At 36.6% G+C, this 72,089-nt stretch overlaps 3 protein-coding genes, 2 long non-coding RNA genes and 1 pseudogene across 7 annotated transcripts; 3 read left to right on the top strand and 3 right to left on the bottom strand.

The window, feature by feature from the left end:
- Positions 1 to 12,360: 12,360 nt before the first annotated feature.
- Positions 12,361 to 31,385, bottom strand: LOC109046106 (protein POF1B-like). The gene is made up of 13 exons (XM_042711096.1): positions 30,750 to 31,385; positions 29,579 to 29,647; positions 22,068 to 22,282; positions 21,496 to 21,529; positions 20,802 to 20,882; positions 20,287 to 20,379; positions 17,706 to 17,819; positions 17,418 to 17,570; positions 16,665 to 16,784; positions 15,762 to 15,891; positions 14,405 to 14,474; positions 14,185 to 14,308; positions 12,361 to 12,759 (listed from the first exon to the last, which is right to left on the bottom strand). Exons 1-12 carry the CDS (start codon positions 31,239 to 31,241, stop codon positions 14,188 to 14,190), a joined length of 1,692 nt encoding a protein of 563 aa, XP_042567030.1. The 5' UTR covers positions 31,242 to 31,385; the 3' UTR covers positions 12,361 to 12,759; positions 14,185 to 14,187.
- Positions 31,386 to 31,498: 113 nt separating this feature from the next.
- On the top strand, positions 31,499 to 37,765 carry LOC109046387. The gene is made up of 3 exons (XR_002010541.2): positions 31,499 to 33,785; positions 33,979 to 34,061; positions 36,948 to 37,765. It is a non-coding gene; the product is annotated as an uncharacterized LOC109046387 (long non-coding RNA).
- Positions 37,766 to 41,837: 4,072 nt separating this feature from the next.
- Positions 41,838 to 55,251, bottom strand: slc25a14 (solute carrier family 25 member 14). Of its 3 annotated transcripts, none has more exons than XM_042711094.1 (9): positions 55,088 to 55,251; positions 54,421 to 54,519; positions 53,586 to 53,724; positions 52,542 to 52,636; positions 48,481 to 48,566; positions 46,037 to 46,132; positions 45,758 to 45,882; positions 45,431 to 45,644; positions 41,838 to 43,125 (listed from the first exon to the last, which is right to left on the bottom strand). In XM_042711094.1, the coding sequence occupies exons 2-9, from the start codon at positions 54,482 to 54,484 to the stop codon at positions 43,084 to 43,086; spliced, it is 861 nt and encodes a 286-aa protein (XP_042567028.1). In that variant the 5' UTR covers positions 54,485 to 54,519; positions 55,088 to 55,251; the 3' UTR covers positions 41,838 to 43,083. The 3 variants fall into 3 exon arrangements, with proteins under 3 accessions (XP_042567028.1, XP_042567029.1, XP_042567027.1); XM_042711095.1 differs by having other exon boundaries at positions 54,421 to 54,516; XM_042711093.1 differs by lacking the exon at positions 55,088 to 55,251 and having other exon boundaries at positions 54,421 to 55,051.
- An 8,826-nt stretch (positions 55,252 to 64,077) lies between these two features.
- LOC109088361 lies at positions 64,078 to 66,164 on the bottom strand. Its single transcript, XR_006153043.1, has 3 exons — positions 66,041 to 66,164; positions 65,766 to 65,941; positions 64,078 to 65,647 (listed from the first exon to the last, which is right to left on the bottom strand). It is a non-coding gene; the product is annotated as an uncharacterized LOC109088361 (long non-coding RNA).
- A 1,807-nt stretch (positions 66,165 to 67,971) lies between these two features.
- Positions 67,972 to 70,964, top strand: LOC109088393 (glucose-dependent insulinotropic receptor). Its single transcript, XM_019102553.2, has one exon. The coding sequence runs from the start codon at positions 69,429 to 69,431 to the stop codon at positions 70,557 to 70,559; it is 1,131 nt and encodes a 376-aa protein (XP_018958098.2). The 5' UTR covers positions 67,972 to 69,428; the 3' UTR covers positions 70,560 to 70,964.
- A 256-nt stretch (positions 70,965 to 71,220) lies between these two features.
- The window catches only part of LOC109108574, a 3,700-nt pseudogene continuing 2,831 nt past the window's right edge, over positions 71,221 to 72,089 (top strand).

Raw genomic sequence — 72,089 nt, 5'->3', positions numbered from 1 at the left:
GTAATGTGTTACTTTACTAGTTACTTGAAAAAGTAATCTGATTATGTAACTTGCGTTACTTATAATGTGTTAACCCCAACACTGAAAATAGCACAATAAAAATATCATAAACCTGTATGCGACACTATCCACCTTATTTTGCAATGCTGAAGGAAGCTATTTCTTGTGTGTGAGACAGGTTTGTTATAAGCTATAACTAGAAGAATAACAAAGTGCAGCAAACTGTAACATTTTTGCACTAAAACCCCCACTAATTAATCCAATCTAGCTGTAATTGGCATTATTTTGAGAGCTCATTGGAGAAGTAGTGATGTGTGATTTATGAATGAATCCTTTTTTGAATCTTTTCAATGAACTGATCTACTGTAACTCACAGATCCCTTTTGAATGATTCGTTCACGAATCAGACCCTGTTGGTTCTCAAGTTCAATTCGCTCACAGCAGTAAATGGCTTAAAATTTCAGAGTCATATGAATCACTTCTGTGTTACTTTTACAGTACCTCTGCATCATTTTGAACCCCCTATTCATTGAAGTTGTGTGGAAAAGAGTGACTGATACGGAGTTAAACATTTGTCCTTTAGTGTTCCACAGAAAGAAAGCCATACAGTTTTAGAATGACATGAGAGTGAGTAAATTTTATTTTATTTTTTTCTTTTGCATGAACTGTCCCTTTAAACTAAACCCCAGAAAGCAGACTGAGCCATTCTTGCAGAATCCTTGAAGTATCATTTTTAAAGCAGCCTTAACCCCACACACTCAAGCAGAGCTTATACTTCCAAACAGCTAGTCAAGCCCTCTCATCCTCCTGCTCTGTACCACTGAGCTACGTAAATACCACCATCTGTATCTGATCAGAATTAATGCCCACTCCCCTCCGTTCTCCCCATCTTTCCCCACTGCCCCTCTTGCAGCCTGGTCCCATACACACATGGAGATACTTACAAATCATCACCCCATTACACGGACATAGGCATAGATGTGAACACACACACATCTACAAGCCATCAAAACACACCCCAAATTCCTCTTGCAACACACAAACATGCATTCCCCATCCCCACTTTGCACCACGTAATTGTCGCTAATAGTTTGGGGGTGAAGTATCCATATTCCATTAAGTGAACCGAGCTCTCTGATTGGCAGAGCCGATGGCCCCTTGGAATAGCCAAGCTGGCCGCCAGCCAGAGGCTCATTTCCTGCCGTCCTGAGAGCCTCCAGCCACTCCCGCTGCAAATGCACTTCCTGACTATGTATAAAATTTTTATTAATGGCCAGGAGTGCATCAGCAAAGGCTCAGCGAAGGAGAAAGAGAGAGAGAGGATGACAGAGATGGATGGAGTGAGTGGAAAGACAGCATTAAGTATGATTGAGCTCTGGTAGAGGGAGGGAAGAAGAAGGAGAGTTTCCAGAATGCCCTTTTAAGAACATCTTTAAGACAGTGCAGACCTGCCGTAAGTGTCTGTTCGTTGTCTCATAAACAGATAAAGGGAAAACAGAGGAAGAAATGGGAAGATAAAATGAAAGACAAGACTTAACGAATGAGTATGAGAGAAAACACTTTGAGACTCTAGTATTTCCTAATAAAAACTCTGTTTGGGGTCCGAGACAATGGTTTAAATTGTCAACATTTAGGGGTATGCTAGTCTGGAGATTCACTCTCAGAAATAAAGGTACAACAGCTGTCACTGGTGCGGTATACTTTTGTTCCTATTAGGTTCTAATATGTACACTTTAAGTACATGATATATATCTTTAAGGTACCAAAATGGACCATTTAGGTACAAATATGTACCTTTTGAAAATGTACCGCCCCAGTGACAGCAGTTGTACCTTTATTTCTGAGAGTGTAGGCTACAAAACCTAGGTATATAGACTGAAAGAAGGCTGAAAGCATGTGGAAAGATAACACAAATGAAAGCAGTTGCTCACCTTTCCCCTGAAGAGGTCAGGAGGCTTATGACTGGAGATGGAGAGGAAGGAAAAAGAAGGATAGGAAATGTCTAGCCAGGCCACGCCCCCCCATAAAAACCATGACTTGACGGACAAGCCCATTTCTTAAGAAACTCCAACAGCACAGAGGAAGAAAGGTGAAGTGGCTGAGGGAAAGTGGTAGCCAATGGCTGAAGGCAGAGGTAAGGTCCCAAAGAGGTGTCCGTGTCAGGAGAGTTTGTGTATGTGAAGGGCCAAGAGTGAAGGGGACTTCCGTGACCCTTGACAGGAGCCGTATTTATAGGTGCAAGGGTGTCAACAGGTCATATGAAGTAGATACACTGAGACTTTAAAAGAATAATTCATGCAAACATCAATTTCTGACATTGTTTAGTAGAGCTAGATATAGACACAAATTACATGATTCGATTGAGTCAGAGTTCCCAATTCAGTTCAAATTATTTGAATATACTGTATGTCCAGTACAGTACGGCATCAATTTTCCTTAAGGCAGAAAAAAAAAATTCTCAGTTGGCTGTAAATTGTACAGAGAAACCTGTCCATTGGTACTATAATAATCCCCTGTGAAAAAGAAGCACACGTAAGCATACTTTCAAAAAGAGCACTTATTATGGAAATTAAAAAATTTACTTTAGTGTGAAGTGAATGTAATGTTTTCAGACACTTAAAATTTCATGTTACAATTAAAAGAAAATGCATTATAGTTTATATTTATACTAAATGCCATTAATTAAACTTAAGAGTGTTCTCTTTTTTATGTAATTTCATAATTATTATGTAATTCATAATTATATGTATATGAAATAAGTGTAATGTTGAATGTACATATATGGTAGTCTAAAATATACTGTAATCTCATTCTGTTAAAAATTGTATGACATGTATTTAAATATATTTGCAAATACACATTTGTAATGATAAAGTTGCAATTTAGTGCATTTAAAATCTAATAACTTTGTGTACTTTACATGTGTTTTATTGTGTTAGTAAACTCATAAAATTAAGTGTACTTCTTTAAAGCTTGACAAAAGATTAGTATAACAATAATTTAAAATGTACTACAAAGTAAATGTTTAATTTGACGTCATTATAAAGTGTACATGAAAGTCATGAAAATGTACTTTCTTTAAGTAAACTTAAGATGCCTTTTATATTATATTATATTATATTATATAGGGAAATACATGTTGGGTCAATTCTGATATTATTTATACTATATAATATTGCAGTATATGTAAAAGGACACTGAATATAAGTAATCACAGGAGTCTAAATTCAATTGCTATTTCACTATTTTCTAGTTGACTAATGAGACTTATGGACACTGAGGTAAATTATAATGTTGCATGACAAGCTGTTTTATTGACTGTTTTTCAGCAAATGTAACACTGACTTATTAGCCATTAAATTAGACATGATAGCTGATAACACAGACATGACATGATAACTGAAAAAAAAATGCTAAAAGATCTTGGGATTTAAGAATCGATATTGGTTCATCAAAATGAAAACTGATTAAAATTGATTAATCACTACTGCCAACACAGATCTATAGTGTATGTGCCCTCATATTGTTGCAAAACCTGTTTGACTCTCTTTCTTCAACAGAACACAGAAGATTATATTAGGCAGACGGTCAAAGCTACTCTTTTCCATACAGTGAATACAAACAGTGACAAGGACCTGTCAAACCGGACAAAAACACTATAAAAAGTTATTTGGTATGACTAATTTTAAATTGCAATACATTAAAAAAAAAATTTAAAATATCAAATCACAATTGTGCAGTATATTCTGATATCCAAATATTTAATAGTCTTGCAATTGATTACAAGTCATTTGTAATTTTTTAGCGTTTGCCATTACTGACATCATAGCATCATATTTTGAACTAAACTCCACTAATCTGTCTATTAGTGCTATTGGATCTTAGCGCTGCGTTCCACACTATTGACCACAACATTCTTTTGCATAGACTAGAAAACTTCCAAACATTAATGGAAGTGCATTAGCATGGTTTAAATCATACTTATATGACTGCCATCAATTCGTAGCAGTGAATGAAGAGGTATCATATAGATCACAAGTGCAGTATGGAGTACCTCAAGGCTCAGTACTAGGGCCGTTACTCTTCACGCTTTACATGTTACCCTTGGGAGATATAATCGGGAAACACGGTGTTAGCTTTCACTGTTATGCTGATGATACTCAGCTCTATATTTCTTCGCGGCCAGGCGAAACATACCAATTTGAAAAACTAGCGGAATGCGTAGTCAATATAAAAAACTGGATGACGAGTAATTTCTTACTACTAAATTCTGAAAAACAGAGGTGTTAATTATAGGACCTAAATACTCTGCATGTAATTACCTAGAACACTGTCTAAGACTTGATGGCTGCTCTGTCAATTCTTCGTCATCAGTTAGGAACCTATGTGTGCTATTTGATAGCAATCTTTCCTTAGAAAGCCACAAGCATTTGTAAAACTGCACTTTCTTCATCTGAAAAACTGCATTTTTTTCATCTCAAAATATATCTAAATTATGACCTATGCTCTCAGTGTCAAATGCAGAAATGTTAATGCATGCATTTATGACATCAAGGTTAGATTATTTTAATGTTTTATTGGGTGGTTGTTCTGCACAATTAATAAACAAACTCCAGCTGGTTCAAAATGCAGCAGCTAGAGTTCTTATAGAACTAGGAAGTATGACCATATTAGCCCAGTTCTGTCAACACTGCACTGGCTACCTATTAAACATCGTATAGATTTTAAAATCCTGTTTATTACTTATAAAGCCCTGAATGGTTTAGCACCTCAGTATTTGAATTAGCTCTTGTTACATTATAGTCCTCCACGTCCGCTCCGTTCTCAGAACTCGGGCAATTTGATAATAACTAGAATATCAAAATCAACTGCGGGTGGCAGATCCTTTTCCTATTTAGCACCTAAACTCTGGAATAACCTACCCAACATTGTTCGGGAGGCAGACACACTCTTGCAGTTTAAATCTAGATTAAAGACCCATCTCTTTAACCTGGCTTACATGTAACACACTAATACGCTTCTAATATCCAAATCCGTTAAAGGATTTTTAGGCTGCATTAATTAGATAAGCCGGATCCGGGTACACTTCCCATAACACCCGATACACATGCCACATCTTTAGAAGAATGGCATCTACGCTAATATTAGTCTGTTTCTCTCTTATTCCGAGGTCACCTTAGCCACCAGATCCAGTCTTTATCCAGATCAGAGGGTCACTGCAGTCACCCGGATCCTGTACATATCCAGACCAGGTGGTGGGTCAGCACCTAGAACAGTGAAAGCTCTACAGCCCTGAAAGACAGTGGAGACCAGGACAACTAGATGAGCCCCAGATACAGATCCCCTGTAAAGACCTTGTCTCAGACGACCACCGGGACAAGACCACAGGAACCTGTTGAGTCCTCTGCACAATCTGACTTTGCTGCATCCTGGATTTGAACTGCTGGTTTCGTCTGGCCAGAGGAGAACTGGCCCCCCGACTGAGCCTGGTTTCTCCCAAGGTTTTTTCTCCATTCTGTCACCAATGGAGTCTGGTTCCTTGCCACTGTCGCCTCTGGCTTGCTTAGTTGGGGACACTTCATTTACAGCGATATCGTTGACTTGATTGCAAATGATTGCAAAGATACTATTCAAACTGAACTGAGCTGGATGATGACATCACTGAATTCAATGATGAACTGCCTTTAACTTTCATTTTGCATTATTGACACACTGTTTTCCTAATTAATATTGTTCAGTTGCTTTGACACAATCTGTTTTGTTTAAAGCGCTATATAAATAAAGGTGACTTGACTTGAATAACCACATATGATAATTGTCAATATTCCTCAAAACATCTTTTGTGTGTTAAAAATTACACTTATACAGTATTTCCATTTTTTTTTTAATCAGGTTTGCTAAACACAATGGTATGTCACTAACAGGAGAAGAAAAATCACATCATTGATTGTGTCTGGCTGGCTATTTGTTGGGAAAATCTGCCAAAATAGGTCAAACTGGACAACTGAACCCTTTCAGAGCATTCTGTTTTTAGCCATAATACAGTTAGTAGTAACAAACATAAAGATACATTAAAAAATTATGTATTAAGTTATTATATTTGAAGCAATTTAAAAAAAAATAAAAAATCATAAAATTTGATGAGACTTACATGTGATATAGTTTTAATAAATTATGCATTAATAAACAGTATAGTTTAATGTTAGTAATATTGCAGCATTTTTCCTTGTTGATAGTCGGTATAAAAAAGCACACACATATACTGGACCAAATCCAGAGTGGAGAATTCATTTACAGCAATCTGACCAGCCCAAAAATATAGAATATTGCATAAAGTTTGTTCCTTTGCCATTTTCACTCATAACAGTATTAAGTCAACATCCACTGACATTGTGTGACAGGAGGCTGGTCAGCGGTTGCTGCATACAGTGTAGAATAAAACTATTAATATATGCTGATGTGACAATGGAAAATTTTGTTGGTGAAGGGATCAGTCATTCCGCAGAGGAAGCTGAGGGTGTTCTGCTGACATGATATGCGATTATGAATATTAATTATTGAAGTGCAGCAAGAAGTGAGGAAATATGAACCTGGGGCGGAAGCACTTCTGTCTGAATCAGTCTCTCTCACTGTTGAGTGTAGAGTGGACATGGCCTAATAGCACATCCAGAAAAACTTACTCTAAGCTTTTGCTAAAGTCTCTGTTGAGCAGATGCCCTCAGTTCACTCTGAAAATCTATCTATCTATCTATCTATCTATCTATCTATCTATCTATCATCTCTCTATCTATCTATCTATCTATCGATCTATCTATCTATCTATCTATCTATCTATCTATCTATCTATCTATCTATCTATCATTCTGCCGTTCTATCATTCTGTCTATCATTCTCTCTGTCCATAAGGCCTATAAACCTTCAAGGACTTATAAATGTTTGCAGAACATTCCAAATATTGCTTTTCTAGTGCTACAATTGCATTTCATACATTTATTTGAATTTCAATTCATTTTAATTATGTTTCCTTAAAATCTTGTTTGCTACCTCAGTTCAAATTCAATTCAGTTCAGAAATTTCCCAACCAAACATGATATTTTAACTGTTTCCAGCATTTCCAATCAAGCTATAATTATGTCAAAATATGTAAAAAGGATTTAGTACATAAAGTACTAGCTATAAAAATAACCCTAAAAAATTAATTGGCAATTTTATTCCTGCAAGGTTAAAAGTGTCATTTCTACCAAATAAATAATTATATTAATTATATTACACTATACATCATTTGAGATGGAGAGGAAATGACAATTTCTGTACGAGTAAATTGTTCCCCTCTCCCAAAAAAAAAAAAAAAAAAAAAAAAGACTAGTGTGCTGCATGTTGGACAGGAGACAAATTACAGTATATAAATTACTGAGAGTGTGAAAAGTGTGTTTTAAATCCGCAGGGACAAAAGGACATGTAAGATGCACAATTATGTGTTATTTACCTCTGAAATACAAAATGACCACATTTTGCATAACATTTTGTCTATTTAGGCAAAAACAGCACCAGCTGAGCATTCATCGGGTCTAAGTCAACTACAGCTCAAAAAAATCATGAACAATTTGTTAGTTCCTTTCTTTTGTTAAACGAGTCTGTGCCTATTCACATAAATCAGTGTCTCCAGGAAATGGGAAAAACAGTCCATGAAAAAAAATGCAAGCATGCAAAGGATTCCAGACACAAACAGACACAACTAAATAAATACAATGGAGACACACCGGAGAAACAGAGGAAAAAAGATCATGGAACACATGATTTATACAAGAGAAACACATCCTGACACACACACACAAGCATCCTCAGAGGATGCAGCACACACACACACGCTAGGGTGGCCCTTACTTTTAGACTCACCCGCCCAGTCAACTCCCCTTCATAAGAAACTGAAACAAACCAAATTTTACTGAGATTGGACTGCGTTTGGGGTGTGCTCAACAAAATTGAAATTCTGTCTTAATGACCATAACAGCCCATAATTAATAATTATACAAGACTATTATTAAACTGTGAATTAGGTTAAAAACGAAAACACAGAACAGTGTTGGTAGTCTTAAAATGTAAAATTACGTCAGCACTGACGGGCACCAACATGTAGCACTGTTGCGCTTTAGGCATCCTGAGTTCGAGTCCCAGTTCGTGGACCTTTCCCGATCCTGTCTCCCAATCTCTCTCACACTTTGCTTCCTCTCCACTTACTGTCCTATCGAAATAAAGTCATAAAATGGCAACAACAAAAAAAGTCAAATTACAACGCTGCTGATGAGAACTGATCTTTGAAAAATTGCAAACTGATCTAGATTGTGATGGTGAAGAAAGTGAACTTGGATCAAAACTGAGATCTGAATTAGATATTTAAGATGATCACAACTGCCCCTTGTCTGATATCAGAAACAGTCAAAAGTTTATCAAGTGAAAGTGAAAGTGACGTGATATTCAGCCAAGTATGGTGACCCATACTCAGAATTCGTGCTCTGCATTTAACCCATCCGAAGTGCACACACACAGAGCAGTGAACACACACACACACTGTGAACACACACCCGGAGCAGTGGGCAGCCATTTTATGCTGCGGCGCCCGGGGAGCAGTTGGGGGTTCAGTGCCTTGCTCAAGGGCACCTAAATCATGGTATTGAAGGTGGAGAGAGAACTGTACATGCACTCCCCCCACCCACAATTCCTGCCGGCCCGAGACTCGAACTCACAACCCTTCGATTGGGAGTCCGACTCTCTAACCATTAGGCCACGACTTCCCACGTGAAGTGAACAAAACCTCCGCTAATATCAGATCTTGAAATACCTGTTGATAAAAAGATACATTCTTTGAGCATACCCTAAATGACAAATTAACTGGATGGTATTCTGCATACATTACATACTTCTAGTGGAGAAAGAAATGAGGTTAACATTTCCAGTCATACAATAAAATAAAATAATCCCCAGTAAGGGCAACCCTAATGCACACACTGGTTTCCATTTATTATGGGGACATTTCAAAAATGTTTTTTACACTGTACAAACTGTATTTTCTATCCCCTTACCCTACCCCTAAACCTACCAAGCACAGAAAACTTTCTGAATTTTTAGATTAAAAAAAATAGTATAATTTATAAGCTGTTCTCCTCATGGGGACCAAAAAGAAAAATAAATGTAAAAAAAAAAAAAAAGGATAAGGATAAGGATTGTGGATATTGCCATATTTGTGGGGACATATTTCTCTAGAATCTAAGGTATACCTGAACCACACACACACACACAGACACAGACACACACATAAAGCAACCAAGAGAGAAAAACCTCAGTGTTTCCTCTTGAATAATCAGCTTAATAGTTAATTAAATGCACTATTATAATGCAAAGCTGTATAATAAAATACTGTATAGCCAAAGTCAAAAGCACATAAAAGTGTGCACGAGAGATGGTGTGTGAGCGATAGAGAGAGAGAGAGAGAGAGAGAGAGAGAGAGAGAGAGGGAGAGTGAGAGAGTGATAGAGAGCGAGAGAAATACTGAGCAGTGTCTGTAAACCCAATATCCTCTGTGGCCCCAGGGGCTGGGAGTGCTCGGCCAGTGCAGGAAGAGATGTGCTGCATTATCCACATCAAAGCTCTGAATTATCAGCCATAATCAATGTCTTTGCATTACGGCTCCTGCTCTCCCAATGCACTGTACAACACAGCAAGGCCGTGGGATCATCCGGAGAGAGAGAGAGCAAACGAGCGAAGGGGAAATGTCATTATGGGGTGATGTAGGCATTGGTGGTGTTTAGCACCTTGCTAAAGAGTATGGGCTTATTTTTTTGAATAGGTTCTGCCAAATTTGAGCTGAAGATCTGAATTGACCTCTGATTATTTATCTCTGATATCTCATCTTTGTAAATGTTGCAGTATTGTGCAAACAAACTGCTTGTCTTTCATGGCACTAATATATGTTTTATTATATAGACCGCTGGTGATATTATATTTAACAAATTATATTTTTGAATTTCAACATAACTACAGTATATGCACATTGCCTAAATAACCAAAATAATAACAAAATATATATGCAAGGTCATTGCTGTTGCTTGCATTTTGAAAAGGATTGTCATAAGAAGCATTTAGAGGGAAATACTTTAATTTAATCCATTTTATGATATGAATGAATCATAATGGTGGTCAAGCCACTTTCAGATATAATGACCTCATTGTTCAAATGGAGGGGAAGTTTAATCGCTGTCCTGTGATAGAAAGAAGTTGTTGTTTAGCGCCCTCTGGCGACTAGATTAGCTACTTCTTGACTCTTATCTTTACCTACTTTTTACCAATAAATTCTATGGTTATTATCGTTGACTTTTGGTTACTTGAAACATAATTAACTGAAATAAAGTAAAATATGGAAATACTTTTATTTAATAAGCTAATTTAATATAATAAATTAATTAGTAAAATCTATTTTACTACATTTAAAAAACTAAAAAAAACTGAACACATTTAGTAAAACTTTAGGTGAAAACAATATAAAAATAAAATTCAATTCAAAATATTAACAGTATACAAATAATACTAAAATAACACTGATTGATGCAGAAACAAATGTTAACTATTATTTTAACTATTATTGCAATGTGTAAAATTCCAATGGGAAACAAAGCTTTGTAATTTGGAGTTAAGATTCAATAAGAAATAAACACCCTTGGGTGTCAAGAGTTCAAAAATCTTTATTTCAAGCACAAACAGTTACAATATGTAAGGTTACACCCACAAAAGAGATACATGCTACAGATTTAACACTTTGTAAAGTCTAAGAATTTAAGGGGCACTCCAACACATTTCAGTAGATAAGATGCATTTAGTCAGGATATCACATCAAACATCATTTTCTTTGAACACAGAATTATTCTACAGTTCTAAGAGAAAAATATATTTAGTCACATTAAGATATTGAGAAAATGTCTACATATCCATGCTACCTGTAATGCTACAATCTACCGCTTGATGACATCACAAACCATTTGTTCTTTGCCACTCTCAAGACTTGCATGCCACTAACAATTGCACTGTAATAAAAGTAAAACTACAAAACTCCACACTCAAACATAGCAATTTCCCTTCAAGTGTCAGTCTTATGAAGAATAATAAAGTGAAAAAAAAAAACAACCTCGATTCATTGTAGAAACATTCAGTGTACCATGACAAAAACACCAAGCAGTTTCAGATTATAAAAACAGAAATGTTTATGGAGGCCCTTGTAGCTGCCAGCGTTTACTGAGCAGAGTTTTTATATTTGTTAATTTTATATAATAATAATAATAATAATAATAAAGTCTTCTAACCAATGTTTAGATATAGGACAAAACTGACCATTTCATAGATTTAATTTTCCATACAGTATAGCTGTGAGAATTTAGATAGCTTACAGAAATCAATGTTACCCCATTTGCTATCAACCACTTTAAAACAGTAAAACCCCTCACCAGCTTACATTAAATATTAGTGGTCTCCCGAAGCATCAGCCAGACTCATAAATAAGCAGATATTTGGCATTGGCTGAATACTGTGTTGCCGCCTCCTTGTGACAGTTACAACAATTGACAGCTTTAGATAATGTGATTTTCTGTTTTAAAATATTTTTTATTTTTGTGTTTGCCCTTTCTATGGTTTCTATATACACTACTGTTGCAAAGTTTGGGATCTTTTTATTATTATTATTATTATTGTTATTATTATTGCTCAAAAGTAACAGTAAAAACTTTGACATTGCTATAAAACAAAAATGCATATTTCAAATAAATGCTGTTATTTTCAACTTTATATTTATCAAAAAGATGTGAAAAATTGCAGCATAACTGTTTTCAACTGATAATAATAAGAAATATTTCTTGAGAAACAAATCAGCATATTAGAATGATTTCTGAAGGATCATGTGACACTGAGGACTGGAGTAATGATGCTGAAATTCAGCTTTACATCACAGATATAAATTACATTTTAAAATATATTAAAATAGAAAACAGTTACTGTAAATCCTAAAAAAAATATTTCACAATTTTTATGTTTTTGTTGTTTGATAAAATAAATTCATCCTTGGTCAGACTTTTAAAAACATCAGAAAATGTTACCATCCCCAGACTTTTATATTTCTATATAGTGGGTCATCCTGCTCTCCAGATATCTGCATGGGCCATTGAAAACGTGCATCGGTTGACCACTATGACATATATGCATAATTTTCTACATAAAGCATCACCTCTGTGACATAACAATAATAATAATAAAAAAAATACAATTTGCATAATTAATACACCCAAATGAATAAGAAAACCAAGAAAACCAGCAATCACCTTTTACATTACAGACAATGCTCAACTTTTATTCCAGTCAAGGTAAATGATAATTGCAAATCATTTTTCTCCAAATATTTACATGCTTACAATAGTATTGACTAGAGGCTACTAAAGATGGTGGTGCATTATATGAAGAGATGAGTCAACAATATAAAAATAACTATCAGTAGTCACACGGTATTGTAATAAACAAGATACTTCTGAAAGACTTTGTGTCAGCTGATTAAATGCTGTTTTAGTTCTTACTTCATACGGCATTATCCAATTCCAAAGCATAAAAACTAAAAATGCAGTGCCACCATCACCAATAGAAGCCACTGGAAAGAGGGAGAGAGGAAGGGAATGATATTTGGACGGGGAAAACAGGGAGGCCTCTAAATCTTCTTCGTGTTCATTCCTGTCAGAAAGAAACAGTTTTTTAAGGATTGGTAATAACAGAACACAAAAGGGAGGAATTCACTTGACAGTTGCGCCACATTTGCATGCTGTATTTCAGTTGGAACACGTAATCTTATTCACTGACTAACTGATAACTATTTTATCTAACTCTGGAAATTCCCCTGCCAGCGTTTAATACAGCTCGAGAATTCTTGATTTGTTTTGTATGGTAGTATGAATGATAAAATGTTGCTGGCAAACTTCTCTGACTTTCTTTGTAGTCAATTTGGAATTTCAGCCCAGTCTGTCTTCATTCTGAAGCGAATATGTGGAAACTCAGTGGATACAGACACGTTGGCTTCCTTCCCAGAAAGTACACCCAGAAATGAGACCAAAAATCCTTTCTGAAAATATGACTACAAGATTTGTCAACTCAACAAGTTTTGTAAAGACATTCTGGCACTGCAGGTGTCGATGGAAACATCACTGGGCTATAGAGCTGAAACATACAGTCATGCTGCAATTAACATTTTGTCTTAAATTATAACTAGTGCAAAATCACAGCACCTATATTTTCAGTGGTATTTGTTGTGCTTATGGTGAGACAATTCTTTGTTTAAGCAGCAATGTGATTAAATATCATCTATTATTGTGTGTAAAATAATGAAGTCAATGGCAAAAAGTTATTTTGTGACCAGTCTAATGATAAATTGAGCTCAGAATGACAGCCTCATTCAATTATGCCCAAGTAGAATTTAGCATGGGCCCTCTACGCCAGGGAGCGATCTATTATTAACTACTGAACAGTATACTTCATGCTCCGGACAAGGTATGAAAAGATGTGAAACTTCTAGTGCAACTTAAGCAAACGGTTTCTTCATACTGTAACCTTTTTTATTTTTTTATTTTTTTACAGGAAGCACATGTATCACTGAGAACAGAAAACTCAGCCCAAACTGAATAAACTACTTAATAAAAAGGTTTGAGTAGTGTTAAAAGTATGAAAGTTTTTTTTTTTTTTTTTTTTGGATTCTTTGATGAATAAAATGTTCAAAAGAACATCATTTATTTGAAATAAAACAATCTTTTGTAACATTAGAAATGTCTTTACTGTCATTTTTGATTAATTTAATGCATTCTTGCTGAATAAAGTATCAATTTCTTTAAACAAAAAAAACTCAAACTCTTTAATGGCAGAGTATGTGATATCAAATATAATAAATTATATACTGTAATAAACCCAGACTTTAGTTTTATTAGACCATTTGTTGTGAATGTTTTGGTTACTGTATGACCTCTATGTAAATGCGCTCCTTTTCTAAAAGCTTTTATTTCAAAACATCATAAAACATTTGATATTTTATATATATATGACCAAGGTAAAAGGCATTTCTACACTGCAGCTACAGAAATGTGTCCCCTTCCAAACAATTTCAAGTCTTACAATCTAGATGACCCGCGAGGTAACCCCTGTACTCTTGATGATGACAGTCCTGTCCTCTTTAATGGGTGGTGTGTACTGGTAGTCGTCACCCAGCAGTCCCAGAATAGGGTACTGGTTCATGTATCTGTTCAATGATAGAAAAAAAGTTTACAATGACGATTGCAGCTGACCAAATTGCAGTTTAATTTCCACACGGTACTTATATGCATCACACACATACCTCTTGGTAACAACAGTCCTCGTTGTACTACTGGAGTTGTCAATCTTCTGCTGTTTGAGTCGACTGATTTATGCTAAGTTTTTTCAGTTCAAATCCACATCTGTACTCCATTAGGAAAGTAGGAAGGTTATCTGTTCAATTGTACAAGGAATTCACATTCCTCAAGAGTAATGAGGCTGAGGTAATGCAGAGACGGAAGAAAAAAAAGAATCTCAACGATGACATTCTTGCTTTTAATAAGGGTGCTCCACTCAGGATTTTCCACGGAGAAAGTCGATCACAGGAAGCAGTATCTGTTTTTTAATTTGAGGGGTGGATGAGGGGGTGAGCATTTTTTAGACATTTTTCAAAAAAATATATTTATTATACCTAAATGTTTGATCATGCAGTGCATATTTTAACAAACATATTTTTAAGTTAATTACTAAAAAAATTTTTTCAGTTCAAATCCACACCTATCAAACAACAAAAAAAAACATGAACCAATTTATGCTAAGTTTTTTCAGTTCAAATCCACATCTATCATAGCACATATTAACTTATTTAGCATGTATAATGAACAAGTAAGATTTTGCTTGTCACTGGCATTAGCTACTTATGGTGCTGCTGCATGTCATGCCAAACCTCTTACGTCATGAGATCCGCCATATAGAGACTGCTTAACAAAAACCGATTTATAAATACCCCATATCAAAAAAGTGATTATTGGCCGATAGCGTTCGGTAGCCAATCAATCGGAACACCGCTAGCTTATAATGAGAAGAACTACATCCTCATTCACTGAGTTGTACAGAAACAGACTTCATGTTGTTTTCCTTAAACATGTCAACATGGTCTGCTGAATTCATATTTTTATCTATTTTTCCAACAACAAAAAATAGTGTACAGAATGAATGACTGAATTAATCTTTAGCCTGGGTTAAATCTAGGTTCATCTACTAATTTAGCTGCTCAAAACTTTAAAATCTGGTTTATAAAGTCACTTTATATGTTTTTCCTTGTTCCTGGGTTTTACAGTAAACCTTGATTAATTGTAATCCTGTTAAGCCAGGGTTTAAGTCGGGGTTTAAATGTAAAATTGTTGCGGAGGCATTCCCAGAATGACAAACAACATATGTTACACAGCATGACAGAAAAGGGTCAAAAAGGCAGCGACTCAACACATTGAGCGTTATGTTTTTCCAGCAGGCTTCCAAGCCGTTCAATTTTGGTTAGTGATGACGGCCATAACCCAAGGAAACATTGGGAAAATGTCACTCATCCGCATCACATGGCAGATCTGATTACAACTGCATTGCATGCTTGTTAAAAACAACATTGTCAAAGCATTTTATGTCTGTATAATAGTGTTGACATACCTCCTCCTGGTGTTTGATGACACTTTCACGTTGTTCTAGTTTAGACAGAAGCTCAGAGATACGTATCTCCAAGCTGCTGTCAGAGGTCTGTGTAATGGTGCGCTCGGTCTGGATCTTTATTAGCTGAGTCTAGAAAAGAATAAATAAATATATTCTACTGTATATGCATCAAATGTAATATAGAATTTAGTTTTATATGCATTGATTGTATTGAAGAAATCTACACTACACATCTACACATCTTTCACAAGTTTGGGTTCAGTTAGATTTTTCACCAAAGCAGCATATTACAATGATTACTGAAGGATCATGTGACACTGAAGATTGGAGTAACGGCTGCTGAAAATACAGCTTTGCATCACAGGAATAAATTACATTTGAAAATAGAAAAGTTATTTTACATTTTAATAATATTTTACAATATTACAGTTTTTAATGTGATGTTAATCAGAAAAATGCAGTCATTTTAAAAAATTCCAAAAATATTACCAACCCCAAACTTTTGATCGGTAGAGTACATGACACAAATTGTTTGGCAACCATACACAGCCTATATGGATAATTAACTATATTACAGAATGAAACAGTTGTCTATTTATTGAACATTTGAGTCTTTATCACATTAGTCATGACACCATTTAATAAAAGCAATAAGCAACTTGAGGCTGTGTAATATACCAGCTTTACCATAGTTAAGTGGGTTTTGTCTAGAAACACCATCATCATTTAGTACATTGAGTACAAATGTATCTCAATTCGACACATTCGTTCACACCTTTTGATTTTTTGTTTCCTCCTAGGGATGCTCATATTGACCATTTAATGTTCGGAGGTTGTCGGTTGGGAAAATTAACCAAAACGACTATTCCTATTTCCTCCTTATTTACTTATAATTTATTTACCCGCAGACTCTTGAGTTCTTTGTCCTTCTCCTCTCGTAGATCTTTCAGCATCCGTTCATACTCTCTGGACAGCTCCTGTGTTTTGATTTGGATAGTGGAACTACTGCACTGCCCTGCCAACTGTGGAAGAGATAAATCCAATAAATATGACCTTAGTGTTTACACAAGATACAAGACTGCTTATAATGGCTGTATTTAACAACAATACTAAAACATAATATAAATAACATGTAGAGTTGGAGTGGATGAGAGATTTATCTGGGCTGTGAGTTTGCAGTGTGAATTCAATGTGCTGAGTTTAAATGTCCATGAAACATCTTTCACTTGAGGTGCCTTTGCTGCATACTTCACTGCACACAAATATGCAGTGTGTTACCAGTGTAGTTTGCATCATGAACAACTGACTCTGTGTCGGTTCTTTTAATGAAAAGTTTAGTGAAACATGCCAGCAGAGATTGTAACTCAATGAACCATGCTGGAAATGAATGGAAAACTGCTCTTGTGAGTCGTGTCGTGTATGACAAAGGTTTTTTTTTAATAGTTGTGCATGTATCAACATGCACAATTAATTAAATTTAAACTTTCACAATAAGTTTTTGTGATAAGCAGTAGTTAAATAATAAAGTTTTTAAATATTTACAAAAACAGCATTTTTGTTTAATAGGCTGCAAGTAAGTAAATATTTGCATTCGCAAAAGTTACTCATTTTGAACACATGCAATTGAAATACAGCTAATTTTGAGATTTGCCCACCTTCTTCTTGAGCAGCTCGTTCTCCTGCTCCAGGGCCCTCCTGCTGCCCTCCAGTTCTTTAATGCGAAAGTCTTTGCTGGGGTCTTTGCTCTGCAAGGTCAGTAGCTGACTTTCTAGAGTACGCTGAGCATTATTACTTTCCTTCACAGCAGCCTGAGAGAAAGAAACACATGAAGATCATAGATGGATCTACATTTATCATATAATGTCATGAGTGTGATTGATATTGTATTGTTTGCAGAAGTTATGAAGGGCGATTGAGTGACGTTTTATGGTGGCGCCCCCTACCTGCAGTTGTCTGTTGTGCTCACGTACAGTCTCCAGCAGTCTGTCATATTGCAGAGCCTGATCCGCCTTGAAGCTCAGATCTCTCTCCAGCTCCTCCTTCTCACTCTCCAGACGCTGCATAATAAAATGAACATAATAAATCCAAATGCAACCAAGCATGTGACTGTGCATGGTTAAGGTAGTAAAAATAGGCTTACAGGGAGGCTTAAAAGGGAGCAATGCTTTCTGTACTTTAAGGCAAAATGTTTCCTGCAAATTTGTCTGCTAACAAGGACAGGTTGACTACTACAAAACTTAAATAAAATATTGATTCAGGTTATTTATTTATTTAATTTTAATTTTGTGAGAAGAAAGGGACAATGATGAAATATACAGTTTAATGGTCATAATTACAGCTGCACTGTTAATCGAAATAGAATGAAATTGTGAAATGCCTGGATTATCTTTAAATTAATATATGCGCTGCATGCTTTTGTTTAGAGTAAAACTAACATTGTGATTTTTTTCTCAGAGTGTCTTGGTTCACACTAAATGCTGTTCCACATGAAATCATCTCTGCATCTGCTCTGAGTTTGAGTCGTCTGGGAAGGCAACATGCGCCAACAATCTTTCCTTCTTGTAATGAGAAGCGCTTATAAACTGGCTGTTGTCAACAAAAGAGAAGCTTTAAAGGGGTCATATGATGGGATTTCAATTTTTCCTTTCTCTTTGGAATGTTACAAGCTATTGGTGCATAAAGAAGATCTGTAAAGTTACAAAGACTAAAATGTCAAATCCAAAGAGATATTCTTTATAAAAGTTAAGAGTCAACCACGCCCTCCTAAAATGGCTCGTTCTAACATGCACCCACATGTCTACGTCACGATGTGGGTAGATTTGCAAAACACTGCCCAGATGTTGACGCAAAGAAAGAAGGCGTAACTTTTATTCTCGCTGTTGCCGCCGACGCCATGTTATGGAGATGGTGTGAGTTTTGTTGTGAAAGTGAACACAACTAATCAGTGGTTAAGTTGTATTTACAACACTGTTCCAGAACAGTCCAACTCAAATATTCAGATATGTGCACCGCATTTTACAGAGGACGAGGACTGTTTCCCTGAACCAGTAGCCTACAATGCTTCTGTGCAAAAAGGCTGTTTCTATAAAGTCGGGCAATTCCAACTTTGCAGGCACTTCTGCACGCTTTTGACTCACAGTCTGTAAGTACGTTCACATATTTAAAGAATTTGCCACTGACTATTCAAACACGAGTTTGAGCAGTGTAGAGTAGTGCTTGTTGTTTGTCGCTTCTCTGATCACAAATGTAGACATGGTTTTATGTCTACGCGGTGCGATGCAACAAATGCCTCGTTTGTAATGGATTTTATTGGTTTTGTCTCGTCACAGTATGGTAAGGGGCATTACATTTCCATCACACCGTTGAGGCATTTAGCCAATCAAAACGCACTGGACAGCTGGCCAATCATAGCACACTTCACTTTTCAGAACGATGAGCTTTGTAAAAAATGACTCGTTTCAGAAAGGCGGGGCATAGAGGAACAACAATAATGTACAGTATGTGGAAAATAATGTGTTTTTGAACCTTAAACCGCATAAACACATTGCAATACACCAAATACACAAAATAATGTTCTTTTTAGCAATGTCATATGACCCCTTTAAGGGCTCGCTGTGGTTTTCTAGCAAAATGGTTTGAAAATTAAGAAATTTAAAGATCCAAAAATGAAAGTACTGTAATTTTACAGTTTTTTTAAACATAACATTGCTATTGTTATTATTACTATATTATTATTTTTCTTAAATATTAAAAAATTTCCAGTAAAATATTACAATAGTAAAAAAATTATTATTTAATTTAGTAGTAGTAATATTAATAATTTTATTTTACAGTACCTTTAGTAGTAGTGTTTTATAGGCATACTGATACATAATTTTTTTTATAATAAAAAAAACAAAATCACAATCAAAATCATTCAGCCCTTGTTATAACATAAAAATATATGACAGCAGAAGACCACAAATGACCAATCACGACCAGTCAGATATCACAGACACATGCAAGCAGGCTTAAGTGCACAAGTGCGTTCAGTGTACTTCTATGTATTTCAGTGTATTTCATTGTACTTTTCTGTTCAATCAACTGCACACAAAGCTTAATTATAAGTAATTAACTTCAGCTGATTATTTAAGTGAGTGAATAATTAGTAAAAATGACAAACTCAGACACTGACGTAGCTGCTGTAGTCTTCAGTAGCTGTTGGCCACATCATGTTGGCTTACCGATTCAAAAGATGTGCGTGTATTTGCAGTGACACGATGATGGTTTATGTTTAACTGAGCAGAAGCTTCAAACATCAAAAAAAATCACCACAAGATTCACCAACAAATCAACCAACAAATCAGTTTGGCATATTTTTATATTATTTTACAGCTGATTGTTCAGCTGAAAAGGTGGGTTGTAAAACAAACGCACGCCCACGAGGCAGAACCTGATATGTTTCATCACCATATCTACAGTGGAAACTGGTCACTGTTTTTACAAGACAGGAGGCTGCTTTAGTGGTAGAATAATCATACTCACCCTGAGATCGTCCTGCATATGCACTAGCTCCTCTCGCAGACTGCTGAACGTGGCCATCAACAGACGCATGGTTTTATCAGCCGTTATACGAGTCTAGATGAGAGAAAGACACTTACTTACTGTGTCTGAAACTATTTTCAGTATTTCAAATTTTGGGGTCATTAAAAAACATAAAACAAATGACAGCAATTAATTTAATCAAACTAATTTAAAATAAAAACTAAATGTGTCGCACATATTTCAGTTTTATAATGTTGAAAACTCTGCGTATATCTACTTTTATCCTACTCCCTTGTGAAATAAGTTTCAAGTTTAAAAGAATTTTTTTTTTTTAAATAAACAGAATAACTGTGAGGCTCTGTTGTGCCTGGAGGAACATGTGTTCCTGGGACAGGCTCATAAACTAATAATCTACTGCTGTTAGAGGTGTCTCAGGGTGAGGTGTACTGAGAGGTGGGTGTGGCTGAGTGGGAGTGGACAGGACAGACATTCTTAATGTGTCCATAAGCTCTCACCTGCAGCAGGTAGCGGATTTGCTGCTTAGTCAGTTCAGACACTCCTTTAGGAATGATACTCTCTATTTCTTCTTTTTCCACCTGCACACACACATACATACAGACATATGCATTTAAAAACTCAAGTGTATATATTCTGCAACAAAGAGCTGCAGCAACTATATTACTATGTTACATTAACAATACATGTAAGTGTAAACATTTTAATCTCTCTCTTTTTTTAAATATCTTGAATGCTTAATAAATATTGTGTTTTTTTGGGAAGTTACATCACATGATATTTTTACACATTTTCTGCATATTGGTTGCATCACATGATTTAGATAAAAAAGTTTAACATTAGTATATATATACATATATACAATATGGTTCTGTAATATTAAAAAACAGATTCACTGTATTTTTTCTAAGAAATAATGTATTATGTATTACAAGCTACTTAATAAGGTTTTCTTATCAAGAATTTCATTTAAATGATTGTTCAGCATGATATCAGGACAGTGCCAACAAAAATATGAAAATTAAATAGAATCATAGAAAAAGTACTAAATTGTTATTAATGTCATTGACCCATTCTCATTGCTAAACATAACAATCAGGTGTAGAATTAACTAAGTGAAACTTGAAATCCTTTATGCAACATGGAAAACTTTCCGCTAACTCCACAGGAACTGAACGATTTGCCACTCCCTACCTTGTAGTCAATGGTGGGGTCCAGGAGGTGTTTCCTGCAGAGAACAATTAGAATGAGTCAATAAAGCAGAGGCGTCCAGAGGTGCTGCTGTTCTCACAATCATTTCTAAGGTGTAAAATACAGAACCTTTTGACTCGCCATGAATCACTGGATTGAGCATTGCTCTTAGATAGTTTTGGGCGAGGTGTAAAGGTTTCAGGTTTTTGATCAGTCTAATGAGTCTTTGAGAAAGTGTCTGCAGATTAAGCAAACAGATTGAAGATGAGATTTCCTTTAAGATAATGGTCTGTAATAGGTTTTCTCAATATGTGTCAAGTCCTCAATCATCTAGATTGACAGGGTTAATGGTTGCTTAGGGTTATCTGCGTGCAAATCTTCAACTAAAACACACAGAGAGAAATTTGCTAAGAATGAAAAGCAATTTGCACATCAAAACTACATCTTATTTGTAATTGAGGGATGCCATTTTATAAATAAGCTTGCGAAAATGGAAATATTACGAAATAACGAAGTTTTTAAATTCTGAAGGATGTGCTAGATTGTTGATAATAAATAAAGAGAAGCGCCTCTACCTTCCGCGGATCTTGGCCACATGCTCGGAGATGCAGGTGTGAATATCTGAGTTCTTGCGGTAAACCTCGGCAAGAAGCTCACCAAAGAAGCGGTTGTCCATCTTGGCGACCGGTTTCACATCGATAACCTCGGTCTTAATCTCACAGTGGCCATTCTTTATTTCTCTCAGGTCCACAACTTCCTGTTGAATGCTTGAAGTCTCCACCAACTCCGACTGGAAAAAAGGCATAAAGGATGTGAAGACAGGATATTTTTGCGTGGGAGTGCAAAACTTTAGTTGAATTACAAAAGACTTTAGCTGCTCTAACCAACTAATCAGCAAAGCAAACAAATCAGCTACAGGATCAACGCTGCTCTTCCTTGAAACATGCAAAATGTGATTCTTACATAAGAACAGGAAACTTCACAAGAAGCCAACAACCTCTGTCTATGTATGCTTAGAATTGAGGGTTAACTTTTTCAAGTATGTGTAAATTGTTTACACTAGACTGTGAGTGAGAAACATCAGCCAGTCCACACCTTGAAGAATAGTAAGTGAAACACCACACCCCTGCGTATCGATCCAGATCAGACACTACTGAGTGGCTTCGCTAACAATACTCTTAAAAGCAGCAAACAAAACTACATGCCAGGAGCTGCATGGACCATAAATATTAAAGGCCTGCAGGGGAGCTGCAAAAAAATTTGACACATGCAGCAACTAAAGCTGTTGATGGAAGGGTCTTTATGCAAATTTTACATTCTGTACATTGTCACCTTCTTGAAAGCATTAGTAGCGGTGGAGATACACAAAATGATCGGCCAATATAAGCATTTTTTAAATGATCTGCATTGCTGATTTTTCAATGTCAACTCAAATTCATTTGTAAAGTGCATTTCACAACACACAATGTTCAAAAACAGCTTTACAGAACATTATGGTGTTGTAGTGTATAACGTGGGGCACACGAGTATACTGTATGTATGTGGATAAAGTTGAACATACTTAAAAATAAACTCCAGCCTTATGCAAAGAGTTTGACAATAGTATAATTACATTCTGTGATGAAAAAAAAAAATCTGTCATGTTAAAATTTAAAGAAAGTATCCACCTTTTCTATTGTAAAATATCATGTTTTGATGTCTTTTTTCTCTTTTAAAATTAGACAATAGTTATAGCTTGAGGTGTGTCGGAGTGGTCGGGCTGGATTCCACTGATCCGTGAGAGAGAATCACACAGTGAAGGTTCATTCAGGGTCTAGTTTCATCCAGAATTATAAATGAACTGACACTACATGAGATCTTATGTTAAAATATTTAAATCACGTTGACATAAATGTAAGTCATTTTACCCATATGAAATTACTCTAGTCATGATTCTGATCCTTGGTTTCCAACATTAAGTAAAAATGTTAGGAGTGAATGTCTGAATCTCACCAAAAAATGCCCAGGTCATATTTCACCCCAAAATCAAAAGATAAAAAAATGATATAAAATAAGAAATTAATAATGGCAAAACACTACAGGCAAAAAATGCATACAATCTACACATTTAATTAGTGTGTTTGTTTCCTGGGATTTAAACATGTGTTCTTAACATTGCTAGTGCCACGCTCCAACAGAAAAGCAACTGCATGCATGAATCCAAGTGTATCTGTTCTGTCACAGTAAAAAGTTAATGTTTAACAGTGAAGTACTATGAAGCACTATTGTCCAGGTGTTTTCAGGCATTAGCATCTGTTTTTGACAGTGGGTGTGTCGGTCCTTAAGAACATTCCACACATTCTGTGGCAGAAAGACCAGTGATGGTGTTAACTGGGTGTGTGTTTGTGTGGACTAACTACTGAGAGCGCAGTGCGAAACCGGTTTGAAGCTGCAACAACAACGAGCCAAGCTTGTTAACAGTTGCGCATAATTTGTGGTTTTCACAGGATTAGCCAAGACCTGCCAAAGGTTAGCAGTTCTGCAATCAGTCACTTAAACCTTTCCTGTTATACAGTATTTCACAGCAAACAGTAGGATGCAACAATACAGTTAGCCAACTTTAAAAAATATTTATAAAACAATAAAATCCAAGTTTTTCACATTTCTTCACTGATGGCACGGCACAGAGGATTTTTTTATTTTTGCAATTTGAAATGCTATTTAAAAAACAATAAAATGGATTATCATTTCTACTTCAAATTTCTTTTGAGAGAAGTATTATTTTTATGGATTGGCCATTATTTAGTGCTATGAAGGAAATCCCCAGATATTGCTGTAGCTGAATTAAAACAGAGAACGTTCTGAATTATGAAACAAGAAGACAATAAACACTCGACTGCTACAATGTATAGTTTATCATAGCCCTTCAAACAGTGTAGAATATATTTTCTGCCTCATTCTGTGATAGGAAGCAACATACATTCTTTTTCTTTTTTTTTAATATGTTATAATCATCTATTTTGTTGGTCAACAGGTTAATAAAGGCTTCCCTTTTCACAAGACTGTAATGCCGCATTTTTAAAATTTTCTTTTTCTTTTTTTTTAAATATATGAACATTTATAACACTATACCTTGTATTATAATACCTTTGCATCAAATGACAAAATTTAGTTAATGCTAATGCAAGGATGTTTCTAATACATAATCTATAGTAGTGACAGTAAATTTGACATTGTTCGCACTACTGACTGCCTTATTAGTCTCTCTATTTTTTTCCTTTTTTTGAAAGTCATTAAAATACTATCATGAGGATTTTTTTTTTGTTTTTTTGCTATTTGAGAAAATGGAAATGCAAAAAATATATTTGCATTAGTCTCCCATTAACAGCTATAGAAGTTTACCCAATTATGACGACTTCTGCTGCTGAGAAACCCAGATATGTGAAAAAGGTCCATTACAAGGGAAGAGCCTCTGACTGTCCTTTACAGTCTGTGACTGTCCCATATACTGCCAAGTAAATAACAGTGTCAAGGTACATAAAAGGTATGAAAGTCGTCGTCAGAATACTCCATCTGCCATCAGACATGCAATCTGGGTTATATGAAGTGATGAGAATACTTTTTGTAAGCGAAGAAAACAAAAATAACGACTTTCTTCAACAATTCCTTTGTCAACAGTCTCCTCTGTGTCTTTCCATATCACCGTATGCTGCGTATGCTCTTCTGTATCATCCGCGTAGACAGCGTCACTGATTATTAAAATGGGTTTTACTGTATTCTGCCGCAGCTCATGTCTGGTGTAGACACGGTGTTTAATGCCGTTGGTGAGGAGGGAAGCCTGTGTGTCCTATGCCTTAGTGGACAGCATGAAACTCACAATAATAAACAAATAACAGAGAGAATAATTAAAATAACAGTCATTCTCTCTAATATGCTATTTTTCAATGTTTGATGCTGGTGTTTTTTCCCTGTAGATTATTTTAATTAAAAAAGCAAAAAATTTTCATAATGTTTAGTGAAATTAGGCTATTTGGCAGACCAAAAAAGTTTGAGAACCACTGGTCTAAAGTTAACAGACAGTGTTTAAAAAGTGCAGTCCCCATGTTTACATATGTTTATTACAGTGACTCTGAATTACCTAAAGTAGTGTGGTAAAGCAACAGATTTGTTTTTATATTTCTGCAATCTACTTTAGTTTGTGTGATCTGTATATTAATGTTTACACCAGGCTTATTTGTCAGTGCTTTATGTTGTCATAATTATTACATGCTTACAGGGTTGGAAGTTCAACAAATCAGTCTATATACTACTGTGATTGTAGTTTAATAAAAAAAATGTAATTCGTGCATCACCTAATTTCATCGCAACATAGGCCGGCCTACAGAAAATAAAATTTCTGTTCATTTGTTTTTCTATATCTAATACTGTCCTAACCCTAACATAAAACAAATTTAACCACAACACCCACCAAAAACAAACAAAAAAGAGAACAAAACACCAGCTTACTGGTGGAGTGGAGACAGAGTGATGAAGCCAAACATCAGAACAGCCACATTGCGCCAGAACACCCACCACACACCAGCTTACTGGTGGAGTGGAGACAGAGTGATGAAGCCAATCTGCAGATATGGGGATGTTAGAAGGCCATGATGGTCAGAGGCCAATGGGCGAATTTGGCCAGGATGCCGGGTTTACACCCCTACTCTTTTTCGAAAGACATCCTAGGATTTTTAATGACCACAGAGAGTCAGGACCTCGGTTTAACGTCTCATCCGAAAGATGCTTTTTGTCAGTATAGTGTCCCCATCACTACACTGGGGCATTAGGACATTAGTTGCTGACATTAGTTACTTTTAGCATCTGACAAGTCGGAGCAGGTTCTGCACATAGCAAGCAAGGGCACATAAAAGAGTTTAGTGCTTCAGTTTAGTTTCACTTTCTCTTATATGCAAATACCATTCAGTTGTAATGTTGTACCCTCAATTCCCACAGCAGCATTGACTAACTGCACAGGAATGTTCAGGAAGTGTTTCATTAAGTTGTAATCTTAAAATAAACATTACAGCAGCTAATATAGCAGCTTATATATCCCACCATCTGAAAAATACTTTGTGCTTGGCCTTTAAATCAGCTGTAGGTGTTTTAACTTGAAAAATGAGCAGTATGAAATCATAATTAGGGCTGTGTCATTTGATTAATAATTTTCATCAAATAAATTATATATGTAAAGTCGAAGACTGAGTCCAAATTCATAACACAGGACACATTCTTGTGTTCTTTTGTTTAAGTAATGTATACATTTTCAAGTCATTAAACTTTAAAAAACAGGTTCTGGAAATTTACATATGGTTGAGCAGGAAAAATGGTGTGCATTTTTATCATGTAATAATTACCCAGAAATTAGGAACTGTAGCTTTAAGTGTCCCTTCACTTTGATGTAAACACATAGCTGAAGAAACAGCTATATCTTATCTAACTTTCTGATAAGCCTATTCGCAAGAACTATGAGAAGACACTGTTTGAAGCCAATCATTGCTACTAAATCTGTGACTATTTCCTTTTGGCTTTGACTTTCCACAATACCTTACTGTCTGCAAAAATAGGTCAATGTGTGAGCCAAAAGCCTCTCTGTTCCAGTGTAAGAACAGCAGGTCATTGCTTTGGTCAACAGTGAAAGGAAGGAGGAGCTCGGTTTTCAAGTTGTGTCTGACCGCAGGAAGCCAGTGAAGAGCGATACAGAGAAAATGAGAGATTTAACATTTGAAGGAATGAAGGTACTTTTTCAAGCATTATAAAATAACCTTTAAAAAAACGATCAGTTCTCATCAGCCACTGTAAAACAATATAATTCCAAACTATTCATTAGGTGACGATTGTTCTAAATGAAAATAAACTGAATTCCATTACAAAGAAACTTTTTCACTGTTGTTGAACATTTTGAAGTAATTTTGCAGTTTATAATCAAGCAATCCTGGTTCCTTCAGATTCAATTTGAAAGATAATTTACTTAAGGTCTTAACTGGGAATTTAAAACAGCCAGTTCAAATGCTCTCATGGTCCCAGGGACTATACTTGTAAAAATATGAATTATATTTGTACACACTGTAATTCCTCTGCTCCATTAAATTGAAACTTAACATGGTTTTGCATTCAAATTTTTGCTCTAAGTCACTGATTTGCAAGAGTCAAGCCTAAATCATGAGCTGACAAGCAGTCAAATCATGGGAAAAAGTAAAAAAGTATTTGGTTTTATTCAAGATCCAAATCCAAACAACAAACCATAATAAAATAAAAATACAAAACAAAATAATAATGCATAATGCATGCTTTTATTAAAGAAAATATGTATAAGGCATAATGTATTTTTAAAATAATTCAAAACCTGAAAATAATAAGAAAAAAAACAAACACACAAAAACACAAAAATAAATAAACACACACACACACAAAAACAAATACAACAATATATATATAATATATATATATATATATATCGTTTAAAATAAATTTTCATTCTTCCTGACAAATGTCTCCACTCACGACCTCAAATCCTATTTTTCTGAGTAACTAGTATGAAATATTCAAATGCACATAAATGTTTGATTATTTATTGTCATTTAACTTAGTTGAACCAAAGTCTGACCTCAGAAATTATAATAACTTCTGTATTATATCACATCTGTTGCTGACCAATGAGTCCACTTCACAATAGTTGCTTCAGTTCTTGTATTTCAACATAAAAGAACCTCAGCATTAAGTTATGTTTTACACTTCTTTCTCAAGAAATACTCAGGAACTCAGGTCTATTTTTGCATTCATCACGGCATGTGTAAGACCAATAACATCATAATGACATCATGTGAAACTCTTGACCAGCCTTCAATGCTATTTCACATTACAAAATCCTCCTTGATGTACAAAACTTGAAGCTGACGATAAGCTCCCAACTCCTGTCCCAGCATGTCTGCAAGCACAACCCTGACAATTCTCTTTAAATCATTATGTGTAATACTTTTCAAACTGCTTTATGAAAGGCTGATGACTCAGCCTTACATGGCACACACTAGACCTTCACGTCCATTGGTTAAACTCACAGAATGATTTTCAGCACCTATACAGACCATCTTAAAAATAAAGCTGCTAGAAAGCTGCTATAAACTCACAAAATGAATGCAAACATGTTTTGCCTTCTGCTCTGTACCAACATTTATGTTTGAAAGACCTGCGAATTTGTATATTTGAAACACATTCATGAATGAAGGAAATGTATAAATGTCAGAGACTGACCTTGTGGCACAATACAAATATAAATTTCATAGCTGCAGGTTTTTAGGTTTTCAGTTTAGAGTCTGTTTTCACATTTTGAAATGTATAAGTGATTACTTGTTTATTAAAAAAGAAATTTTAGAGTGACATCCTATCCTGTTTCCCATACTTCATGTAGTCTCATTTCATACTTAGATACACACAACATGAAAAAACAAGTACACTGACTTTTGAAAAACGTTATTAGTGTGATGACAGCTCTGTGGCATGTTAAAATAATATTTCATCATATAAAGCAAGGTGTTTGTTTGGAAGTACACATTTAAGGTCTTCCAACATACACCTGTCATCTTCTTATCACCTGCAGGCTAGTTGACAGCAACAGTTGCGTTAAAGGGAAACTCCCATTAACACTTTCCTTGCAATATTATGAATATTGTTGGGTCCTATCTAAATGGGCGTTAACACACTGTATCTTCTGGGAATTAATGAGTCCATTCTTTCTGTCAGACACACCCTAAACCCTGCAGGTACTGCACTTGTGCTCAAAAGCATAAATTGTTGTCATATAAAAATATGTGCGTGCAACTACACACTAAAGCCCGGGTTACATCAAAGCTTGTTCTCCCCGCTCAGCTCACAAGCCAGAGGCATGAACAAACCCAGAAGAAAGTGTGTGTAATACAGTACTTCGTGTAAAGGCATGAAAGTCAAGTCAAGGGTAACAAGGTGTGTGTTTGTGTGCTAACCGTATGAGCGAATACAAACAGTTTTCTGCCTTAAACATTACTGATCATATACATGTGCCTGTTTGCATACACGGTAAACGTTATTTCATTACCTCAGATGGTTCAGGGCTCTTGACTGGACTGGATAACTGGCTGAAGACAGATGTTTGTCCATTTATGTTCTGAATACAGAAGAAAACATCAATGAATAAGGGCTTCTTGAATGCATTGTCTTGTGCTAAAAAGTCCATTTATATATATATACCATTACTGCTCAGAAAAAAAAAGAAGAAAAAAAAGATACAGTTCAATAAATACACTGATTAATAGCAGGGTGTGTTATCAAATCGGTTATTTTGTCACAGCAGAACCTGATTTTAAACAGCATATTACAGGTTTTTCAGCTAAATTTAAATGGTTAGACATTCAAACTGTCAGTTTAAATCTACTTTCATTGTATAGCTGACTTTTGTCTAAGTCTATATACCAGTCTGGTTTTAATGTGTTAATGTGTTCATAGCAAAAAATATGATGAAATTGGAATTTTAGTTTGGAAGACAGAATTTACATTTCTAGATGTTTGAAACCAACATACAAAACCTCTGCTAGAGATATAAAAATTTATTTATTTGCACTTACAACTCTAAACAATACGTATTAAGATACAGCACAGCCCATGTGCCCATTGCCAACCAAACCCAGTTTCCCCAATTCACATCAACACATTTAAATTCTACAAGGCTAATTATCATAAAATTTAGCATACAATAAGATCATACATAGGCATGCATAGGCTCCATATTTTACTGAGAGATGTAGGTCTAGTTATAATTAGCTAGTAAGGTTTTAAAATGTGACTGCATATTAAATGGTCATATATGACACTTTAAATTTTTAATTAAATCTTTTTGTGTATGTGTGACCCATATTGACTAATTGATCTATATCTTGTAAGCGCAATGTCGTTTTTCATAAAACTTGGTACAGTACAATCATGTCTGGTCATGGGGGGCGCTAAAGAAACCTAAAACTTTTGAATTACATTATGTGCTGACATTTAACTTCAATGCAGCTGTATTGACACGACAGCATCTTATCAGCACCCTCTTTTCATTTGACAATTTTGGTTATTTTTTTCCACTTTTCCAAACTACCTGGAACCCTGTAAGCAGTTACATTGTAAATACTATATATTAATTAATTAAATTATATTTTAATGACATGTAACCTATAGATACTGATGTAACACAAAAAGAAAAGTAAAGAAGCAAAAATGAACACTACTTGTCTGTAGACATCGGTTTCGTCGACGCTGCTGACGCGCTGAACGTTCTGGAAGTACACAGGTTGCATGACGCGCGGGGCCTGACTCAGGTACATGACTGACTCCGCGGGCCGCCGCTGCTGCACAGGCACCAGGTATCGCGCACCCCCGTACATCATGTTCCCCTCCACTTGGTTGTTGATGTACTGGACCTGCTGTAGCTGAGCTCCCCCCTCCACTTGGCTGTTAATGTACTGTAACGGCTGTAGCTGAGCTCCTGTCTCCACTTGGCTGTTGATGTACTGGACCTGCTGTAGCTGAGCTCCCCCCTCCACTTGGCTGTTGATGTACTGGACCGGCTGTAGCTGAGCTCCCGTGAGGTTTACCGTTCGGTAAGTCGTCGAACCTTCGCTCATCCCGACAGGAGTGGATGTCAAGAAACTCTGTGTGCTCGGTTCCGCGACGGTCACTTTCTTCAGTGTCGTTACGCTTTGGGAGTACGGTAGAGTCATTTCTGCGGTTGTGTAAGTTCAGAAAATTAAGTAAGAAATACCATTGAAATAAAAATGAGTTAGGTGAAGTTAGCGAAGCCCTTATGCGTGCCGCTGCCTGACTCCTGAAGTCTCTCCTGTGAAGTTGGTTAAATGAGAAGAGGCGTGTTTTCCTAATCACTCCACCCTTCAGCTCAAATATCCAACTATCTGAAACGAAGCCATAGGGAGGCCACAATGAAACATTCCTGCAATAACGGAGGCAGCCGTTTCAGGACAGCAGTTCTAGAACCTAGGGCTGGACAATAATTCAACATCAATATGTATCGCGATATAGTTTTTTTCAATAACGGTGAAATTTTTAAACACATTTCCGATATTTTTATATACATTACCAGTGTTTCCCATACATTGATTTATTTGTAGCATTTGACTTTGTTGAAATATTTGTCGAATATAAAATTTATTTGAAGATTCTTTCTTTTCAGATTCTTATTTAGAGCTTTATCATAATAGACTGTATATTAACTTATTGGGAGAAAAATGGTAGTTAGGCTATATGTGAAATCAGACATTTGAGCTCCCCCATATAGTCAAAATGGCATAATCATAAAACCCCGCGAATATCCGACTGTGAGATTGGTAGTCCAATCCTCGAATCGAAGCATCGAATCGTCGACTTTTCGGGGTCACCCCTAGTCTCATCAGACTTTTTTATGCGTTTTTACAGCGTTACACATTTTAACCAATCACACATGATTCTGTTGAGTTTATGAACACAATGGCCAATAAGAGGCGTCCACATTAGTCATTGCTGAAACCTTGGAGTTTTTGCAGGCATGCTAAATGAATCTCATTCCAGTTTTCACATCATAAGCAACAAAGTGCATATGTATGAATTTCGTAAGAAATTCATTTATCATACAGTGTATGGACAGCTTCATTGATGATTATAACAGGATCTCTGGCTAGAGTGAAGTCAGTGATAATTCTTTAATGCGAATGTTCTTTGCTCGCTTTCTCCATAATTTACTCGCTTTTTGAATAACTATGTTAATGAAAGCATTATAATTTGTAACTTAGAATGTTTTTATTGAGTTGTGATCACTTTAAATACAAATTAAGTCATATTAAACTATTTAACTGTAAAATCCTATAGTTTACCTTACTTAGATATAATTAGTTATCTTGACTTAGTTGTTATACTTACTAGGCTTTATTAAGTTACAGCCATTTTACAGTGAGTAAAACAACTAACTTACAACTATGAGTAACTGTTACTTAAAATATTCAAGTAGCCACAACAAAACCGATGACATTAATTCACCAGTGAGAGGCAGCAGTGCGCTAATGTGTTGCTAATGTGCAACAAAACAACAGAAGAAGAAATAAGGGCGGTAAGAGCGCACGGGCAACAAGCAACATTTTGAATTTGTGTGCCGAATTTGCTGAAACTGGGAAAAAGGAGAGAGACTGCTTGCATTTTACCTCTGGACAAAGACTGATTACTTATACATATAATAATAAGTGTGTGGATGTATCTTTCTGTGTGCTGCCAATTTTAATTGACTAACATTAACTCCTTGTCAGCACCAGTGTTAGCTAACAGGCAGCAAAGATCTTTGCTATTCTGCTATTAGAACAAAAACTAGAGAAATACAGAACTTGTGGCATATTTTGTTGAATTTAATTTCTCAAATTGAAAATGTGTTGCTAGTTAAAAATTAAAGCATAAAAAAATTCAGAGGTACAATTCAAAACATGCCAAAAGTCGTCAAGATGAGCTCACAGTAGGTTTTAAAATCAATCTTTATGTGCCACTGATAGTATTAATTGTTAACAGTAATCTTTGGCAATGTTTCCTCTTTTATAACACTGTGAGGCTTTGGCCACTTTTTAGGTTAAAGTCATTTTTCAATTTACAATTTATTGTCAATATTTTAATACATCACAATCATAGTCATTACGTGATCACAAATTTACAGTTTAAACTGAATGAGCTCATTGTCTTGCAGTAATTATTTCTCTGCTGTGTTGAGACACTTAGTACTGTAACAGAAGAAATGCTGCTTTTGAATTGGTTTTACAACTAAGGCCTCAAGTAGATATGTATTGAAAATTTCTCTTCTTTCTTTCTTTCTTTTTCTTTCTTTCTTTTTCTTTCTTTCTTTTTTTCTTTCTTTCTTTCTTTCATTTTATTGTAAAACATGCAAATATCAAGGAATGAATGTGTCTGTAATCTACAATTCACAACAGTAGTGGAACTTGCCTTTATCTGAAGAATTATTTGTCATATTTAGAAAAAGTACTTGTGGCAACTGTCTTCTCTGAAGAGCGATCTTGTGAACACCAGCCTCAGTACAATGAGGTTGTTTCGCTAGATAAGACCCTTCTTCCTCGTCTGGGATCGTGTAGAACGCTTTGAAGCTGCAATTTGGACCTTCCACCCAGTGAACCCCACTGAAGTCTACTATATAGAGAAAAACACTGGAATGTTTTCCTCAAAAAACTTAAATTCTTTTCAACTGAAGAAAGAAAGACATGAACATCTTGGATGACATGGGGGTGAGTAAATTATGAGGAAATTTAAATTCAGAAGTGAACTAATCCTTTAAATGTTTTCTATATTTTTTATTATATTTAATAACAATATTTAAAATAAACAGCGTCAATGACTTCTTTATTGACACTTTGACAAACCTATTTGTACTGTAATTTTTGAATGTCTTAAACTTTGTTTTTCTTTTCATACTTCCAGAACCCAGATTTGTGCAAACCCATCTGAGGCCTACCTGTTTTACTTTGCGGTTACCCCACATACTTCTACAACTAACCCGCTTTGTAAGTTCTCATAGTTACACCTTAAAGAAGCACATAATTTTGGAAAAAATACCTGTGTATTTGCTGGTATATTACCTTTGTAAATAGATAAAGATATAAATAGATACCTTTATAAAGATTAATGTTGACTAGATACTTAGTTCAACCAAAAATGAAAATTTTGCCATTTAATCTCCCTCCTGTCATTCTATCCCATAAAAAAAGTTTGCATCTTCATGACACGAATGAAGATATTTAACCCAAATCTCTGACTACCAAAAAAACATAAAATCAATCCATATGAATGGAGCCGATTAATCTACTTTTTGGGCCAAACTGTTCAATGAATTGTAAGGAGCAGTTTCAGTTATATTTCCACTTGAACTTGGTTAGGCGTGGTCTGATTAACTGTTCTTGATCCAGAATTCTTAGCCGAACACACTGAACTATGCTGTAGAATGCCTGGAGTGACGTCACTGCTCAGGGTTGGTTGTTTTTCTTTTGCCTAGCCACCAGTTTCTCTGTAGCTGGCAAACACGTGTAAGGGCAACAGGTCAATTTAGCTCAAAGGGAATCATTTAAGATTTTAAAGGGAATTTGAACAGAATCACTGTTTCACGGCTGATCACTGAAACGGCCAGCGATTCACTGAACGAGCCGTTTAACATCAAATCTGCGCTGGATATTAATATCCAAAGTATAGTGAAAACACTATTAATTAGCACAGTAACAAGATCGGCAGTTTAAGCCATTAACTTGTAAGCAAAAAACACAAGATACTTCTCTTTTCAATATGAATAAGGCTTTATTAGACAAATCTAAGACATATAAACTAATCTAACACATAAGCACACGCACTCACACATTCACACAAGTTACAGGAGGATAGAAAGTTAGGGAAGAATGAGTTTAAGAGAATGAAAATGTGAAATCCCAAGTTTACAGCAATACGTGAAATTGCATAGACATGAACAACCATTAATCACTTAATTAACCCTCGCACTGAGTTACTCAATGAGGTTAAAATTATATTAGATAACACCAGTACAGATGTGAGTCTGGATGTTACTTGCGTTGCCTGTTTAACGGGGTTCCCTTTGTTGTCGCTGAAAAGGGGGCTTCCCGAGGTTGCTGATTGGCTGGAAGTTCAGTAGTCGTTGAAGTGATGTCTTGGGAAGCCCGTGGTTGGGCGTTGGCTGAAGATGCAGAGTTGTGGGCTGGTTGAAGTTTCAGACGGGCACGCGAGGTCAGACTCGGAGACACGGCGTTACTAAACTTAACTCAGAACACGAACTCTCGAACGGAAAAGAAAAGAAACTAAAGTAAAAGGATAGAAGTAAAGTGTGACGAGACTATGTGGTGTTTCTTCTCATCGTGGCTAAGTAGCAGCAGGCGTGCAGGCCGAAGCACGCTGGAACGGCGCTCGAAGAACGCTAAAAGTGATGACAAAGCATGACTAAAAGCTTAAACTACAAGCAAAGCTAAAAGCCGGCATGACTGATAGCAAAAGCTAAACGGAAGCTAAAAGCTAAAAGCCAAATTTGATGGTGTCCTGAGTATTTAAACTGGCCTTTTGGCCACACCTCAAATGTTGTCTTGACCAATTAGATATTGTCTTTTCTCAGTGTGTTGCATTGTTTGTCCCACCCATTCATAAATCATATGTTATCTTATCAAGCACGAGGTCCGAATTTTCCCACTCTTGCAGGGTATAATTTGGACATGATTCCTATAACAAGAATATGATACATTTGATAAATAACTGATGGTCAGAAAGTTTTCAAGCCAAGAATATTCGAACACACACATACTAAACATGAATATGATCCCTTAAGCTATTCAAGAGTTATTTAAAAAGACATACACAATAAGTGATTAGAAACATTAAAATCAAATGTGTCGGTTACATAAATGATATGGAGTTAAGCAATGGACTGATATCCATTTAGAAGTCTTTTTGAGTTCATTTTGGTGCATATATGCATTGGAAGGCATTCTCTGTGCCATTCTGGGGAGTAAGGATACCTCCCTGTGAAGACCAGAGGGGTTAACAGGTCTCCTTAGGAATTTCAGTCTGGTTCTGCTAGGTGGGGGGAAGTCAATCCAACGATCTTGTTTACTCTCATGGCTTTACATGTGAGGGTCAGACTGTCCATCTCTTCGATTACTTGCCCCAAATTAGACAATCTCTTCTTCGAATTGAAATTGTCAATAATTGTTCTAATGGTGTTAATGTTGAAAGCTGTTCTGTGAAAGAGTTGGTTGGTTATCAGACTGTGGTGCTAGGAGTTGATTTACAACATCCTGCCTTTCTGTGGAATTCGGCTCATGTTTCAACCAGGCTCCCGATCGAATCTTTAATTTGTCTGGTTCACGCTACACATGCTATTTGAGTGAAGTAAACAAGTTAATAGCAAAATTAAAAGAAATATTTAATCTTTCATAACATGGGTGCTATTTACATCAGGTACGATATCTTAACTCTTGCATTACTAAGGCAACAACTGACACATTTATGTTGCATTCCAAAGTGCTCTGTTAACAGCCGAACAGTAAAAAATTAAACCATGTCAGTATTGGCACAGAATGGAATGGTTAAGCAACAAGAATGGTTTGGACTGACAGTGGAAAAGCAGCTCTAGTCTTTGGAAGAGACATAACTATCAACTGTCTAAAGTTTTGGTTTAATAGACATTCAGTTGAAGGGCAGAAATTGATCTGATTTCACTGAAAATGTTTTTATTTGTGTTTCAAAAATAAACAAAAGTCATTGGTGATTAAATGATGACATAAATTTCAAGTTTGGGTGAACTAACCCAATGGCATGGCAGTGTAGGCAGGACAAATAACACTGAAAACTGATCATCCACATTTCCCTGCTAATATTGTTTTTATTTGGTTTTAAAGGTGTCTGATGTTGATGCAGTCTGGGCACTAGTATCTGTTGGCTTGCTGGCTTTCACTGAAGAAGAAGTACTTCTCCAAATCTTATCTGCCTTGACCCTGTGTCTTCTGCCATCATTGTTCAGGGTAGTACTGTAAAGAACAGTCTCCCGGGTCCACCTCAACCATTTGCTTCTGGACCACCATTTGGATTACTGGTACATTTGGATTACCCTAATACTGTGAAGAACACTTACAATATGATGCTTGACTTGGGACAGAAAAAAAACCTATTGGCAAAATTGCCAACTCATTGCCATAGTTAAACTCATCGTACTGCTACCTCCACTGTTTAGCATACCATAAATCAGACTGTTTTTGCTTTGTTTCAAAATGTTTGTAATACAAATTAAAACTGCATTGAAAAATATAAAAAATACATTACCTTTAACTTTGAACTGTCACTACCTTAGATTTATGTGTAATTATGTGTGTGAAGAATAGAACATTGTTGTCAGTAATTTGTAATGGATGTTTGATGCACTTAAGTTACTGGAGTAACGCTTACTTGTTTTTTTAAAGGCAATCAGTTTGCATGCTTTCAGCAAGTAAACTAGATTGCTGTTCAAGTAAATACAACTTAGAAATTCAAAGTTGCAGGAAATGTTACTTGAGTGAGCTCAACTTAAATGAGAAGTTTGAAATATGCACATAGTATATTCTACTTAATCATTTAGTTGTTGAAAATAATGATTCTGAGTTACCAGAACTTGCGTGTAATTTTACAACACTAAATAAACCTTTGTTAGTACAAATTACTATTCTTATATCACTTTACTTGGGTTTTTTCAAGGCAATCGGTTTGCATGCTTTTTTAAAGTTAGGTTTACTAATTAGAATTTACAGTGTGACATCATATCAGGTACTTGTCTAAACAGGCGGGTTTATGATGCGTGTAGTTTATAGCTTACAATACACTAACATATAGTACTTTTAGCCTTACCCTGCAGTTGGTTCACACTCTGCCTGTGGGTAGATATTTAATTCTTATTTGCTTAATGACAGTTTGGTACACCAAATTAACTGATATTGAATAAGCTTTTGTCTTAGAACCGACGAACAGCTACTAGGTTATTCGATTCGATTTTCTGAGCAATAATGAGGAAGACAAAAAAAAAAAAAGAATAATGTTTCATTTAAACAAACCCAAAAATAAAAATATGACGAGATGAAAAGAAATGTGTTAAGTTTGCTATTAAATTGATTTTTGTGGAGAAATAGAGTACATCCTTTTCAAGAAGGCATGACCTCATGCCGACAGATGGATGGAGGCTAAGGAGGACGAAGAATCCCGAGAGGGCCAAACAAAAAGGTCCAGGGTGGTGCAGAAGGTGGAATAATCCAAGGGGTGACCTTGAACAAGGAAGGGCAGATGGTATCCCTGTGCACATCCAGGGCTGCACTCCACATCGGTGTTACTGGAAGGAGGAGCCATGGAGGAAGTTGACTCGATGACACCATGGAGATGACCGAAGGCGATGGTGACACTGGAGACAGTGCATAGCTGGAGAGCTGAACAAACGTAGAGAGACCAATGGAGCTTCAGTGATGACTCACCGAGGTGGAAGCAGGGATCCAGAGGGCAGAGAACTGGAGTGACGGAGGTGGAGCCTGAGGGAGGGTGGAGCTAGCTAAAACCGGAGGGGTAGAGGGACAGAAGGCAGTGAACGACCAACAAGTCCGTGGCAAAGGCGTTGCAAAGGCTGACCTAGGTGCAGCCGACGTACCAAGGGAACCTGGCAAGGCCAAGTGCCCAATGGTCACTGCTGGAGTCGAGGGAGGAAGGAGTGCAGGCACAGGAGCCAGGGCAACAGGACGAGGTGGTAAGACATGCTCAGAGGCTGGAGGCAGAGCCACGAGCTCCTCACGCCCAGGAGGTGATGGCTCCCAGCAGTCCCAAGGTGTTGAATTCACGCCACTGAGAGGACAACTGCTTCTTGTGGTGGTGGTGTTCAGCCCTACATGCAGAAATGAGCAGAGGCATCATCCAGGAAGATAGGTTCGCCAGAAAGAGGAAACCCTCTAAGTGTTCCTTGAAGGAGCGATTCCCTTGTTTAAGGCCAATTAACAAAAAAGTAGGATTGTCCATAGTAAAAAAAAAAAAAAGCCAACAACCAAAAAACACAAGCTAAAATGAACATGCAATGTGTAATGTAATCATTCTATGTCAGGTCTTCTGTAGCAATAGAATTAGAAAGAGCCTTATTACCAAGTGTGCTTACATGCACAAGGAATTTGTCTTGGTGACAGAAGCTTCCAGACAGGTTGACAAAGTGACGAGACACAGATAAATACATACATACATACATACATATACATATAATATATATTGAGTGAGTAAGTGAGTAAAAATAAGTATGTAAAAACAATACACAAAAACAATACACAACTGATAAAAAGACAGTAGACAGTATATTGCATGTTCAGATGTGCTATATACAAATTATGCAATTAACCTATTTTGGATTGTCTATTTATTTATTTATTTGTGACTATTGACTATTTTGCATCTCTGGTAACAATCTCCTCAGATTCTCTTGAATGCAAATCGAACATTTATTCACAAACATACCACTTTTTTTTTTTTTTTTTTGATAGGTTAAGCTAACCAATTTATGTTTGTTCACTTGGACTTGCTGTCCTCATTTTAATGCATTATTTTTCATTTTCCCAGACTTTTTCTGTTCTGCATGTGAGACTGTGTCTGTAACAGTATTGTCGAAGGGAGAGCAGTTGTGTACACACTTGAAAATAAAATACATTTTTGAATTCATTTAAAATGCTAAACAAAAGCTAAATATTTTAAATGAGCTTTTGATTATTTATACATTTTTATTAAAGATGATTTTCACAGAACAATTTTGGCAAAATGGCACCCCCTATGCAATGCATATGTTCGCACCTTTGTGCATGCCTATCAAGGAACACCACAGCAAATGCCCAGATATCAATGGTAATAAGTCTTATCTGGGTTGAAGATCTGGCGCTATATTCACAAAACATCTTCAGGTTAAAACTAGCTTCTAACTGTCCAATATAGGATAAACTCTTAAAGATAATGGATGTGTTAGTCCTAGTGTTAGGACTCCTAAATTTCTTTGCTCTATGATTTTACAAAGTATTTTAGAACTAAATTCAGCTTCTGTATCTGTGAAAAAGTAGGGGTAGTCAAAGACTCCTAAGTCACTAAGACCAAATCACAATCCTAAAAGCCTCGGAACATAAACATTTTTGAAACATTTTATGATAATTTCCTTTAAATTGATGTCCTTCTTTTTATGTATAAGTTGGGCAAGAAGTAACAGCTGTTATTGCATCCAGTTCAGATGTCTTTTACGTTTGCACATCTTACTGTCAACCATGATTATTCTAGTATGTTAAAAGGCTGCCTATATGCATATCTGTGTAAAAGTTGGTCTCAGCACCTTGTGAACACGTTTTAAGAGGAAACTCTTACCTAAGAATTTCTTCTGCTATTTATGAGAACTCAGTGGTTGGTTAGATAAAATGATTTGTGAACACAGGAGCAGGCTAAACCCTTAGCATGTAAGTGAATAGTTTCTTCAATTGCCTGATTGCAGAATGATGTTATATTATCTTTAAAATTAATCAGACTTTTTTTTTAATCCAATGCCTGTAACCTCACAAACTGCATTAACAACTCATGCATTAAATACAAGAATCGTATGATGTTGTTGTTGAACAAGTCCAACACCTTTTTTTGTTTCTACACCTCAGTGGGACTAAATGGGACCTATAACAAGCAATTTTCAGTGAACAATTTAACAATTTACATATTGTAATTACATAATAAAAATAAAAACAAAGAAAAAAAAATAAAAATACATACACAAAAGAAAAAAAGGCATTCTTGATACAATTCATTGTCTATTCAATCAACAGATCATAATAAATAATGTTTGTTCACACCAAAGACTCTGTTCTTAACCAAAAGTGTGGACCACAAAGAAATTGGCAATTGCAAGCAATTATATAATGGGTTTGCTGCAAGTTGGGAAATAAAACAAAATAGCCGTGTTGGGGATTAAAGCAATTACATGATATATTATTTACTGTTCAATGCTGGATTTCCAAATAAGTGTGTATGTACCCCTTTTAATTCTGCACATTTTCATCATCTCTCATTTATCAAATGTATTTGGGTAATAAATTCTACAATTTCCCTCATTGTACAACAGTATTGTCAGAAAAATCATCTTGATTTCCATTTAACATCCAAACGAACACCCCACAAAATTAAAGTACCTCTACAAAAAAGAACCTTTCATATAATAAAAGCGTAAATAAAACAGTATAAAAAAAATTACAATAATTGAGCAAAAAAAAAAAAAAAAAAAAAAAAAAAAAAAAAAAAAAAAAACTGCGTGAGAATAACATATAGCATAAGAGTTTCTTATCCTTTTGATCTGTGAGAGACTATCAGTAATCTAAAGTAAAAACACTGGCACCTGGGTTAATGTGTTTCTTGGTCTTTGCTACATAATGAAATAAGCATTTTCAAAAGTTATCTAGAGATGAATATATCATGCACCATGCTGTAGTTACCAATCTAGCAAAAGCCAAAGTTTGGGAAAAAGCAAGTATAATGAACATGAAAACCCCTGAATAACCCAAGCATTACATACATTAAACCTTTTAAACTTGTCACTTTAAAGTCATATGAAGAACAGCTTGTCTATATAACTTAAGCAACAATGTTTGCTTAGAAGTTCACAGTACAGTTTGATTTGCATGTTAAAAGGTTATGAACAATATGGACAGTAAATTATAGCAGAAGTACAACACTTCATGTTTGGATAGTACACCATAAAAAAAATCAGGCAAAGGCATAAATATAAAAGCAGGAAGTGGTAAGGCTTGAAATATGATGACATACAATGATGAATATGTAACAGTACTTTCCCAATAATAACAATAATAATGTGTCACTTTTAAAAACCAGCAACATCAGTGCAGTTCTGGTGCAATACACGTTCACTTTGGCAAAGAGGCAAGCAATAAAAATGCAAATGACAGCCTTTTCTACAAAATCTGGTTGAAAATTAACAAACAAACAAAAAACTGTATGTGCTAATATTATATTCTATCGTACAGTAGCAGTATTTACACATTTTGATGGCTGCCAAAATATTTGACATTTTACATGTGCTTCTCAGAACACAAGCGCACACACACACACTACACACACATGCAAATGTACATGGCAATAAAGATGTCACTGAAAAAAGTAAAATAAAAACTTGTGCAATGTCACAAGTGCTTAGAATTCTGTGCATGTTCAAGCATGAACTTATAACCCATTTTCATGGAGCTTTTCAAAGGTGCTTTTTGCGCACACTTGGCCTTATGAAACAAGCGTAACAATTTCTGAGCAATTTTGAATTAAATGCAACAACTTGCACAAGACGACTTAGGCTACATTGAAATTGGCTCATGTTTTATGAATAAGGCCCACTGAGCTCAAAGATCCAGGATATGAGGCCACATCTCCCTTTACTAGTTCCTTTGGTATTAATTTGGACTGCATATAAATTTGCAACATGGGCAATTTCTATTATATCTGCAGTCTACAGATGAAGCAAAATACATTATCACTGAAGCTGTGTTTACATGTTAAATTACAAGGACAATGTCTAATTTGGAGTGCGTGGACCTCAAATATTCCTGCATTCAGTTCTACACTAAACTATTGCTTTGCATCCCCCACATGATGGATGCGTTTTTAGTAACTTATGCTATAATTCCAAACTCGCAATCCAGTGTGGAGAAACTATGCCTCGTGGTTTCCAGTTTTCACTATAGCCCTTCACCTCAATTATTCACCAGTGCTGCTCCTAGCTGATCAAGCATTTGATGAAAACACAACTGGGCCTGAGAACATGGTGGTGATGGACAACATAGCTGCCAGGAGTGAAACACAGAGCATTTAGGTGCAAAAACAAGTGTGTTTAAATAGGTCATGTATGTACAATGCAAATGAGAACAAAATATGTTCTTAAATAAAAATACTTATAGGTGTGTGACGGAGAAGGGATGGTAAATGCTGAAGGACAGAAGCCCCAGACACATACACACAGCTCTACAATGGAAGCTTCTTCAGCTGCTCAAAGGTGATGAAGAACTGAAACTTAAGTCAAGGATCACAAGACCACCATTACAGACTCTGTATAGTCAATACATGCATTGACTATATTTTCATGCTCAAACTTCATATTGAGAACAAGAAAGAATTGCTTTATATATTTTGGGAATATTTCCAAATCACATTTCCGGATGTGCTTGTTAGCATGCTGTACAGCTAATGTGGCTAAAGTTACCTAACGATCACTGTCTGCATATTTTTTGATATTCTGGCTGTGTGAGATTGTTGTTGACAGACTATCTGAAGTCAAAGTTGTAAAGGCCCCGCCCTCTTCTGGAAAGATGGGCGTGGAAGCAGCAGCTAATTTGCATTTAAAGTTAAACAGGAAAAACTGCATGTTTTTGCTCACACCCAAAGGGGCAAATTTGACATGCTATAATAAATGATCTGTGGGGTTTTCGAGCTGAAATTTCACAGACACATTCTGGGGACACCAGAGACTTATAATACATATTTTAAAAGGAAGCATGCATAATAGTAAAGTAAATAGCACTTGTAATAATTAAAGGATATAGTGATATATTAAAGGAATAGTTGTTCCAAAAATTAAAATGTTGTAAATTTACTCACTATCAGGCCTTCCAAGTTGTAGATGAGTTTGTTTCTTCATCTGAACAGATTTTGTGGATTAAGCATTACATCACTCTGCAGTGAATGAAGGCCATCAGAATGAGTGTTCAATAAACGCATAACAATAATCCATACGACTTGAGTCAGTCGCATAATTTCAAAGCAAAAAGCTGCATGTTTGTAAGAATCAAATCAATCATTAAAGCGGTTTAACTTTAAACTGTCACTTCTGACTAAAATACCAGCCCATAATCAATAATGCTTCCTCAGATCAAAATCCACCAACATCTTTGTTTAGAACTGTTTTAGACCGTTTTTGCCTGTAAACAGTGCTTGCTCTGTGCATATTTCTCTCCCGATTCAAACAAGACAACTCTTTTTCACTGGAGAAAGCAATGCTATGGTTTATGGACGTATTTCAGCCAGAAGCAATGGTTTTAAGTTAAAAACATCTTAATTTATTACAGAATCACAGCTTTTTCTTCACAAGACACTGATGGACTGGAATCGTGTGGTTTACTTGTGGAATACTGTGAGGTTTTTTATCAGACTCTCAATCAGATGGGACCCATTCACTGCAAAGGATCCGTTGGTGAGAAATTTAGCATTACATAAATTTAAATTTAGAGTAAATTTTCATTTTTGGATGAACTATTCTTTCAATGCAAATACACTTACACAGAACATTTTTTGTGGCTTAAGTGTCCAAACACTTTTTGGGGCCACTCTGTATGTGCACGTGTATAAAAACAGCCAACAATCAGGGGGCAATTATATGCTGTCCTTTAAAAGGGGACAGAAAATGATGTACTAACTTGTGTAGCAAAGAAAATGTCTCATGGCATGGGTGAAAACGACAGCTAACTTCATGTTGTAATATGCTGACCTCTAGTGGTTGGACTGTGCAATTATTACAAAACCAAGGACATTCTTTAATGTGCCCCTATTGTGCCATTTTTAAGGTTCCTAATATTATTTAGCGAGTCTCTTACAATAGGATTACATGCATGCAAGGTCAAAAAATGCTTTCGTTTTCTCAAAATATGCATTTAATATCACCTCATTTTCCAGTGACTCTCAAACGATTTGTTCGAAGACGTTCTAATGTTCAGTCTCTCTAAACCCCTCCTTTCCGTGATCCTACTCTGCTCTGATTGGTCAGATGGCCCAGTCTGTTGTGATTGGTCTACCACATGATACGCCCATTGCCATAGTTCCATATTTTGAACGCTCGATAGAAAATATAAACATCTGTTTCTTATCATACAGTACTTGTGAATCAGTGGAGCCAGCTGGTTCAAATAAACAGGATACTGATCCATCTTTCAACAGCAAGCGTTTAGTGAATCCTGCGTTGAACTCCCCGAGATTAGAGAAGCAGTTGTCAGTAAAATTATGTGTTTGTGGGCAGGGTCAAGTTTTTTGCTGCCGACCAATGTAGAACATAGGTGGGAATTATGCAAATGTGTTACCCCGACACGTGGTATTTGAATTACTAACGACTTGTTTAGGTTGTTGAGTGTCTTTTTTTTCTACTTTGGGAGACAATAACTTTATTTATCGTGCACTGTCATCTTTAAAACTTTGCTGATCGTTTACATTCACAGCTACATTACACACTGCATGAAAGGCAATATTGGAAATGGCATAATAGGGGCACTTTAAGTCAAAATATGAATATTAAATCAAAACATATTTTATTGTTAAAGGATACAATTATGTTCCAGGGCCCCAGACGCAGCCAGTTAGGCCAGAAGCCTTTATAGAGAGCAAAAAACCCTTCGTTTTTCCAGGTCTGCATGAGTCCATCCAGGGTACCCTTGTACAGAGGGTTACCTGCGAGCACACGTTGATTCATCATACGTGTTCTCACCACATCCACTGGGTTGGAGGCTAAAGCACCTGCCAGACCACATGTGAAACTGGAACTAAATAAACAGAAGAAACAATATAGATCACGTTCCTTGTGAAGTCAAAGTTTGTGCCTCATTAATAAATCAAATATTGAATCAACAAAGCAAATACTGGTAGAGATGCTCACATGAAATGAGTGAACACTGTGTCTCCCATGAGGCCTGAATGAATCAAATGCTTCTTGGTGATGTCATAGACTGGCAGTTCTACACCCACCACGATGGCCGCCCTCTGTGCTGTAGGAATTACACCCTGAAAACAATGAAGGCATCACAGTATTAAAGCAAAACCTACAACGTTGCATTTAAAAAGCTGGAATGCTAATGAATAATTCAAATAACCGATGGCCACATATTTTTAAATCTCACCGCCGTTGTGTAAGATGAGACATAACAAAAGCACTCACCCTCCACAGGCCTCGAGTGCCTTCAGTCTGGTAAATGCTGATGAAGTTAGACATCATGCTTCCCTGTAACAGGCTGCCTTGAGCCTGCATGCGAATCTGAAAAGCAGAAGGACATACAAAAAAAACAAACTCAATGAGATCGGTGTTGTAAAAACTAAAAGTGAGATTAAAGATTAAGGCCAGAAACATATTTTTAATGCAAGTTCGCACACAGTGCCACAAGCATACATACTAAAGCATTGGCATCGGAACTATTGTATGTGGGTGGGACAAGACCCATGAACTTTTTAATATAAATTAAACTCCATTCCGTGTTTTCACCACTCGCACCTGCAGAACTCCCACGACACAGCATTTTAGCATATCTGCTGCTCGGGGGTCTGTTCTTTGTATGTGGATTACTCCGTTAGCTGAATTGTATTGTTGCTGATTTGACATGATGCAGGATTGTTTGGTTCTTCGAAGCTCATCCTGGAGTTACTGTCATAGCAACAGGTCTGTTAGCTCAAACCTGCTCAGGAGCAGCCTTTTTTCATGTAAACAGTATTAGTTTGTATTGTTTTAAGTGAAGGTGATACTGAAAGTCTGCCCCAGCCACTTTTATAGCAAATAACACATTGCAATGACTAAAAACAACTGTAAAAACCATTTATAAAGTTACAAAAGATATTTCAAGTAAATAGCTCTTTTGAACATTCTATTCATCGTGACTTTAAATAAGATTCCCTCTCCCTCTCATAACCCTTAGAAAACAGATATGTTTTAAAGGGTTAGTTCACCCAAATATTAAAATTATGTCATTAATGACTCACCCTCATGTCGTTCCAAACCCGTGAGACCTCCGTTCATCTTCGGAACACAGTTTAAGATATTTTAGATTTAGTCCGAGAGCTTTCTGTCCCTCCATTGAGAATGTATGTACGGTATACTGTCCACGTCCAGAAAGGTAATAAAAACATCTTCAAAGTAGTCCATGTGACATCAGAGGGTCCGTTAGAATTTTTTGAAGCATCGAAAATACATTTTGGTCCAAAAATAGCAAAAACTACGACTTTATTCAGCATTGACTTCTCTTCCATCTCTGTTATGAGCGCGTTCACAACACTGCAGTTTAGTGATATCTGGTTCGCGAACGAATCACTCGATGTAACCGGATCTTCTTGAACCAGATCGAACTGAATCATTTGAAACGGTTCGCGTCTCCAAAAAGCATTAATCCACAAATGACTTTTACACACAAATTCATTTACTCAAACAGTACACTGACTGAACTGCTGTGAAGAGAGAAGTGAAGATGAACACCGAGCCGAGCCAGATAACGAACGAAACATTGACTCATTCTCGAGTCAAGAACCGTTTCTGTCGGACGCGTCCGGTTCGAGAAGCGAGGAGCTGATGATACTGCGCATGCGTGATTCAGCATGAAGCAGACTGACACACAGCGCGTCTGAACTGAACTGGTTCTTTTGATGATTGATTCTGAACTGATTCCATGCTAACATTATGAGCGCGGGTAAACCGAAGGCTTGAATCAAGTGCAATCATCGCCAATGAAGTCATTACGTCGAGCTCAAAAGAACTGGTGAACCGTTTTCTTCAACCGGTTTATTGAATCGAACTGTCTGAAAGAACCGGTTCACTGAAAAGAACCGAACTTCCCATCACTACTGGTGATCCAAAAACCGATGCAACCGGTTCTTGACTCGAGAACGAGTCAATGCTTCGTTCGTTATCTGGCTCGGCTCGGTGTTCATCTTCAGTCTCTCTTCACAGCAGTTCAGTCAGTGTACTGTTTGAGTAAATTAATTACTCCGGGATATTGGTTTATTTGAACTCAGAGGGAGTGTCAGCCACGTTAAAAAAGTTAACAGCTTAAGACATTTGTGGATTAATGCTTATTGTAGACGCGAACCGTTTCAAACGATTCAGTTCGTTTTGGTGAACTGGTTCAAGAAGATCCGGTTACATCGAGTGATTCGTTCGCGAACCGGATGTCACTAAACTGCGGTATTGTGAACGTGCTCATAACAGACCCGGAAGAGAAGAAAATGATGAATAAAGTCGTAATTTTTGTTATTTTTGGACCAAAAAGTATTTTCGATGCTTCAACAAATTCTAAACGGACCCTCTGATGTCACATGGACTACTTCGATGATGTTTTTATTAACTTTCTGGACGTGGACAGTATACCGTACGTACATTCTCAATGGAGGGACAGAAAGCTCTCGGACTAAATCTAAAATATCTTATACTGTGTTCCGAAGATGAACGGAGGTCTTACGGGTTTGGAACGACATGAGGGTGAGTCATTAATGACATAATTTTCATTTTTGGGTGAACTATCCCTTTAAGATATGATTTATATGTAGATTTAAAACGTTCGGAATTATGCTAACATTTGTAGTCATTGGTTTTTAAGGAGATGACGATTTGATTTTAATTACCTTTAGCACATCAGTTGGATTTGCCAAAGAGGACGACAAAACTCCAGACACCACACCACAAAACACATTAATCACCATAGTCTCATCTGAAAAAAAAAAAAGAAGAGCAGCCATTAGATTCAGAATGCCCTTCAGTACGTTTCAGAGCAAAAACTGTTTAACAATTCAACAATAAATCAGTAATATTACAAAGACAGTAAGGCAGGAAAAAGATACAGGCAACAATCAAACACAGATTAACTCACTTAAGAATCACACCAAAAGAATCCCCCCCCCCTTTTTTTTGTTATAAAAGCTTTTTAAGTAAGGTCTTGTCCCATTATTTTAAGATGTAGCAGCCAGACTTTATAGATCAAGGCACCAATGATAAGAGAGATGAAATGTAAAAAAAATAAATTAAAAAAGTAAAGTGCTGATCAAATTTTGACCAATAAACAGAGTAATTCCTTGATCAATGTGATCAAAAGTCAGAACAGCCATTTAGTTTTGCAGCAGCACTGGTATTGGTACCCCCACACTAACAGGCTGTATTTAGACTCTTGGCCAGAAGAATGTTCAATACAATAAAAATCCACTGCAGGCCTAGATGTGGCCTTTCTTTATGGCAGGGATTCAAGCAATACAGATACTGTTTGCAGAGAAGAGAAGATTTTGTACCATGTCAGATGGAAATTCGCTGGCGCCAGCACCAGATAACATAATGCTAGAGACGTGTTTGTCTGCCGCTTCAGCACCTTTTGTTTGGACCGTACATTAGTGATGGTGGTTACACATTGTTTTGTAGTCCAAAAATGAATGGAAAATGTAGCTAAATGCTACATTTAAGTGTGGAAAAAAAACTTATGTACCAGACACCAGACAAGCAACAGCCACAGGTGAGAAAACAGAATAAAGTTCCACTGAGGTTTGTTCCTGCATGGCAATCAGGCACATTTGAGCTTCCATTTACAATATTTAATGTGCTTTATGTATGTGCTTTGATCAATGTTTATATGTAAATAAAAGCCTAAATTAGTTTCGTCACACGATAATTGACCCTGTAAACCCTGGCATGGAATGTTTTTTTGCTGAGTATCATATTTGATAAGGATTTTAATATGAGCAAAAATGTGCCAAAATATGGCCAATAAGATAAAATTCTGTTAGCTTGTAAAGTAAATCAATGAGATCTTTATAATAGTATAGCAGACTACTAACATAAGAAGAATATACAGTGGGTATAGAAAAGAATAACCCCCCTTAAAAATAATCACATTTTGTTGCTTTGCAGCCTGAAATGAAGATGGACAGTTTTTGTTTCATGCATATTTTTGTATTTACTCAGTGCAGCTTATAACATCCAAGTGAAAGATATAACAAACATGTCAGAAAAGAAAGAAAAAAAAACAATCACTGCAAAGAAGAGTGGGCAAATATTGCAGAGACAAATCCCAACAGACTAAAGGCTGTAATTAGAGCAAAAGGTGGTTTAACTAAATACTGACACAAGGGGTGATCCTTTTACCAACTCAGTGATTCTGTTTTTTGTTATTTTTTTCTGACATGTTGGTGTTATATCTTTCACTTGGAAGTTATAAGTTGCACTGAGTAAATACAGCTGGATAAACAAAAACTGAGTCCGTCTTCATTTCAGGCTGCAAAGCAACAAAATGGGATTTTTTTTAGGGGGGGACTCTTTTCTATAACCACTGTAAAGATTAGTTGCAAGTCTTAATCTTAATCTTAATACCAATAATGTGTCTTAGTAAGGTGATATTTAAATGTTTAGTTTTATGAACAAAGCTCTGTAGTTTTTATTGTGTGGGGCAAAACATATAATATATAAACATATAAATGCAATACAATTTTGCTAAAAGGGATATACAAATAATTGATCCTCAAAAGCCTGTTGTAGAATATTTGATACTTACATTTTAACATGATTATCCATACATTTTGTTTATTCTTATTATTTAAAAAATCAAGTTAACCTAAATTGCCTTGTAAGTAAATGTTCATCTTGAAATATTACTAACACAATAATTTATTCTTATATTTAAATTATATAAATCAGATGAGATGTCATAGCAAAAAGACATGTCCCTGTTGAAAGTATATAGAAATACAGTAAAAGAACTTTCAGCTTAAAAATTAATTAAAAATAAAAAATTTTTACTCCAAGTATAAAAATAATTCAATGGAGGGACGGAAATCTCTCAGGTTTTATTAAAAATATATAATTTGTGCTTCAAGTATCAAAATACTTGTTTCAATTTTATCATTGCAAGTCATTGCTTTTGTCAGATTCTAAACAAATCAAGAGTATGTCATATATTATTGATAATTATTGGATTGTATTCTAATCTATCAAAATAACCAGACTGATATTACAATAATAATAATAGTTCATCTGATCTGATATCTGATTTTTTGGCTGTTTGAGAGAGAAAAAAATATTATTATTATTATTTATAAGTGTTCTTTGTCTGCTTTAAGTAAAGTGAAGTTACTTAAAGCAGACAAAGACCACTTATAAATCATAAGACCGCATTAAAAATAACATCCCTTTTGGAATGTTTTTATGAAGACTTTGTCATTTTACAGTAAATACACTAATAAGATGCACTAAGTTATTGTGCAGATCTTAAACAATGGCAAGATATGAGACTTATAATACATTATAACTATGGGAAATATAATTAATTGTAACTTAAGTCAAGTGGATGTGTGGATGCAACATGTTCATTGTGTGTTATAAATCATCATACATAAAAGCTATAAGTAGCATTATAATACATTAAAACTGTTCTTATGATTATTTATGAGATGATACAAAATATTATATGTTTTTTTTTATAATGCATTATTCATTCATTATAATGCCTTAATATCCTTATAATGTATTATAAATACGGGCTTCATAGAAAGTGTTATCAAAAAGTCTGTTTGTAGAACCCACCAAAATGTATATTTCTTATTTGTAAAATCTGTTCTGCTAAAATCTTAAATTTCATTTCTTCTTGAAAAATGTTTATCATCGAGAGAATAGTTAAGAAACCAGAATTGTAAGAGAATCCTAATGAAATTCATTACATTTCTTACCATTCATCGCATTTGTAGCCTTAATCACTATACAAACTGATGAGTTATTTGTGCAGTAAAGTGAGAAGCCAAAAACAAATTCAGTGCCCATAGAACAAATTTGTGGAACTGGACCTTGATCCAAAAAAATCAAGAACTACTCATCACTACAGTACAGAAATAGAAACAAACATTGTGACACTCATTGTGATCACAGCTTGTTCGGACAAACTCAAATTAGCCCATAAAGGACAGAATGTACTGTTCTCTTGCAACATGCCTAGTTGTACTTATGGCAGTGTTAGGTTGCTAATTCAAATGTATTCTGTGAGTGGCTGATCTGAAACGTGATAATAGGTAACTATTAACAATAACTAATGCTTATCCATGCAAACACTACTCAGTCATGGCAACCAAATGAATACTAGACTAATGCTCAACACTGTTTTTGGGTAGAGTCTGTTAACAGTATTGCTACTCTAATCTAATCCATGCATGCTAATCATGCATTAACTCTCACAAATATTAATAATGGCCTCATATTTAAAAGATTAATGTGATGCTGACAGTAATGTGCTATACTTTTTGCCTCTTTGGGCAGATTATTCGATTTTGTTACAAAGCAAATGTGACTGGATGTGTGCAATATGTCTACATCATGCTGTCCGACATGGTAGTGACTAGTCTATATCACTCAACACATTAAGTTGTAGATAATTCTCCGGAGAGAGTTCACTTCCTATCTCATAGTGCTTCTGGTTATAGTCATAAATTAGGTTATAATCTAATGAATACAGTTTGATAAAGTTAAATCAGATATGTCTAGACATCAATGATTGCGAAATCCAAATAAAATGCTCAAATTACAGGACAGCTACCCTTACAAAACTGGTTCAGTGAGTCAAACATATACAGCACCATGACTGATAATACTTAAATTTTGAATGGAAAAGATCTTGTACAACATGAACCGTATCGAAGCATCCATCCCATAAACCCACCTTCTGGATCACTAACAAACAGTTTCTTCAATGTGTTGTATGTACCGATCTTGATTGTCCCGTAGGAAGCTTGTCGGAGGACTGCAGGGGAAATTCTGTGAAAAAAATAAAAATAATCACAACTTCAAGGTCAATGCTTTATTTCCATACTGAGGTTAATGTAAATCTAAATAGATAAATGTTTAAATGGCAGACTATAATACATCACAGGACCATGCAATGCCTAACAAGCACATTTATTAATGCTAATACATTTCACCATAGTTTCTTTCACAAGAAAGCGCAGGAAATGATATTCAATAACCCATGCAAAATGCTGCCACAAAAACAAAACCATGTAATAACAACCTAAAAAATCACACCAAATACTTCCAAACCACAAATTCATTTAAAAACCAACTACACCACAAATTCCAGTTCCAATCCTGCTCCAGCACACCTGCATGTAATAATCAAGTAACCCTTAAGATGAATTAACCCTGAACCCTAAAGTAACCCCGGAGACTTGCTCTTTTTGACTCAGGAAGAGCAGAGATCGGATGAGTCCAATTCACAAATGAATCATTGCAATCCAATTCAACAGGTTTACTGAAAAAAATCGTTCACAAATCAAAGTTCAATCAAAAGTTCAAATGCTAACAAAATAGGAAATGACAGAAAATTACTAACTGTAAGCTTCTGGCCAGAAAAAGTAACAGCACATTAATATGTGAGATGGTGGTTTGAAAAACAAGATGCTCAGTGACACGTAGACAACACGACTAAGCTAAACTCAAACGACTGCAGTCTGCTCATGCCAAAGCAGTGGGCCAGTTTCACTTGACTCAGCTCCACTACAGACCCATATGAATTCGATATCATCTATATTTAGAGTTTATTACAGCTATCAGCTGTATTTAAAACCCTTGAACCATTGCATGGGTTGCAAATATGCCTTTATAAAGGAACACGACCATGATCTTCAGAAAGTTAAACACAATTACGCTGATTCTAAAGTAAAACAAAAATACTCCACTGCAAATGAAGCATTTGTTAAATGCTCACCCAGAGTACAATGCCCGGATGCCTTCTTCACGGCCAATCCTCAACAAAGCGTGGAACATTCCCCGATATCGGACCTCCATACAGTGTGTCTGCCCTTGAACCTGGAGCCGTGTTTTTGTGAGATCAATGGGAAACGTACCTGCAAGATTTAATTATCAAATGATCAATGGTGATTTAATAATCGAATCTTATATACTTTATTAAGTACTAGTACTTCATCTATAAGCAGCCACAGTTGTGAATGTATATTGTATAATGTGTGTCATATCTAATGCCCCACCCTATTTCAGACACTTTCACTATACACTGTGTGGTGGGGAATATTGTTTTTCATGTTCTGCAATGTTATGTTGAACAAGAATGTTCTTGCTTTAACAATCAAGGCTCATTTCAGTCCCTCCATGTGGCAAATACAATGATTGTGATACAATTGTTAAAGTTGTACAGATCTATATAACAGTATATTTCAGTACAACTAATAGCACCAACACATAGTAATAATAATGATATAACAATTATAATAATGTTACTAATAAAAAATTGTTATAATGCATGTATTTTATTGTTGATGCCTAACGATTATTTACTTTTAAGAGTGTCAAAAAGCAGAAACACGTTTCAATATTTAAGTTATTAGACACGTAAACAAAAATAACCAGTTAACGATCTGTAAAAAAAAAAAAAAAAAATCAAAATATCTATATTCTCTCTCAAATATTAATATGCATCATGACACTTCCATTTGAGATAATAGCTTGTATTAATACCTTTAATGAAGAAGTGATCTGTAATAGATGCTGCTGATGATGTAAAAACAGCAGGTGCACAGACTCACCGAATTCTGCGACAATTGAGGCCATTCCTCCATAGACAAACGGCTTCCAGTTCAGGTTTGCCATTTCTGTTGCGGCTCCTTCGGCTTGATGGAGTCCTACTAAAAACAGCAAAAACCCAAAATAGGAGCAGACCAGCTGTTTTAATCTCACATTGTACATCATAGCGCTACCCGTCTGTGTTCCAGCCAGTCTTGTCAGATGCATAGACAAACGTGCACCGGAATAAGACGAACCGCATTAAAGATTCATTGCAAGCGCCACAGGAAATTTGCGGAAATCCTATTGGTTGTAAACGCTGTCAATCATTCTGTCGGCGATCCCGATTAGTCGAAATTATCTCATGTTCCACCTACTTCCGCCGCCAAGGAGATTGAATGACAGAAAGCAAAGGCTCGCCTATTTTGATCAAAACGTGTAACGTTTAACTTTTTAGGTTACCGTTTAAAATGAAAAAGAGCAGCGTGTAGCCACCGATATAAATAAGACGTGCCTATGTTGTGGACGTAGCATAAAAGATCGCTGTACTTGGTTCCGTATCGAACATGTAACGGCTTGCAACTGTTAACGTTAACCAGGTTTTTAGAGCAGAACTACTCTCACCATTATAAAGTACAAAACTGAGTAATCACGACATTCTACGTAATATCGTCTCGTGAGCTCACATACCTGAGGCTTGGTGCTTCAGTCACCTCTGTTATTTTATTTTGGACTCCATCGTCTCGACCACATGTAGGATTAATGTACTCTTCGCAGTCAAACTCCAGGAGCGCGTACAGCATTCAGTTTCCCTTCATGTCTCTCTAGCAGGAACTCAACTAGCCGTGACCGGAAGTTCCCGCCCCGAGGTTTGAAAGAGACTAGACTCGCCCCACCCCCTTTCAATGTCACAATGCCCCTAGTCTCGCGCACTTGTCCTCAGAAGTAGGATTTATCCCTAAAAGGTAGAGTTTTGTTGTATAAAGCAGAGGGACTGTCAAGATTATTTTATGCAGCCACTTCACGCAGTGACTCTAAGAAAATGTGTAAAGATGTTTATACTGCTTTGTTTAATTTTCTTTGGAGAAATAAAACACATTACATTAGAAAATCTACAATAATGAATACATATGAATCAGGAGGATTGAACTTTCTTGATTTCTGTACTCTAAATAATACCTTTAAAATTAACTGGATCAGACATTTCACTCTAAATCCAAATTCTCTGTGGAATTTTATACCTAATTTTGTTTTTTCCAAATTAGGTGTTCTTAGATTTCTCTTGATTTGCAGTTACAATATTGATAAAATTCTTAATAAGCTTATCCTGCTTTCATAAACAAATGTTGCTGGCTTGGTCTCTATCATATAAACAACTTTTCTCCCCATAGGTACCTTATTTGGAACAATTACAATATATTATATAAAAATAAATCTTTATTTTTTGAAAATTGGTTTTCAGCAGGCATAATACCTGTTAGTCAATTATTAAATCAAGAAGGCATGTTACTCACTTATTCTGAGTTTTTAGCTGTCCATGGAATTCCAGTAACACAAAAGGAGTTTTTCTATTGTCAGGATGCAATTCCCACAGGAGTTTTGGCATTATTCAGAGCTAATACTCAAAACAGTATTACACCCCCTTCTACATTTGATTTATTTGATACTCATATTGGAAAACTTTGTTTTGGCCCTAGAAATATGAATGTTAACAAAACTGTCCGTTCCTTACTTCAAAAAGATATTGTGTCTTCTCCAAACTGTATATTTTATTGGAACAGATTAGTTAAAGGTCTATTATGGAAGGACATTTGGACCTTGCCAAACAAATACCTATTGGTAAACAAAGTCAAGGAAGTATCTTTTAAAATTTTAAATAGATATTACCCAGTAAATAATTTTCTTGTTAAATTTAAAAAAATGTTATTGATTTGAATTGTTCTTTTTGTAATATGAGGACTGAAACTTTGTTTCATTTATTTTGGCATTGCTATGTTAAAATATTTTGGAAAGATTTGACTAGATTTATAATTGATAACACTGACCCCACTTTTTCTTTGTGCATAGAACACGGTTTATTTGGTTTTACTAATATCCCTTCAAATAAAACCAAAGAATATTACATTATTAATTTAAGTTAAATTTTTTTGCGAAATTTCATATCCACAAGTGTAAAACCAATCCTTTTTTTTTTTGGTTCTTGAAAAAGATATTCGAATTTATATGAAGATGATTTTTTATTCACATAATAAGAAAGCAATTAAGACAGTTTCCATTTGTAAATCCTTTAATATATTTATGTAATGTTTAGCCCACCCCCTGGCTATATGTGTATTTTGAATGCATATTTTTTTTTCTTTATATTCTGTTTGTGTTTTATGTTTTTCATGTGTATTATTGTTGCTGTAACTGTACTTTGACTGTGTTTTTTGAAGTTTAAAAAAAAAAAATAGTCCTCAAAAGTACAGCCATCGCGTTTCGATCGCCCCCAGGTGGCTGGTCCCAGTATAGGTCATAAACCCCGCACTCTCCATGTAATCTAATGGGACGTGGGACAAACTTATAGACTGTATAAAAAATAATTAAATGTCACTTTAAATATTTTGTTTTCAAACATGGTTTATGTCATTTGATGTAGATTTCATCACGCTGATGTAAGTTAGGGTGTTCGTTTTTAAAATAAGTTTGGTTTTAGTTATGTGATGCTGTAACAACGGGGGTTGTGACGTCATGATTGACAGCTTCTCTGATATGGGCGTGAACTGAGGCGCCAACTGACTTTTTCGGGATCTTCAGGACGAGATTGCAATTGTATTTATCTTATTTTAACACAAGCCTCATACAAAAATCAGCAGACAAAAATTGGACCAGTAACGACAATTCAAAAAAGGACAAGGCTCCACTTCGCTCTCTACTGCGTGCGCGAGTGTGGGCGAGACGCGACTCCACTTCACTCTCTGCTGCGCAGACTCCGGGCCCGAGTTCGCTACTGCGCAGACTCCGGTCCCAAATCGGCAATATGGCCGCGCTCTATTGAGACAATGGCGGCTTCACTTTTCTTCAATGGAAGTGAATGAAGGTGCGTCATCCATCTGTTTTTTACAGTCTATGAGCCTTTCAGATTGAAGGCCTGGAATTCATGGCAGCTTTCTTTGGCCAAGGCCCGCCCATGAGGCAGGGATGTGGGAAACTATATTGTGAGAGGGGGGGCGGGATTCTTTGGGGGTTGGGGAGGGGGGTGTTAGTGTAGGCCTATAGTAGGCTGTGTTATGTATCCTGATTGACTTTATGATTAGTTAAATCTGTTTTGAACATGCATCGCCCACAGAGTTAACCATTTCAGACAGTACAGGACAGCCTCTGTCTCGTTCACTTCACGTCTGTGGGCGTTACGCACAGCTCAGTGTGGCCCAGGCATGGCGCAAGGATTCCGGTTTTGGATGGGCCAGACCAATCGTGGGTGGGCCTTAAATTAAAAATGTTAAATTAAAAAAAAAAAAAAAAAACGTTATCCAATCACTGCTTAACCTGATAAATAGCCTGTTATAGTATATAGCAGGCTATTTATTACTGTTATATTATCTGTGCGTATACATAATATAGATTTTAATAGCTTGATGCTCTTTAAATATTTTGTTGCATTGTTAAAAGTTTCGGTGCATAGGACAGACCTATCCGCGATCGCTCTCCAAGGTTTCTGACCAAAGAAGAGCGATTTGGAATCTCCATTACGCATGAAAACGCATCATACCTGGGCTGCGTTTCCCGATAACATTGTCTCTTAGCGCGCTACGAAGACTCTTCAGGTATAACTTAACTAAAGGTATACTACCACTAAAGGTATACCATTGCTAGGCGTCTTCAGGGGTATCATCCACTCGCGAGGCATAGGCGCTGAAAGGCAGAGGCGCTGGCGCCCTCCAAGCAACGGCGCTGTTTTTGGTAAACACATGATTCTTTTTAAAAGATATTCGTTTTTGTATAAATTGTATCTTAATTTTGATCAATGTTTTATCAATCAATTGCTCATTTTTAATAAATAAGAAGCAAATATATAGCAGACAATGTAATAACCTTAGTGTAATTGACAGAATTACTAAAAAAATATTTGCTACCTAAAAGTTAAAGATTTTTAGTGTCACGCATGCATGCATGTCTGTTTCCCTCATATTAATATAAAACGCATGTGGACTGATATTTTTCCAATGTCTGGAACTCCTTTATTAATAGAGTATATAAACAGACGTTTCAATATGGTATTAAAATGCATTTTCTGAGAATTTATATTTCAAGTTTTTACTGCAAATGTCGAAATGCGCGCTCTTGGTCCATCAGTGCTTGAATCACTGATCACATTAGAATAAAATATCTCATAATAAAATACAAAATCGACTGATTTATGAATGTATATGCATAGTTCTCATCAGTCGGAAATACAGATAAACGCTTTCATTTTGTTGTATTTTTGATCCTGAAAGAAAAAACAGAACAACAAAAGAGCGAATCATATGCCTACATGGAGTCTGTACGTGTTATGCTTCTTACGCGGACTTTTGGGACTCAGTTTTGAACTGTTGTCAAGGCGCAATGAATGAAATGCACAAATGGTAATTAAATAGTACCCCTGAAATGAACGAATGAATGATGATCTGCTTTTAAATTTTTCCCTTTTTTATTCAGAATATTCACAAATGTGTTAGCTATGGCATGAAATATCTGATATTCCGATTGTCAAATACATGCAAGTGGAAGTGTATTGTTGTTGAAACACCTTAATAACGATCGCGTTAGTTGAGCTGTATGCGCGATATAATTTTATGACACAAAATTTTGAAATGTAGGCTTAAATCAAACACATTTTAATTCAGATTCTGTATATATATATATTCTGTATATATATATATATATATATATATATATATATATATATATATATATATATATACGGAAAACAAAAAAAAAAAACGAAAAAAAAACAGGCTGGCTGACCCCTAGAGGGGTGGGGTGGGGAAGAGATGGGGGGCGGCCGCCCTCCCCGCCCCCCTGTTCCAACGTCTATGCCATGAGGCCGTTTGATCGACATGTCAAAACAACCAATCACAGATCGTTTCGTTCATCGATCACGTTTCGGGGTGTGGAAATGTCGCCACAATAACAGACCGGTGTGTGTTAAACTATCGGACGTATATTAAAGAGCAGGTGATATGGGTTTTTGAAAAATATCCCTTTTGCAGTTTACAATGTATCTGTCCTTAAATGAAAAGAATCTGCAAAGTGCATGATAAATAAAGATACTGGCTGTTTCTCAATTCCAAAACGCAAAGAACGGACTTGTGTTCTTGTGGAGCTTGCTAAGCTTCCTTGAAAGAATGAACTCGGAAGAACGCGAGGAACACAGAACGCACCCTTATGATGATTGAGATGTGCTGTGTTCTTGCTTAACTGATCGCATAGTCACATCATAAGCAGCGGCCAATGAACCATAAATATAACATAACATTACAAAACAAATAACCTATTAGTCATAATTTATTAAAACATTTCATACTATTGTAGATAATATTTTCATACCGTATAATTGTATATTGTTTTATTTTACAGCGTTATGTTCAACTATGACTATGTTAATATTCATTTTAATATGCCAATAAAAATAGTGCAGACTTTCTCCAAGTCTTATAACTTAATTAAAATTAAGCAAAACAAAACGATAAATGTTTACTTTTAAGAGCTGTCAAGTATTTGCGAGAGCGAGTTTAAAGCTTGCTGGCTTCCGTACACCGGCCACCCGCAGCGTCTTCTGGGATTTCTAACGGCTCGATTCTCTCAAGTCTGCACTCGATGCATCCTCGATATCAAGAAGACATCCGGGAACGGCATTGCGTCCTCTGTACTTGCGTTCTTGAGAACATCTCAGATACGTATGTAACCACGGTTCCCTGAATAGGGAACGAGATGCTGCGGTGACTTCACCGTTTGGGAACACCTCTTGGTGTGAAGAATGTCTGAAGCCCTGTACCATCCCGCTAATCCTATTGGTCAAATAGCACCTGGCACCGCCTTACACATGCGTAAGCATAGAATACCTGCATGCGATGCACTATTTCACTCAGATTTCATGGACTAAGGAAACGCTATCAAAGGTACGGAATGGCTATACCGCAGCATCTCGTTCCCTATTCAGAGAACCGTGGTTACATACGTAACCAAGATGTTCCCTTTTATAGGTCACATCGGTGCATGTGACGTCACTGTATGGGAATGCTATACCATCACGCCTGACGTACCTGAGATAGCTGGGATCCGAGAAAAGCATCTGCTCAAGTGGAAAGAACCCGGGAACCAGGGCCCGTCCTCACATCCAGGCTGTAAAATTTTACAATGTCATGCGATAGATCTTCTAAGGGGGAGAAAGCCTCCAAGACCACGTGCTGGAAGCGAAAAGGATTTGAAGTGACTTTAGGAACATAGTCAGGCCTTGGCTCGCAGCAAAACTTTCACAAATCCTGGTGCAAAGTCCATGCATGAAGGTGAGATAGAAAGAGCTTGTAAATCTCCAACTCTCTTGGGGGAGGATAAAGCTAACAGTAGGACTGTTTTTAGAGTCAGGAATCACAGTTTCCAAGAGCTCAAACTGATGTCCTGATAACCCTTGTAATACAATGGACAGATCCCATGATGGAACTCACGCAGGGCGGAAAGGCCGCAGCCATTGCAAACCCTGCATAAATTGAGAGACCAGGGGATGATGGCCCACTGAAAAGCCATCTATGTAGGCGTGGTTAGCTGATATGGCTGCCACGTATACTTTAAGAGTGGCTGGCATTACTCCCTCTGAAAAACGGTCTTGAAGAAACTCCAGTACTGAAGCGATGGACAGTAACCTGGATCCATATTACGAAGTCTACACCGGTAGTAAACAGTTTCCGTTGAAGGCATATGGGGTGCCATAGGTGATGGCTCTTCCTGTGGGGCAAAACGTTGGCGGTGTAAGGATGTTGAATGCGAGCATCGCTCCATTTCCCTGGGCCTGCGTGGAATCAGCTGGCGGAAAGCGGCTGATTGCTGCTTCGCTGCCCTGAATTTCTCCACCACCGCGGTGACCGCCTCTCCAAACAGCCCGTCCTTGGAGATCAGGGCATCCATAAGAAAAGACTTGTCTTTTTCTTTTATATGGGTGAGGTTGAGCCAAAGGTGGCACTCAACCATCACCATCCCCACCATCGAACGGCCTACTGCTCGGGCAGTATGCTTGGTGGCACGTAGCGCCAAGTCCGTTGCCCATCGCTGTTCACAGCCTCCATGGTGATGCCGTCCCCCTCGTCGAGCTTTTTTAAAAGCTACGCCTAGTAGGCTTGAAGCATTGCCATCGAGTGGAGCATAGCAGAACTGACCTGAAGCCAAGTAAGATTTCCTGACGAGGTTAGAAGTGACTCAACACGCCTTTGAAGGAAGAAGAGGGCGAGACTTCCAGGCCGCGGCCAAGTTCGGAGTGAGATGTTCGGCTAGAGTCTCTTCCATCGTTGCATAACCGCGGTCTGCCATGTCAGCAATGATGGCGAAATCCGTGGCCGTGGTGTTTGTGATGCGCGCTGAATAAGGCTGCTTCCAGGACCTCAAAACCTCCTGGTGGAGGTCCCGGGAAGAAGGGGCAGCTGCTTACGGCGGTGGGCAGGTGCACGACTAGTTAAAAAACGGTCGTCCAGCTTAGATAGAGATTGGGCCTGGGCCGCGTCCACTTCCCAAATCCAACCCCATTTTATCCACCGCGTGGGTAGCCACATCCAACAGCTCACTTGGTTTCTCCTGTCCGCTCGGAGGGAGAGAATCGCATGTGTCAGCCAGAACGTCCTTTTGAGTCCGAAGCCGCGGTAGAGAAGATTTCTACTCTCGAGAGCAGAACTTTTAGCCTCATCACCTCGTGCGGCACCTCGGCAACCACAGAAGCGTTACGGCGGGGGTTGGATGCAGGGGTGACCTTAGAGAAGATTTCTACTCTCGAGAGCAGAACTTTTATCCTCAAACATTAGTTAAGACAAAACATCACATAACACACATTCTTCAAAAAAAACTGTAATGTTACTCGGCATGTTACTCGGCTTTGTTTCATCAATTAGACACATTAGCACTCAGCTAACATATCCTCCAAGTGTTCACAGTTTAGCAGCTTGCATAAGTGTTTGAGCACTATATTATTGTTTTATGTAAAGGTGCTTTGTCAATGGTAGTGCTGGCTAACTGGCTCAAAGACTCCTCTTTGTGCCAATCAACAATAGGCTTGGCCAGCTGACCAATCAGAGTAGGCTTATGAAAGGTAGGGCTTTGCTCCGAACTTGCTTGGAACGAATCGTTTCAAAATCATTGGCAAATGACTCTAATATTCAATTAATATTTGGAGAAAATTACAATGTTTTCTGACCTTAGATGCATTTAAACTTGTTGTAGGGGACTCCAACACAATATTAGGACACTTTAAAATACCATATGACCTGCTCCTAACAGATTCTATGCCGCAAACTTTAAATATTTCACATACTTTTGAAAATCCAACGGTTAGCCGATCCTGATAAGTGCTTGTCTTCACAGTTGTAAACACGGCGGCTTTCTTCTTTCGTGATGGGGTTTGGCACCACAGTTTCGTTTTTTGTTTCCAGGCGGAACGTTACAGAACGCGACACACACGTCTCAAGGAAATCCTGTAGAATTCAACCAATCCGATGATGACTTCGACACTCCTGAAGTGTTTCCACTTTTGTGTCCCATATGCATCAGATGTTTAGCCAACGGTCCGTGGGTGTGACGTCTGAGGCTCAGACTACAATGCCCCTCATGGGGAAGCAATCAGTGAGGTTTGATTTCCTTTTGTTAGTTTTGAATTGTCAAATGTGGGTGGTCCTTCATATAATGGCTCTTATAAACTTTAATGTTTTAATTTACGCAGTTCATTTATTGGCTCACTAAAAATAACAAAATTCAGAGATCAAAAAACGGCTGTAAACAATATTTAGTAACTTTATTTTATTTTTTCACATTTTTATCACTCAATCAGCAGTCTGCTCCTTCCCCATAAAAAAAATAAAAATAAAATAAAAATACAAAAAAGAAAAATGTGTTTTGTGAAAAAGCTAGTTTAACTTCTTACATTAGGCATGGTAAATGTTAAAATTTAATTGAAAACTGTAAACTCTCCAGCCACTGAACTCAATACCTAATATGTAAAACCACCTTTAAATATTGCAAAGATAACTTCTTAAGGTAAGTGTACACTAGCACACCAAAATCTAAGTTAAGGTGTTTTAGGTGTTTTGTCATAGATATTGCTATGGTTTATAGAAAAAAAAAATGTTATTGTTAAAATGCGAGATTTAGCTTTCTTCTGAAAATGTATTAATTAGTTGATGCACATTTTAGAATACAAAGTTAAAATATTGTATGAAAAAAAAAAAAAGTCAAAAGAGTGGCTCTTAATTGGTACTTTGTCACCATTTAAGCTCACGTCTTCCAAATAAGCCCACATAATGATTTATTCACAATACATATATATTGATTTTAAAGAAGTAAAACATCAATATATTTATTCAGAGACAGGGAAGTATATATAAAAAAAAATCATTTTACTTATGTTTGCTAGTTTCATTTTAACCAATAACATTCAACATGAAAAACATACAGTATGCAGAGCAGAACATTTCATTATGTGTAAAGATTGTAAAAAGACACATTAGTCTAAGCCACTTTTAGATCCCCTCACAACCTCACATTTTTCCTTCTTTCATTTTACACTTAGTCTAGATAATATAATTTAGCTTTTTCCTTACAGTCTACTCAAAATCTTGCTCTCTACCGCTGAACTGAGGAAGGTTTCCTGTCACTGATGAGCATCAACCCTGATCTTGAGATTCACTCACTTCCTCAAAGACTTTGTCCACTCCAAACTGTTTTGCTAGACAACTTTTTTTCCCTGTGCCCTCATGGTAAAGGTGACATGCCTCTACAAATTTTTGGAGAGGTTTTTTCTTTTTTTCTTTTTTTAATTTTTTCACTGAAAACAACCGATACACATTAGCAGACATCTATAATGTAATGGTGCTACACAGTGTATAATTTATATAATTTCTTTTTATAAATATCTAAATATAGTTGTTAATTACAGTAGAACATAAGGCTAGGTAAAAGGTTAATAAAAAAAACACAAAGAAATGTTGTCACTTTCACTGAGAAAATTGATCAAAGTTTATAATTAATGGTGAAAAAGACAATGTTTTCCTTAGATATGTTTACAAAGACATGCATGGAGCTTAAATATACTGTGGACTAAGCATCATAGTAATTTTCATTGTAACCACATTAAGAATTTTTTTTTTCATTCAAGGTTAGCTTCTGTTGTCTCTAGTTTGCATAAGTTTTGTGGCGCCGTACCAATTAAGCCCATGTAAAAAAAAAATGTAATTATAATAAATTAATTTATGAAAATAATCTGCTCTACAAAACAAGTTATAATGTATTTATTTGTAAATGTATGTAAACTGAATCACAAAACATTTAGAGTTTGTAGTTCATATGCTTAATTCTTTGGCAGTCTATCATTCAGTGAGGCTAATGGTTTGACCTTGAGATTAGCTTTGTGCACAGGTCAAAAAAGCTCATATTTCCATTTAAAAGAAAATGATAAAAAAAATGATAAAATACTGTTTGTTCATACACAAAAAAACAATACATTTATCTATTATTTGACATAATATCAATATACTTAACAAAGAAATGGCTTAAAATTGCAGAAATGTGTTGATATACTGAAGGGTCCTGAAACTCCAAAGTTTTTGGGTGTCTTTGTGTGAGGTCCCTTGAGACAGCATGCACATGAGTGGGGCTAACTCAACATTGGCAGATGGCAGGGAATAAACAAATCACTGAATCAGTTAAAATAATGGCCAGCATAAAATATGATTTTCTCTTCTTTTAATTTGACTTCAGAGTTGAAAGTGGGCTTAAAGTGTACACTTACCCTAGTTATTTCACAGTCCCTTTTAAGTATATTCAAAGTCTTTGTTTATATAAGTGTCTCTGTGTTCAACTAAAGAATTACCTATTGACTCTGTCTTTGTTTTGTCTGTGTATTTGCTCTGTTTATTCAGATCATGAGGTAAGTTTTGATATGGCATCTCACGTTGTAATGCAAGCAAGATTTGTGGACTGTGGACTGTGCTCCTACAAATACACACCAGCATCATTCGCAATGAACGCTTCACCCTGCAAAGAGATCACATAAAGTGTCATTACCTTCCATTGTAAATCTCTCTTATGACTTTGTATGGATCTTTATAGGCCATACATTTGAACACACAAACTTGTTGTAAATGAGATGCACCTTTTAATGATTGTCTCACGCTGAGTTTTATGTCAGTAATGCTGATTTCATTAGTCTGTAGATTTTCATTGTGGTTTCACCTTCCCTCTAGTTTGAGTCAGTTGTGATGTCAGAGAGTGGTGCGTAGGAGCCTCATCACACGCTGGTACAGCTGCTGAACAACTGATAGCAGATTTCTGCAACACAAAAGATGTTTTGATTTACAGTTATTCATACACAGGATTTGTTCTATTAAAGGGATAATTTACACTCTCAGGTTGTTACAGTTTACAAACCTATATGAGTTCTTCTGAAACACAAAAAGAATAAGTGTTTTTGTCCATACAATGTATATCTTGTGTGGACAAAAACAGCTCAAACATTGCGATCATTATGATCTTCTATAAATGCCTTTCAATAAAAAACCTGAGGCATCATGACCTTGCTTACACCCCTTTACAATCTAATACAAAGAAGAAGATTCGATGTCCTTGCAAAAAATTCAGGAACATAGCTTATCACTGGTGGGATCGGTATGGTAGCTGGTACAATACATTGTAGTTTAGTATATAATAATATGTATAAGATTAAAAAACAAACAATATATATATATATATATATATATATATATATATATATATATATACATATATATATATATATATATATACAAAACCGATTCCAAAAAAGTTGGGACACTGTACAAATTGTGAATAAAAACAGAATGCAATGATGTGGAAGTTTCAAATTTCAATATTTTATTCAGAATACAACATAGATCATATATCAAATGTTTAAACTGAGAAAATGTATCATTTTAAGGGAAAAATAAGTTGATTTTAAATTTCATGGCATCAACACATCTCAAAAAAGCTGGGACACGCCATGTTAACCACTGTGTGGCATCCCCTCTTCTTTTTATAACAGTCTGCAAATGTCTGGGAACTGAGGAGACAAGTTGCTCAAGTTTAGGAATAGGAATGTTGTCCCATTCTTGTCTAATACAGGCTTCTAGTTGCTCAACTGTCTTAGGTCTTCTTTGTCGCATCTTCCTCTCTATGATGCGCCAAATGTTTTCTATGGATGAAAGATCTGGACTGCAGGCTGGCCATTTCACTACCCGGGTCCTCCTTCTACGCAGCCATGATGTTGTAATTGATGCAGTATGTGGTCTGGCATTGTCATGTTGAAAAATGCAATGTCCTCCCTATAAGAGACGACGTCTGGATGGGAGCATATGTTGTTCTAGAATTTGGATATACCTTTAAGCATTGATGGTGCCTTTCCAGATGTGTAAGCTGCCCATGCCACACGCACTCATGCAACCCCATACCATCAGAGATGCAGGCTTCTGAACTGAGCGCTGATAACAACTTGGGTTGTCCTTGTCCTCTTTAGTCCGGATAACATGGCGTCCCAGTTTTCCAAAAAGAACTTCAAATTTTGATTCGTCTGACCACAAAACAGTTTTCCACTTTGCCACAGTCCATTTTAAATGAGCCTTGGCCCAGAGAAAATGCCTGCGCTTCAGGATCATGTTTAGATATGGCTTCTTTTTTGATCTATAGAGTTTTAGCTGGCAACGGCGAATGGCACGGTGGATTGTGTTCACTGACAATGTGTTCTGGAAATGTTCCTGAGCCCATGTTGTGATTTCCATTACAGTAGCATTCCTGTATGTGATGCAGTACCAACTAAGGGCCCGAAGATCTTGGGCATCCAGTATGGTTTTCCGGCCTTGACCCTTACGCACAGAGATTGTTCCAGATTCTCTGAATCTTTGGATGATATTATGCACTGTAGATGATGATAACTTCAAACTCTTTGCAATTTTTCTCTGACAAACTCCTTTCTGATATTGCTCCACTACTTTTTCGCCGCAGCATTGGGGGGAATTGGTGATCCTCTGCCCATCTTGACTTCTGAGAGACACTGCCACTCTGAGAGGCTCTTTTATACCCAATCATGTTGCCAATTGGCCTAATTAGTTGCAAATTGGTCCTCCAGCTGTTTTTTATACGTACATTTAACTTTTCCAGCCTCTTATCATTTGATATGTTATATATATTCTATTGTGAATAAAATATAAGTTTATGAGATTTGTAAATTATTCCATTCCTTTTTTACTCACAATTTGTACAGTGTCCCAACTTTTTTGGAATCGGGTTTGTACACTGTATATATAATATAAATCCCAAACCCAAATGTCCCCTGAACCCTACAGACTAACTTAACAAATCCATAAAAATAACCAAAAACTCACCGGGCACCATTTGACACGCAGTTGTTTCTGTCCGGGTGAAGGCAGAAGAGTGAAGCCAAACAGTACACACAGCACAGCAACATGGAAAGCAGCCTCCGCTTTAAAGACATCTTCTGCCCAGTGCTCTCAACAACCTGAACAATCTTTAGTATTCCTTTCAAAGAGCCCAAGATGTTCCTTATTTGGGCAGCTCAAGGTAAAGATGGGCAGTGATGTGTAGTTGAAGAGTGGACACAGTTTGGCACAAACCACATCCAGGAGCTTTCTGTGTAGCAGAGTGTAGCAGTGGGCACAACAACTGCTGACCAAAATCAACTTTCAATAGCAGTGAACAGTCTAGTAGGGGTGAATAACATTGCCACATTGTTGACCAGTGGGAGTCTGGCTTTATTGTGTAGCACTGTCAGATCTTTCCTCGGTATGGACGACTATGTGCAGATTGTTAAAAGTCAATTGTACTTGTGTGGTTTTAAGTCCATTGTACTTGAGGGCTTTGACTCATTCTCATGACTCCAGAGGGAAGTTGAAGAGGTTACTGCATTCTTGTGGAATCAGTGTGACTGATTTGTCTTGTTCCCAAAATATATCCATATACGTATGTTCACTGTTAAATGTTACAGGGTTTGGATATGGTAAACGTTTTTTTCAACTATGAGTGCTTCTGTTTATTCAGAGTTTGCTCACTCAAGAGTAATCACAGTCATGCTGTTAGTGTCCAAGCCCATTTTCCAAACCCAACCCCCTTTTCATGTTCATCAGTTTCTCTTCCCCCTTTTAGTTTGTTCAAAGTTAACAGACGGATCCCATCTCAGATTTACCAACAAAACAGACATGGGCACATCAACTCAAATAAAAGAAATTGTCTTTTGTCCTCATCCTGAAGCCATCCAAATCTAAAAGATGCAGTAAGAGATGCAAGAATGACCGCTTACTTGGAATCCTTCTTCTGGACTTCAGTTGAAATATGTTCTCTGTTGAATTTATTGGACTTTTCCACTATGATGAGATTGGATGTTCATGAGAAAGGAGTTCATCTGCTTCTCATCACTTTTTCAGGCAAGGAACACTCTTAAACATTTGAGAAGTATCCTGAAAATATTTCAAAAGTAGGATAAAGATTTGGATAAATATTTGATCGATAGATCACCAATGTCTTTGCATTTTAGTAAGGTTAGGTTGTAAATTCAAAATAATCACATTTTCATGGATATAGCCACCTCCAGTACAGCCAGAGGAACAAGGGGCGGACAAATGAAAGTACAGCAGCAAAAGGAGGAATGTTTTGTGTTTCCCAATCTAAGAAAAGAAAATCTACATCTTCGTATCAATTTCTTCCTCTTGAAACCACTATCTTGGTCTGTTTAAACGCTTAAAGTTCTTCTCAACTTTGAAAAAACAAAAATAAAAAATTTGATGCAACAATGATCACTTTCAACATGACTCAGGAGACATCCTTGGGAACTATGAGGGAGAACTACGAAGTGACATCACCCAGTCCAGAGCTCACAACCCCTGCTGTGATAGAAAGCAGCGTAGTGGCCATGGGTTATATTCTTAGTGTTGGATCCATTTTGATTATCTCCACCAACCTTTTAATCGCCATTGCCCTGGTCCTGCTCATCCGCAAGAGGGGCTGCCAGAGCTGGTGTTTTGTCTTAAACCTATCCATTGCGGACATCCTAGTTGGCGTGGCAATCACTGGCATTGCCACTGATGCTGTCAAAGGAACGACAGCCTCCATGGAGAAGGGCATTTGTTTGTTGCGCATGACCTTTATCATTGCACCCTCTGCAGCCTCCATCTTAACCATGTTCTTGATCTCACTGGACCGCTATGTAGCTATAAAGTTGCCTCTGCGCTATTTGCAGTTAATGAATAATAAGATGATTGCTGGGGCTCTGGTTCCCATCTGGCTCATCTCAATGTCTGTGGGATTTTCACCCAGCATTTTGAAACCATTACAGAAGGAAGACTATCACAAGGTCTGCACATTCTTCTCCGTCATAGAGCCCAAGAGCATCATTGTGGTCTTCTGCCTTTTTTTCTTTCCACTGGTCTCGGTTTTCATCTATTTTTACATGGACATCCTGAAAATTGCATGTGGCCACCAGAAGCGCATCCGTGCCCAGCAAGCAGGTTCACGCTTTCTGACGTCTAGCCGTTACTGGGGTCACATAAAAGCCCTGCGGACTGTCGCCATGCTGGTTGGTTGCTTCACGCTCTGCTGGTGCCCTTTTTTTGTGGTTAGTATTGTGCAGGCATCATGTCCAACCTGTAAACTCTATCACGTTTTGGAGAACCATCTCTGGCTGTTAGGACTCTCAAACTCCCTTATAAATCCCCTTGTTTATGCCTGCTGGCAGCAAGAGGTGAGGAATCAGATCTGTGAGATCTTTGCTCATATTAAAGTCAGGTTGTGTCTTGTGACACACTCTGAGACAGCAGACAGATGCCTCACAGACCACCCGACTGTCAGTCAGGCAGTAACATTTCATGACAAGATGATAGCCACCCCCTTAATTTGCAGTAGGTCTTTCACAATTCCGGAATAACATCTGGAAAATATTTCCAATAGATTGGGAATATCCTTTCAGTCCACTGGCCATAGGAAACTGTAAAAGGTTTACAAAACTGCTAAATCCCTCAATGAATGTGGAGCCCAGAGCATCTGTCCAAATACAACAGACGTCACTTTATTTGCTTTCCTTTTCCACCTGCAATGAACACAATATGTTCAAAATATAACCAAGGCACTTAGTTCCCATTTACATTTTTTTCCCAATTGTAAAATGACTGTAATAAATTAAAAACTATTTGTGTTTATGTTTCTAGAGGGTTTATCATCATCGTCATCTTGCCCACTGGGTATAATAAGATGTCTGTTTATAAGGCAATATTCTCTGTAAAATGGTTTCATGCAATATTCATTGTGAACAGTACTATATAAATAAAGTGTAACAATTCAATTGACAATGTTTCTCTTTTTATACATCTACCATTGGTGATAGAAAAAAAGATTAGCTTTAAGAGAAAAAAAAACTTATTTTAGACTTAATATAAAGTAAATATATTTACAAGATATTATTTTAATATTTGCTTTGGCTTTAGTAGAATTAGCAAAGTGGTAAAATAAAAGAAAATTATTTAATATCGACCTAAACATAAATATCCCACTTACATAAAAATGTAAATACTGTAGCTATATGCAGTCCCATGCAAGAGGACATTTTCCAGTTCGGATTCAAAGAAGAAACATATTCTGTTAAAAAGGTAATTCCGAAAGGGACTGAAAGTGATGTCTGCCACCCTCATGTCGTTCTAAAAGGGAAACACAACCGCTTCCCACTGGCCACTTCTTCAGGTGAATTAAATAAACATCTAATGGCCAGTGAGTTTAAATGAACATCACCTGCTCACTTTGAGTGATATCAGCGGCGCTTACAGTGTGTATACTGTGTTGATAGCGTTTTATCGTGTTGACCATGGGACAGTGATTATCTCGTAGACCAGGGGTTCTCAACTCTGGCCCTCTAGATCCACTTTCCTGCAGAATTTTTCTACAACCCTAATCAAGCACACCTGAACAAACTCATCAAGTTCTTCAGGATTACTAAGTTACTGGATGGAGAGTTTGATCAAAGTTGGAGCTAAATTCTGCAGGAAAGTGGATCTCGTGGGCCAGGCAGGCAGGCTGACATGCGTGGCTCTTCTATCCCTCCAGTCTTGCGTGGATGGCAGGCCTTGTTTTCACTTGGCGCCTTGGCTTGATGCGATATCTTGCAGGACTACTTGCATAGTGATGTGTATTATATTTAGTTTAGTTTTTGTTAGTTAGGTTTTAGTTTAAGAGGACATAGGTAAGTTCTGTGCCACCCAAACATATTTTAAATAATGTTACCCAAAGCTCCCTGTCAAGGCCACTCACACTGACAGTGTTCCTGCCACTGGTGTCTGGATTAGGCTACTATTTTAATTTATTGAAGACTTTTTATGGCAATAAAACTATCAGTGTATGCTTAATATGTTCATTTGTCTTTGATTGTAAAATTAATTGCAAAATTTGAGAAATACTATTTAAGTTA

Source organism: Cyprinus carpio, chromosome A21 (genome assembly GCF_018340385.1).
Source record: "Cyprinus carpio isolate SPL01 chromosome A21, ASM1834038v1, whole genome shotgun sequence".
Lineage (NCBI taxonomy): Eukaryota > Metazoa > Chordata > Actinopteri > Cypriniformes > Cyprinidae > Cyprinus > Cyprinus carpio.
This window is presented reverse-complemented; position numbering and strand designations above follow the sequence as displayed.

Bases quoted from the DNA above. Each gene is read 5' to 3' on its own strand.
- LOC109046106 (XM_042711096.1), bottom strand. From the start codon at position 31,241: ATGACTCTACCGTACTCCCAAAGCGTAACGACACTGAAGAAAGTGACC. The intron at 17,571-17,705 runs GTAGGGGGCGCC...TCTTTCTCTCAG, and splicing joins AGCACAACAGACAACTGCAG to GCTGCTGTGAAGGAAAGTAA. The intron at 14,475-15,761 runs TATGTCAACACT...AAAACTTAGCAT, and splicing joins CATCAAACACCAGGAGGAGG to AAATCAGTCGACTCAAACAG.
- slc25a14 (XM_042711093.1), bottom strand. From the start codon at position 54,625: ATGCATCTGACAAGACTGGCTGGAACACAGACGGGTAGCGCTATGATG. The intron at 46,133-48,480 runs GTAATTAAAATC...TCTGCTTTTCAG, and splicing joins ATCCAACTGATGTGCTAAAG to ATTCGCATGCAGGCTCAAGG. The intron at 43,126-45,430 runs GTATCCTTTAAC...CTTAAGTTTCAG, and splicing joins TGGGGCCCTGGAACATAATT to TTCTTCATCACCTTTGAGCA.
- LOC109088393 (XM_019102553.2), top strand. From the start codon at position 69,429: ATGATCACTTTCAACATGACTCAGGAGACATCCTTGGGAACTATGAGG.